A 70184-nucleotide genomic window follows, 5' to 3' on the forward strand; every position below is an offset into this window, starting at 1 on the left:
GAAACAATAGTTCTTCTCAGTGCACAGGGCATTTGGATTTTCGATGCAGGCAGCATTTTGATTGGGAAGCATTAAAATTTTGCAGCCTTCCAATTGATGTGCGTTTCCTTACATGCTGCGCATGCTGTCCAATTATTTACTCCATTTGACTGCGCTGGTCCTGCTGCTTTGGACGATAGGTTCGAGATGGTTGGTCCATATACAATTTTTGTGCGTGGTTTATGCAACGGTTGGATCTGTTGTGCTACTGGATTGTTTGTATCTTAGTTTCTCCGCTCTGACCTTCGCATCAATAGATTTATCCAAATCCACGAAAGAGGCAATCCGATACTGCAGGTTGTATGCGTAGTGTCCCCACTCACGTTGTAGATCAGCTGTTGTTGAAAACGTGAATACGTTAACTCATCTACACTCTCCTCCCCATGAATACTTGCTGCAGCGTCCCACACTCTCACTGCTAGTTCAAACAAAAATTTAAAGTCACTAGCTTGTAGTGCCAGTACTTTCATCAAGCTACGAACGTGTGCTTGTCTAGCAGTGCAGACGTGGGTTATTCTTTTTTTGAAGATCATCCGTCAAGATATATATCTTCAGTTTGTACGAGTCTGGCATGTAAGTCTCGTCAACGGTGGCATCTATAAAATGCGCCAGTTGCGGCCGTCAACGGAAGTGGCGATGTAATGGGAACCAGGTTGACTGAAAGGCTTTGTTTTAAAGAGGGTGATTCCACTTGAGCGAGTGCATGATAATTGCCACTTACTTACGTTCCATGAATTACTGGCTGCATGAGTCTTTTTGGCGTTAAAAGTTAAGTTTCTTAGTTTGTTGCTACTTAAACCTCTACATATTTACGCTCTTTAATCGTTTCAATCCATGCTGCTGTGGAAATAACGTCATTTTATGTGTCTTCCTAAAGAACATTAAGGAATTTTTCGTGTTCTTGTTTGATTGCTTCCAGTTCCATTTACAGGAATGGAAGTTTCTAATTAGTTTAGCAACTTAAGTGAGTAGTCTGGGTTGCTTTCCGGTGGTGGTGGTTTATGGTGGTGGTTTTCATCTTCATCTAAATGCGCCTTCAACGAAATCCTTTTAATAAGGGAGACGGAATAAAAATATTTAAAAACGAAAACATGACTCACTTCAAAAACGGATTCAAAACGAATTACTAAGGAGAGAAATTCCAATATTGTTTTTCCCTTAGTAAACTGTTAGGTGATTTGGAATATGTTATCATTCCCTTGCTTCATTAACAATAGTTTGTGATATGAGTAATTTTTTTGTTTTTAAATCTCATCGAAAATGCTGTTTTGAATTATAATCTTCCATGAACGGATTCGCGTCCGCTATAGCCCATTATCGGATTTCTGACCAATCCTAAAAACTGAAAGCAGGATAAAAAGAAATGAAAATAAGGCGTTCGAATGCCAAATCGGATTTAGATCGACTATCCCCACCAGAGAATCAGATTTTTTCCAATAGCTAGATTTGAGCATAGTAAAATTTCAGCTGTAGTTTTTGTTTAGGAAAAGAATATACCTTCAAAGGAATCTTGTACTGGCAGACAACGTATTGAAGAAATGAAAAAGAAAAATAACAGCAAAGTTAGTGGTTTAACTGGTAGTAGTAGAAAACCTGAAAGAAAAAATAAATGGGTAAATAATATGGGTAACTTTTATTGCCATAATATGGAGTCAACCACAACTTCTCTCATTTATCAACTTCTTACAGGGGTGTTGGTAATGTGCATGACAACTCTGCATGACTGCATGATAATAATCTGCATGAATTCGCCGCATGAACCGAGCTGTCATGCACGTTGCGATGGCATAGTAAACTGCATGACTATTTCTGCATGACACCAAAAGAAAGCTTTTGTTTTAATGGGGGGGGGAATGGCCATGCATACTTAAGTAAGATGAAATGCTTCTGGCAAGCGCCCATTTGAAAAACAACCAATTGTTACATGATTGGTATGTTCATCACGCAACGTCCACTGGAACTTACCTTGTGCCGAAAGAAAAACGTTGGATACAAATAATTCATACCGGAAAATGCCATTGGGTCCTAGCTGTTTCCGGTTTCCCAGTGTGCAGAAACCATAATGTAGCCATGTATGACAGCTTGGGATTTGAAAGGAGTTCCGAAGAGGAAACGGTGAAAGCAATTTCCAGCTTGTTGGGTTATACAGATTACAGCTTGTATGCCCCAAGTTGTCAAAAACAAGCTGACAAAAGCAGTTGTGGTGTGTTTGCACTTGCATTCGCCGTTGAAGTTGCTCTAGGAGCAGACCCTTCAACCATTGTCTTCGTAAAAGAATCTCAAATGAAGGATCACTTAAAGGGATGTTTACGAGACTTAGAATTAAAACCTTTTCCAAAAACATCGACATCCAAAGTACAACCAACCAGACAAAAAGTATGGAAAATAACCAGTTAAAATTAAGTTCATTGTTGCTATGTTGTTGGTTTTTTGTAACCGGTTAAGCCCTTTAACTTTACTTTATTATGTAAATCCATTATTTTCCTTTCCTGTTTTTTTTTCTTTCATGAAAAATTTTTCATTTTGTTTTGACTTCATTTTAACGACACGATACAATACAAGATACAACAAAATACAATACAGTGATTGAATTTCAATATAAAATATGGGGGTAATCTGCATGAATCCTTTTCGATTCATGCGGCGAATTCATGCAGATTATTATCATGCAGTCATGCAGAGTTGTCATGCACATTACTAATACCCTTCTTACCGATGTTCCTGTGTTTGGTATATACTACGGATAAATTTGTTTTTTACATACAAAAATGGCTTTCACATTTTAAAATGCATTCATGTTTAACTTCATCAGTAGAGTTATGTAAAACAGCTAGAATGAGAATTTATTGAAAACTTAAATGCAGACTTTAAAGCTTCCTCAATAAATCATTTTTTAAGAAAACTTGGCAAAAGAGGCAAACTTTCCAGAGAAAAAAATGGGAAAACATTAGAACCGGCATTTTTGAAAGGTAGGTATCAAAGATTGGGGGTCAGTTGCCATTCGAAGCATCACATGCTAATGATACCAACCCTCTGCTGGGATTATTTTTTTACTCATTTTCGCGAGAAGTAATGTTGCATCGACCTGGAATTGATTTGATGATCAACATCTCCAAATAACAGTTTTCTTATGTACTTCTGTGGACCACTTCTGCAATATCACAAGCACACTATGTCACGAATCCCTCTGTTTTCAACCACATGCAAAACACGTCCATTTCTTCTTCTCACATATTGTAGGAAAACTGAATAATAAGTAAAATCTATTAAATTAAATTAAGATGATTAAGGTTTGGAAACGAGCTAAAATAAAACTGGTGGGAAATGAATCTCATTATAGCGAACCGATTGGCTATTATAAACTTGGGATTTTATTAGCTAACCAATTTTCTATTACTGCTATTATATTTGCTATTTAGACCGAATTAACGGTTTTTAGTAGCGAAGCTCCTCGCTAATGTAATGAAACAAGGGACGAACCTTTTTTTCGCCAATGTATTATGTTGTGATTTATTGATGTTAAACATTTATAGTTATTCTCTCATTTCTACATGTTACAATAGGTTTTTTTTTCTCGTTCTAACCAAATGCAAGCTCTTGCACCAACCGTTACTCCAAGCTAACTAACTTATTTTAGCCACTCACTATTCTTCGGTGGGTGGGCTCTACATACTCCTTTTTGAACTGTGCCCGTGCCGACATTAATAAATCAGCATTAGTGAAGATTCCTACCATTATAAAGACTTGCACTCGAATCAAGACGAGGAAGAACATGTGTGGGAAGGAGAAGCTAGTATCGTCTTAGCTAAAGGACAAGGTATGTCATGTTTGAAAGGAATACACAAGTGAACCAAATAACGACTTAAGTTACTACAACCATTCTCCTCTGAAAACTTTTTAGTAGACTTTTTTGAACAGAGAAAAATTTTACAATCTCTATCCTTCGTGGATCTTTTTGAACTGAGATCAGTATTGGCAGTGGCTGTTGTCACTGGCATTTTCCAATCCTTCAATCCGAAACTTTTTTAATGACACAATGTGCTTTTTTGGCCATTTTTCAATCCAAAATGTCCTTTCAACTAAATGGCATTATTAGTACTACTTGATATGTGACCGTAACATGTTACCTCTAGTAGCACAACATATCTTACAGCTATCTTATTGATGCATAACTTTATTAGCTGCTATTTTAGTTCTCTGAGATATCAGCTTCAGTTAGCAATAACATACATGAAATCAATATATCTTTCTATCTAATACTGGATAACTGCTAGAAAATTTATAAGATACATGTTATTTTTACAAAAAAAAAATTCAAAACACCAGGCGTTATACCCGGTGCTCAAAGAAGACAGCTGGAAACGAGAATTCACTGATTCCATTAGAAAATGTATACTTTGTTTTCAGTGGATTTGAAAAAATATATATGTTGCGAGAATGGCTGATCGGGGAAGCATTGAACATTTATCAATATTCAGTGCCAAGCAATTCATACCCTGAAAATTTAAAAAAATACCCGAAATGATCAAGAATGAAGACGGTTGGGCGCAATTCTATCCTAAGCGTTGTTGGAAAAATCACGTGGTTGACCTAAATGCTTTTATTTCATTGTGCTTTTTCCTGAATTTAGGAAAATCTTTATTTGTATAACTAAAAAAGTCGATTATTCCATTTTAAACAGCCACAGTTCTTTTATTCTGGTATCGAATCTGGCTAAATTTCTTTGGAACGTTGCATTGGGCGGACTGGATTTGGCTCTCCATTGTAAATGAATCGATCGTATTACCTCAGAACCAGTCATTATGGCTTCCTCTCCAACAGACAGGCATATTTTACCACCAATGAGAACCTGGGGTGTCCTTCAAGGATGGGCACTATCGTCTTTTCTATGAAATATGCTCGTCGATCATCTACTTCCCATTTCCGGTTAACAGAGAGGCGTGGTGCCAAAATTGACGAAATCACGTGATGACGAAATAAGTTCCGAAAATGGTGGCAACCATACAAAGTACTGTAATTGAAGAATTTCACGATAGCCTAGCAGAGTTAAAAATAAATCTGTCTACTATACAGCTAAGTATTTTGAAAATGGATTGCAAAATTTATTCTGCGATCCTGAAACAATCTTTAATTAAGTTTGATATACCAGAAATGAAATGAAACTTTATCCCAATATCTTCCAAACGGAGATAGCAATGGTAAGAGCACAATTTGAATCAATCTAATTGCTCTAAGAAAAGTTTACAGCTCTAGAAGGGACAGTAAACACCATAACCGTGCCTGAAACCCAGTCATCCACACAAGTAAGCTGGATTAACCATCAAACAATCCGAAACCATACCATCCCATATCGCTGACCTCGTGCCTCAGAAAAATGATGGAAAAAATAATTAATAAGAGACTGGTTTGGCTATTTGAAAATAATTGTCTACTGCTCATCAAACCAACCAGGTTTCAGAAAAGGCAGAGGCACAATGGAAATGTTAAAGCCCTCGAACAATTCATCAGAAAAGCTTTCAACAAAAATCCAGCCTAAGAACACCTACTATGCAGCATTCCTGGATGTAGCAAAAGCATTCGACAAACAACCTGTATAAAAGGATTGCTCTACAAATTAAGTAGCAAAGGAGTTACAGGACAAATATTAGGATGGCTCAATAATTTCCCCAGGAACAGATCATAGTGTAAGAATGGGCAAAAAACTCTTCGAAGATAGAGACCTTAAAGAACCAAACAAGGACATTTGTCTTCTCAGGGTGGATGACTTCCCGATCCTTGAAGAGAGGGGGCAAACACTGTTGTTCACAAAATAAATAAAGTTCCATACACATGTGGAAGAAGGAAGAGAAGCCGAGATGATACTGCCTCCTACCTTGAGAAAATCACCAATTGGATCAAGAGTAGTAAAATCACCTAATGTAATAAAACATTCGTATGATCAGACCCCAAAAAAATACATAAAGAGTTCATAAAATATTAATGACAACTTTTCCCCTGAAGTTATTTTATATTTTGTCATTTAATAAAGTGTGATGAAATCCTAAAATAATAACTCTGAAATGATTTTTTATTTCAGGATTTTTTTCTTAATTAATGATTTCTTGCTCATTACTTTCCCAACCTCTGAACGCTCTCCTATGTGGATATCTGTTGGTCCTGTGGATCTCCGCCGGATGTTGTGAACAACCGAGTTCGACAAATGTCGAACATCCGTGGGACTTCCCTGTGGGTAAACACGAGATTTTCAGCCAATAGACGACCGGGAACTATACCTTTCTTTGAATTCCCAATGATTTCGTGGAGTTAACATTTGATTTAGCTTATAATCTGTGATCGAAAATGAGATTGGACGAAATCCAGATACCCAACATGGACCATTTGACTTGGGAATAAGTCGAATTGCGAAAAGCCCTTGCGATTGGGAAATAAGAGTTCCCTACTTCCAGTACATGGGGGGAGGAGGGGTTGATCACGATCACATCACAGAAGAAAATGTAAAATTCAATTGAGCTACCATCCATGCCAGGCTTTTTGTTTCTTTTGGAAATCAGCAACGCTATTTTAATTTCTACTGAAGTAATTGGTTCTGACAAGTCGGACTCAAGTCATGGTGCAACGTCGTGGTGCAAAGAAAGCGCTATACAGATAAGCCACGACTTATTGTATAAATTCTGTGAGGTTTAGGTAGTAAAATTATACTTCAAGATTTAATTTTGCCAGGAAAAGACAAAGAGGATTCCATCGAAATTTTATGAGCATCGCAAATGAGCCAAAATTCAAAAATGGCTCGTACTAGAAATATCCACGAGTCTTATAGATAACCCTGTACGCTTTGTTTCATTGGTACGCCATTGGCACTGTGTCGAGACAAAAATTACTGTCTAGATATGTGCTGTCAAAAATTTTTTAATGAAATTTGTAAAGTTTTGAACGGTCTTAGTTACTTTATTCTTAATAATTTTATTTTGTAAATTTTCTAATTATTTTTTTTTTCAGTGTTATTGTAAATAATTTAATAGCTAACTAAACCGTTTGACTTTAGTGACATTCTTGACGGGACAACGGTGGTCAAAACTCAGTTCGGCCAAAAAAAATTGATTTTCCGAATGTTTTTTATGAGTTTTTTTAGGACCATTCATAGACATTTTGATCAAGCATCTAATCGAATCCACCCATTGGTAAAGTGCCGGTCGATAAAGGGTTAAGAGATCTAAATATCGATCCATCAATTTTTCTACCTGCTAAACATACTTCCTTTTACTATTAAAGTCATTTCCTTATTAATCACAGAAAACCACGAAATTCTACTGCATTCAGGTGTCAAGCAACGCTCTCGGATTAAGGAAGAAATTCTGTGTAGTTGAAGGACGTCAACAAGTAAAAACGTTCCAATTAATAAACACAAATTTTTGGTTGAAAAGAGGTAAAATTCAATGAAAAGCTATGTTTGCTGAACTAAAATATGTTTATATACAAGTAGGAAAGTGAACTCGATCCTTGAATTAAAATTCCGCTCCTGGTGATGATAGAATTCATAGAATTATTCAGTGCCGACTGCCGACTGATTGTGATGTTGATGAGGGGATAGGTGAGACGGTCATTTCACCTGGGTAGCTGAATTTTGGCTGACATCTAGTCTTCAGTTTTTTAATCGAAGACTCTCTTGCACCCAGAGATAAGGAGATGGGACCCCTAGCAGGGAAGGCGACCATGACACTTTTTGTCGCGCCATCTAGCTGCTAATGCCCTCCCTTCATCATTAGCAGACTAATTCCCAGTAATTTTGGCCCCAGTTGATTTAAAGTTTCAAGGGAAGACTCGAATAGGACGAGTTGCCTGTATATCACGTTGCCAATCCCCCTCAAGCATTAAAAAAATATGGCCGATCATCATAACAAATATTTGATAGTGTTTTCGGGTTTAGTCGTTAGACGTCATAGTCATTTTAAAATAACAGTAAATTTTGAAGTCAAACATTTAAAAAATCATTTCGAAAGGTGATCTCTAATTTCCAGTGGTAAAGCTAACAAAACAGGATCTTAAATATTTGAAGAAATAGCAGCGTTAGAATACTTTAATAACAACTTTTTAATTGTTTCTTCTGAAAGAGAAAGAGTAAATGCTGTTGGTGGGAGAGAGGGAGATGGAATGTCAACATCTAGCTAATATCATAGAAATAGCATCTTGCTCATTTAATGTTGAAAAATCAAAAGTCTCGTTAATTGAATTAAAGGTATCTTCCTCTTGAGCCGCAATTACTTCTGGATCTGATTCTAGATATAACCATCTTTTGACCGTTTTTTCCCCATTTAAAACTCCCTCTTTCTGAACTTCTGTTAAGTCAATTAAGCCAAGTGAATCCAGTTTTTCTAAATTGTAAGTGTCTAGCGTGAACTGGGAAAACATATTGCATATATCCTTAACTACAAGACGCTCGGCTTGCTTTTGAAATTCCTGAACATCCTTATTTATTTAGGAGATGGGGCTGGCAACGAGCGTGAATAAAGCATGCGGATCTTATGTTTTCCTTTAAAGCATTTTTTAATGATGCGACCAGAATCTAAAACATTGGCCGACTGGCCAAACTGGAAACCTTTTCCTCCTTGCTTTGTCTGCATAAAAGGTTTCAAAATCAATTTTAAGACGAGGATAAAGGTCAATCTTTATAACTTTTTTGGGAGTTATTGGAGCTCTTCGAATTTCATATATGCAATCGCAAACGAGCTCAGCATTTCTCTTTTTTAAAGAGTTTTCAGAGTCGTGATTATTCATTGATCAAAAGGTTAATAGACGGAGGTACAATTGGGGGAGAAAATGTAATTTTAACATGTCCAGTTGGATCAATACAAGATGGATCATGCCCGGAACAGTTGTCCATTAACAGAGCAGCCGGTTATTTTGTGATTTTCCGGATTGCAGACAAAAAAATATTATTTCGCCAACCTCTGTAAATATCACGGTCAACCCATGCATCCCTTTGATTAACGTAAGGAATAGGAGACTAACAGTCACGAAAGCAGTGCGAATTCTTGACACTCCAAACCAGTAGTTGGTCTATTTTGCAGGTTCATGTGGCATTTACACAAAAAACCAGCGTTAGTCTGTCTTTGGCACGCAGTGCCTTGGATCCTCTAGTCACTTTTCTTTGCCCTTCCTCTCTACAAACGTAGGTTCTTTTCAGCAAGGCACGGAAAAAAAGCCGGTTTCATCCATGTTAAGTATATTAGACAGATTAAACCATTATAATTTATCACGAATGGCCTATCATTATAGTAATAACTACGTAAATTGTAGGTTAAAACATAAACGAGTTTGAAAGAGACCTGAATGAGTGGTGCATCGAGTATTCAATGCGCCATGGATGGCGCTGAAACATGGCAGAGCCATTTTGGTTCTATAACCGGAATGGTTGTATGATCGGGCGGTTCTATAAGTGGACCAACACTGTACCAACACTGAAGATAAAAACAAAAACAGAAAACATTCTGATTCGATTATTTTTAATATGAATTAAAATAAGGGGGGGGGGATAATGTCAATTCATTTAGTTGTCTTAGAATTACACTCGATGTTTCTTATTATGGTAAAATTGGTTTACCTTTGTAACAAGTTAATCCTGTTGGTTATACGGGAAATACGTTTACATTGCTAGGCAACTAAAAGCCTACAACTAAAAGAATGTACTACAGGTTTCTGTCGTGGATGACACATCCGAGTTCCAATGAAAATTAATAATTGCATTCAACGTTTTTTGTTGCGAATCGTAAAGGTGAGAAAAAGAGGATTCAAATGCATATAGGAAAAACCATGATGCTTTTCTCTTAGTCATTTGAAGTCATTTTTTACAATCAATGTAAAAATTTATCCACGTGGTAATATTTGCTATTCACTATGCTGTGCACTCTTGAATTTTGTGCGTTTTATCATTGAACCTGAACAAAAACCTGAATGAAGATATGAATGTCCAAGTTATCCGAAAGATAAAACATAGCATAACCCTCTGTGTGCATTATTTCTTTTTTTTTGTTGCTTAATAAAAAAAGGAAAAATTTTATTGCTAAAAATGATGCTGTATGCTTTATCTGAAATCGATTTTGCCTTGTTAAGATTTCATTTCGCCACTGCCAAGCTGGATGCTGTACGATGTGGTGCCGTTGTCGTGAAAACCATCTGGTTATGATCCGTGTATAGCCTTATGGCTTTCCCTTCCACCTTTACTTTCCCCAGTTTACGATGTCGGAAGAGCTTGTATTTTAGAATTGTTGATCGTTACTTGTTAATGGTTTATCTCGAACATACCATACGGCCCGATATTTTTCTTGTTTTCTTTTCTTTTTGTTTCTTCTCTGATATCCTAACGCGTCTGGAATTTGGCCAGTAAATACTCTTGCGTATTTTTTCTTAATTTATTGCAAGCGCATTTTGTTCAGACCAGCAATCTCCACCAACTATCGGAGATTGTTAATCATACGCTGCAATTTTTTGCAACCAATTCGACTTAATCATCCATCAAAATTTGTTGTCAAGAGAAAAGTGAATCCTAATCGGTTTTAAACTCTCGTATTTTTCTTCTCTTTTTATCTCTGATTCCTTCTTTTTCCTTCACTACTTTATTGCGTTCTCTATCTCCTAAGTTTTCTTATCTCTATCTATCTCTATCTTATGGTGCTTCTTGACTTTCTTTCAGAACTACAACAGAGCTACAGACTTAGCCTAATATGGTGGAAGAAGGAGTTGAACGATATTATTCAAAATAGATGAGCAAAAGTAACTTACAGCACTCGTGTCATTCGAATGGCTTCACAAGATTATCATTAAATTATCTCGTTCAAAGTTTTGCTGCTACCATCGGAATATGTTTATTTCCGTTTACGGCATTCTGTAGTAGCCAGAAAGCTTATTTTGAGGAGGAAATGGCTCCAAAGATATAGGTCTACTTGTTGCTTCGTAGCTTGTGCCAGACCAATCTTAACACTGTCTGGTCCTTGGGGGTTTACACTAATCCTATGGTAAATTCCTTCAATCGCAGACATCGATGTCTACGGATATAATATAATAATAATAATAATAATAATATACTGCACTTAATAACGCGCACTTTTCCAGAACGTGATCAAAGGCGCAGCTCCACATTCCAAGTTTACACAACACTTTACAACAGTTTATACAAATGACTTTGAGAATAAGTAAGTCTTCAGCAGCGTTTTGAAAATGGTGATGAAGGAGGATGAACGAATGTTCACAGGGTAATTCCAGATGCGTGGGGCAGTAACCGAGAATGCTCTGTCTCTATAGGTTTTAGTATGAATACGAGGAACCCTCAGCACTGATCTTGAGGATGATCACAGACAGACATTAGCGTCCGGCCGGTAGAGCACAAGTAGATCTTGAAGATACTTTGGCGCATGGCAATTGAGACAGTGATAGGTAAGAACGGCCATCTTGAATTCAATCCGCTTTTCAATGGGGAGCCAATGAAGAGCTTATTTCAAATAAGGTTTTACCTAATCGAGCTTCCTAATACCAAAAATCACTTGCGCAGCTGCATTTAGGACTCTCTGGAGGGAGACAAGGGACTTTTTCGGGAGACCGATAAGTAGAGCATTGCCATAATCTAGTTGAGACGTGACTAAGGCATGAAAGAGTTGGTTCAGTGCAGATCGAGAGAGAAATTTCTTGATTTTTGCTATCCTACCTAAGTGGTAAAATGCCTTTCGACGGATGTTAGAAATCTGAGGCTCCAAGTGAGATGAGAATCAAGGATTACTCCCAGGTTGCGAATTTTTGTTGAACGGAAAATAGTTGCCTCTCCAACGATCAACGGCATAGTGATTGGATCAATCTTCCTTGTGCTGTCCTTTCTAATGATCTTTGCAGATATGACCATCGCGTCTGTCTTATCGTCATTTAACTTAATACGATTGACCGAAGCCCACTATTTCGTGTCACGGACACAGTTAGAAAGAGCAGAGAAAGCCAGTCGTTGTTCGCCACCCTCAGTGGTAGGGCGGAATGAGCAGTAGAGTTGCTCGTCGTCAGCATAGTAGTGATCCGAGATTCCGTGTGCAGAAGCTATCTCGTGAAGAGGGCTGTTATACACGGTGTAGAGGATAGGCTCCAGAACAGATCCTTGCGGAACACAAAAAGGCATAAAAACAGAACGGGACGACTTCCCCTTAACACTGACTGACTGCCTTCTATTGAAGAGATACTACTCAAACCAAGCAAGAAAACAGCCAGTGATCCCAAATCGTGCCGTCAAACGACCAAGTAAAATAGCATGATCAATCGTATCGAATGCAGCGCTCTGGTCCAACAGAGCAAGGACGATAGCTTTACCTCCTTCAACACCAATCAAGAGATCATTCAGCACCTTAAGCAAGGCAGTCTTTGTCGAATGATTCGCTCTGTACGCTGATTGCACAGGGACAAGTAAACTTCGTCGCTCAAGGTAAGCAATCAGCTGACGAGCAACCACTCTTTCAAGAAGCTTTGATAAGAATGACACATTATAGATAGGCCGAAAATTACCCAATACTTCAGGGTCCAGGCTGGGTTTCTTCAACAGTGGAGTCACTAGCGCCAGCTTCATCTCATCAGGGAACACAACAGTAGAGAGAGAGATTCACCAATCTCAACAGTGAGGGAGCTAGGACCGGCAGCACCTCTTTCAACAGAGAGGTGGGAATTTTAATCGCGAGGAGATTACTTAGTTTAAGGTAAGTGGAGGAAGTCATCGTTAACGGAGTTTTGGCGACGTAGAGTACGGAATTTAGACATCTCCGGTTGAATACGCCATGGTGGTTGTCACTGCCAGTACTTTTTGTAGCTTGATTGGCGGATTTGGTGTAACAAAGATCTTGGGGTTGATTTGAAAGTGGTTGCTTTGAGTTCCATGAGAGGATTCGGTAGGTTTCATGCACAATCCATCTTTGTATGGCTTGTAAGTCACGCTCACTTTTCCTTTCTTGATCCATAACACACTCTACTCTAACTTGAAATTTGGGTCACCTGCCTGATGTCGTTGCCATTTTCTTGTTTGTTTGTAATGGGAACCAGGTTTACTGAAAGGCTTTGTTTTGAAGAGGGTGATTCCGATTGCGAGTGTATGATTGGAAAATTGCCACTTACTTACGTTCCATGATTTACTGGCTGCACAGTCTTTTTTGGCGTTAAAAGTTAAGTTTCTTAGTTTGTTGCTACTTAAACCGCGACATTTTTACGCTCTTTAATCGTTTCAATCCATACTGCTGCGGAATTAACGTCATTGGATGTGTCTTCCGAAAGAACATTTAGGAATTTTTCGTGTTCTTGTTTGATTGCTTCCAATTCCATTTACAGGAATTCCATTCCTGTAAATGGAACTAGAAGTTGTTCTGTGATGGGTACGGAATTTTTTTAAATTGTTTTGGCAAAAGTGGATTCGGCAATTGCCGAAACCACTTTCAAATTGCCGAATCCACCATAAAGTTGCCGAATCTACTAGATTTTTTTCAAAGTGCCATTCGTACTTTCGATTCATGTTTTCATACGTTCACATACCACACAAGAAATTTTGCAAGATTCTGTCTGTTTCATATTCATGTTCCGACGTATCACCAACGATTACAAATCGTTTTTCAAATTTGTAAAAAAGGTTATTGGGAAATGTTCTGTAAAAGAAATCGTTTCAGATTTTGAGAAGGGAATATGGAATGGAATGCGATTAGTATTTAAAAAGATCTCGTTCCATGGCTGCGCGTTCCATTGGACGCAGACACTTTTTCGTCGGTTGAAGTATGAGGGCCTTTGTAAGTTGTATCTTTCCAGAACAAAGACACAACAATTATGACGTAAAATGATGAGCTTACATTTACTTTCACATTAAAAAATCCGAAAGCTTTTATAATGTTATCGCGTGAAATGAAAAAACTAGTAAACCCGCAGTTGAACAAGTGGTGCAATTACATAAAAACCGATAAATTCTTCTTTTAAACCCCTTAGTTATGGTCTGTGTATATGCAATCCGTACGTTCAAATAATCATGCGGAAGGTTGGCATCAATGATTCAATGGAGATGGTCACGCTTCAATTAACTTCTGTGACCTCGTACCATTACTTTACGGCGAAGCACAACTTGTTCCCCTGAAACGTGAATTGTTAAGTTTAAAAAAATGTTAACCAAATCCCGTCACCACGAACTTAATTACGACCTTTTTAAACTATGGCGCTGTTACAACAATAAATTGAATTCTTCTAGTCCCAAATCTTTCTAAAAAACTTTTAGATGAATGTGCTGCCCTTTATTCTGATTTTGACAACGATAATTTTAAAAAAGCGTAGATAACTCGAAAAACAATTTTATTGACGAAGGAACTGACTGTGATACTTCTGAGTGTGAGACATCTGCATGTGAAACTGATTGACTTACTGTATGTATGTATGTATCGTATGTATTGCATTTGTACCCCGCACTTTCACAAAAAAGATCAAATGACGGCAGAGTGTGCTACGATTTACATTATTTACCAAATGAAGGGAACGCTAAGGAGAATAGATGAGTCTTGATAAGTTTCTTGAAAACTGGGCGGTTGGTTGTGGAGAGGATCAGAGCTGGAAGACGATTCCAAGTGTGCGGGGCGTAGTTGGAGAAACACCTTATCAGCAGCTTTCCCTTTGTGGCGAATGGTCTCCCCTCTCTGGGAATCGCCCCCTCGACAATCTTCTGCTAGAAGCCTTACGAACATCAACAGTGAGTGTCCGAGCAGAGGATCGAAGTCCTGTGTGGCCCGGGACGTGCAAGTTGATTGTCTCTTGGAGGTAGAGTTGTGCCGAGGCCGTAAGACAGTCAAAGACCATCAAGAGGATCTTAAAGTCTATCCTGTGCTGAACTGGGAGCCAGTGCAAGCGGTACCTTGCGCCCTCGGACGAGATTGACCGGCCGCGGTAGATAAGGCGAGCTGCTGAATCCTGGACTGCTTGAAGAGACTTGAGTTTGTAGGCCGGCAGACCCGCGAGAAGAGAATTTGCATAATCCAGATGAGAGATGACCAGGGAGTGAACCATCATTTTTGTAGCAGATGATGTAAGCTGATTTCGAATCTTCCCAAGATGATACAGTTGGTAGTAGAATGATTTTACCACGGCAGAAATCTGACTGTCCATAGATAGATCGCTGACTAGAGTCACTCCAAGAAGCTTTGCTGAGTTGGATTGGCTCAAGACTTGATTTTTCATCCGTAGCGGAAACAGAGGCAACACACAAGAAAGATCGAAAGGTGCAAAGTACAAGAAATCACTTTTGTCAGGATTAAGTCTAACCCAGTTGAATGCGAACCAGTCGGCGAGATCCCCAGCACAGCAAGACAGGATCCTAAGAGCGTCCATCTGGTCAGGGATCCCGGGCGGGAACCTAAACTTGAGGTACACTGTTGTGTCATTCGAGTACTGGTGTATCTTGACGCCTTGGACAGCAGCCACCTTCCGAAGACAGTTCACATATATTGTGTAAAGTTTTGGACCGATAACCGAGCCCTGAGGAACTCCATAAATGACATCGACTGGATGAGAGAGTGCCCTATCAATGACGACAGATTGGGTCCTGCCAGAGAGATAAACGATTTTACAGAGATTTTACTGATTGACGAAAAAAATTGTAAATAACTTGACTGTCAAATAAATTTGAAATATATTTTCGGATAAAAAAAAATGTTGCTGAATTATCTGAACTCTTCGCGAAAACGCAAAAAAAAATAAGCAAATTTGGCAATGTAGCCGAATTCACTTTTGGCTAAAACACTTCTTGTTTCATTTCCAAATTCACAAGTAAAATTTATCACAAGTAGTTTATTGTAAAATTACAAGTATAATGCATAAGTTTGTGTGAAACAAAAATATTGTTCAAAAAGACTCTTTTTGAGTCCGCCCTTTTTAGCTGGCCTGAACGTGTCCCAAATAGCCCCAATTGAATTAACCCATTTTACCCCGCATGCCTGATTACCTCATTTTTTTATTGATTTTGATTTACCAAAAAAAAATTAAATTAATCTCACGTCAAATGACCTATCTCGTTTCTTAATTATGTTCCTGCAAACTGCACTTAATTTAGTTTAAACATTTTTTGTGATGTCTTGAAAAAAACAAAAACAAATTTTTCACTTTTGACTCACAAAGTAACTGTCAGATTTAATTGAAATTTTTTTACCTAAAAAAATATTACGGGAATATGCTTAAAACTGCGATTTCCCATCTAGCCCCCATCCCAAATAGCTCCGGTCTCCCCTACCGCTTTACTTTAGCTCGTCTCCTGTTAGCCGAAGCAATTCAAAAACCAGATGAAGGATAAAACCAGTGAGTAATTCAGAGGAGGAAATATTACCAAGGCATAATATTCTCCTACCCTCCGAATGACGAGATAGCCCACCTCTTCAAGCCATTTTAACCGTTTTTCAATTCAATTTTAGAGTTATAATTATGTATAGTATAGAAAGACTATAAGTTAGCATCAATGTCACACATCTTTTCCTGTGTTAAAATGTAAACTATGTGGCGTTTCGTTTTTTCAGCGAGAAAAATAAAAAAAGGGGAAATATCCTTGGTGTGAAACTTTAAGAGATGGCGCTACATGTTGTACCCAAAAGGTTAAATCTATTGCCACGACATATGTCGTGGCAATCGGTCGAAACTGTCTATTGCCACGACATCTTTCGTGGCAATAAAGAGAAAATTGTCTATTGCCACGAAACGCCACGATATGCCTATACTTCCTCTCTAGTCCCTCATTTCGTGGCAATAACACGAAATTTGTCTATTGCCACGAAATAATTTTTTTTTTATTCGACATTCGCGCATGTTAGGTTAGGTTAGGTTAGGTTAGGTTAGGTTAGGTTAGGTTATTGGATGTGCGAGATTCAGGCCCAGTCATTCAGGCCCGCGTCTTACAGGCCCACCTTTTTTTTACGTGCCTTTCACAATTTAGGCGACATTCAGGCCCAAGTTTTTTTTTTATAAAATGATGGTTAAATGTTAATTTGTTTGTATAGTAATTCATTTGTTTAAAAAATACGCTTAGATAATACTAGCCTAGAAATGTAAATGTTTGCAAAGTGGTTATAGCATTCGTAATCTACACTGTAATCTAGAGTTCAATTCCTAGTTGAACCAAGTTTCTCAATTCTTCCCCATTTATCTCAAGTTTTTTACAAGCACATTTCAGCAGTGGTAGCCGAATGGTCAGCGATGAATGCCACCATACGTTAGCGTTGCGTTCGATTCTCCGTCGAGAGGGTAATTTTTTATTTGGGGATTACAACAAAGGTTGTGTTTCACGGAATAATTGACAAGTGTTGCGGGAATTATGCACGTGTAGTTTTACCCTATTTAGTAGTTTTCCTAAACATCTCCTATGGAACTTAGTACGAAAACGCATATCGTGGCAATAGACAAAAATCGTGTTATTGCCACGAAATGAGAGATCAGAGAGGAATATAGGCGTTTCGTGGCAATAGTCCAATAGACAATTTTCTCTTTATTGCCACGAAAGATGTCGTGACAATAGACAGTTTCGACCGTCGCGCCACGACATCATGTCGTGGCAATAGATCTAACCTACACAAAAAGGCATAAAAAATAAAAATTGTCAAAAGAACGAAAGTTTCTTTTGAAAAATTAACTAACGAAAGTTATAACTAGTTTCTTCTTAAAAACTAAGCAACTAATTTAAACTTAGTTAAATTACCGAAGGCACTTTGATTTTCTTCCAGAAGAAAAGACTTTTGGCGTAAACGCCAAGTTACGTCATCAGCGATTAGCCTTCAATGGCCGTTTAAAACTGGTCACTTTGAAAACCAAGTAATATCAAAGAAACTCATAATGCCTATTTAGTAATACAAAATCATTAACCAACTAAAGTCTCATTGATTTGACATTGTTTACGTCAGTAGTAAACCATTAAACCGCGATGAAAAAATCTAAAAAAGAAATAACCAATAACCTAGATTGAATTTGGGCTTGATATAAAAATAAAATAATTAACAAAACTAATAAATAATGTATCCAGTTCCACTATTAGGGGGTGCGGAACTCTTATTTCTAGAATTATGGGTACGAAAACATAAAAAAATAATGCGAAGAAATTGGTTCCTCCCAGAGATAAGGAGATGGGTGTAAAGTCTCTGTGTCTGTTTTTCGACTCTGTGTTAAGTTCTTTTTCCCCCTTCCGACGAATTCGACTGCCCTGCTCTTTTCGGCGAGCTCCGGAAGCATTTCCCAGTAGTTCTCCCCCTTCAGACCGCCCTTACCACCAAGTAAGGTAAAGCTTCCGGATATCGCCGAAAGGAGCAGGGCAGTCGAATTTGTCGGCTAGGAAGGAGGAGGGGGGGGGGAAAGTCTACTGCTGAACTTTACACAGAGTGACCCATCTTCTTATCTCTGGTTCCTCCATATTTTATCATTTGCGGAAGATTGCAACGCTGGATTTTTAACTGTTCTTAATAGTATTTCTTATCAGTAAAAAAATTAGTCCCTAAATCTCTGTATCTCAATCGTAATTATAAGTAATCGTAAGTAATATCATAATTAGTAAAAAATAACTTTTTAAATTGGGAGCAGGTTGGAAGGTGAGGTCGGATACCGGATTTGCACTTGATCCAAATAAGTATTATATCGATGTGTACATTTTGTATCGATATATTATAGAATATCGTCGTGAGTTGTGACACATCAGGTACATTTTGTTCAGTTTACATTTGATGATGCCGAATATGCTATTTCTCGTTTTACAAGTGAACCAAAAGCTTATGTAATCACACGAGTATTAACATTGACTTCGATTTGTGATAGTCCATTGATTGTTGTTTTAAAGTATTTAACATTTGAGTGTCATCACTCGTATCGGCATTCCACATGAAGTCAGTCAAGTAAGGATATGAAATATCCAAATTTTTTTCTGGAGATGTATAGCCTAGTATTTACTAAATTTTTACTATACATAAATTTAATGCCCTTGTGTATTTTGGTTTCTTAAGGCAGAATGACTGTACGTCCAAAAAATATTCTGGAGAATGAAAATTCCTCTATTTCTGTGTGCTACCAAACTTTACAAGTAGATGAGCCATCCGGAAACTTAAGCCCCCCAAACAAAAGATTAAGATTGTCACTTAAAAGACAGAAAATTGTTGGTTCGACAAATCATTCCAAAAAAGGTATAAATTCTAGATTAAAAAAAAAAAAAACTTTTTTCTATTTAAAATGATAAAATATTCTATATTTGTAGCATAATTTTTTTTTGCTCTCATTGAGAATAAAAACAAAAAAACATTGCACTAAAACTTATATTATAGATAGTAGTTGTCAGCAGTATGTAATTGTATTATAGTATAGTTATTGATAGAATAGGCAGTGAGTTTTTAACAATTGTTTTCAAATTATGTTTGATAAACAAAACTTTTTCACTTTTGCAGCATTCCCTTCAACAAGCAAAGAAAATATATCTAAAGAAATGCAGAATATTCGACCAAACTTGCTAGACCCAATGAGTTTGCATGTTTCTTACACTGGAAGTGGAATGGGCCTTATTACTCCACCCTATAGCCGTATGGATATGAATGGTGAAGTCGATATCTACGATCGGGAAAGGCCATTGAGATTAGAGCCATCATCAAATGAAAAAACCCCTCCTCTTCCACCTGTGGCAACATTATTAAATCTCGGCAACACTTGTTTTTTAAACAGTGTTTTGTACACATTGAGGTTCACTCCAGGTTTTGCTCATCTGCTGCATCATTTGGCTACTGACCTGACTGAAAAAAAGTTGCTCCTTTCAAATGGAGGCAATGAAAAAAAAATGGGATTTCTTTCATCTGGTAGTCCTGGACTAAGGACCAAGTCCTTGTCTTCCCTGACCCCATGCATCATGGACGATAACAATCTTCAAATTAATCCCGTCAAAAGGAAGACTCTCGTTCTGACCGAGCGTTTACATGAACTTCTTCAAACTTTGCATAATGCTGAACAAAAAGGTGACCTTAGTGAACCTTTTCAAGCGGATGCATTTTTACAAGCTCTGCGCGATGTGAACCCACTTTTCCAAGGAAATCAACAGCAAGATGCCCATGAACTTCTTGTTTGCTCTTTGGATTACTTACGTGAAGCGTGCCAACTAGTCGACAAAGCTCAAAACAAGTCCCTTGATGAAAACACCGAAACTGGAGTAAATGCTGAGCACAGCGCAGAATTAAGCATGAAAAGGGGCAAACAAAACTCCGAGAAGAAGAAAAAAAGTAAAAAAATGTTTCCTGATAAAGAAAAAGATGTTAAAAAAGGAAAACGGGGAGTTGGTAACAGTTCATTTCCCAACAACCCTATAAACTCTGCCTCGGACAATGACCAACTTCCAACGGTTGACAATCATTTCTTATCTCATCAAAGACGAATAATTGATTATATTTGTTCTAATTTGTGTTGCAGGTAGTTGTAGAAGAAACAAATAATTCCAGCTCAGAAACACGTGATTTTATTTCAGATAGTTTTGAAGGGGTAACCGTTCTTAGAACTACTTGCTTGGAGTGTGAATACGTCACTGAAAGAAAGGAATCATTTATGGACATTTGTGTTCCCATTACTAATGATTGCCCTTCTGGAGATGAACCGCAACAAAGTCCTTCTGCATTCTTTGCATCCACCTTGATGGAAGTGGATTTTTTACGTGACACCAATAAGTATTGGTGTGAACAGTGTGTCCGCTATAATGAGGCTCGCCGGTCAGTCCATTATGAAAAATTACCAAGACTTCTGGTTCTTCAGCTGAAACGTTTTTCCTTGTCATTTGGGTAAGTTTTGATGCTATTTCTTATTTCTACGTTATTTTTAAGTTAAATGTCGTACAAAATTTCCTTTGTTACTTCTGTATTCTTTTTCGTCGTTTTTTCTCCTTCGCCTTTTTTTTTTTTTTTTGCTTTTCATTGTTAAGTTGAAGGTCGCTTCGTATTTGAAAAAAAAATTGCTATACCAGCAGTATTTGATTAAATCATGTTGTATTCAGATCAACTGTTCACACGTCAAAAGTTAACGATTATATGCCTACCCCCATGCAATTGGACTGCTTCTGCGAACATTGCCAGGCCATTCCGGACTCGCCAATTCATTCTTACAAACTATATGCCATCATCATGCATTTGGGAGCCACCATGGCGTCCGGGCACTACGTAGCTTACACTAGAGTGTGCCCATCTGTAGCTGATTATGCTTCATGTCCTCGGGCTAAAGTTGTTCCTAGTTCGTTGTCACCCAATGCTAGCAGGACGAGCGCGGAACGGAACAGCGGCAATAGTAATAGCGGAGGAGGTATACTGCGATTTTTTAAACCCAAATCAAGCACTGCCCTAACTGCAGAATCCAACAACACTCCGGGAAACTCAACTCCTCCAACGTTGTGCAAGTACGCTGAGTTTATTTTATTTTTGCTTTTTTAACGTTTGAAATTGTTGCGATATTATTTAATCTTTAATCTTTTTTTTCTTTTTTTTTATTTATTTATTTATTTATTTTGTTTGTTAATATTATCTAGATCTATAACCTGTTGCAGTGCTAGGCCACGTAAACTCTTTCCGGAGCATACCGAAAAAGAGAAGGACAAAGAGAGCTCTGGGAGGGAGAGTCCAACTAGTGGCAGTAGTGTGAATAATACAAACATGTCCGAGGATGTGTGGCTGGAGTGTGATGACGAAGTCATTCGTGTACTGCGTATGCGGGAACTCGAGGATCTACTAAGTCGTAAACCACGAACTTCTGCCCTTACACCATACCTTTTATTTTATGTTCAGGTAAAACTAAATATTTTAATAGTAAAAACACAAGTGATCCGATTGATAGACCATCTTTGTACAATATTTCAGATAAACCAATCTGGAGCTAATGTGAAGTAGTCCCTGAACAAAGTGTTATGAGCCAGTTGAAAATTCATTTATTGCTTGCACATTTCTTTATATTAGTTGTTTTGCTATGATTTTTCCACCTTGCTTTAAATTATCTGATCAAGTGGTGTAATAAATTGTATTAAAACATTCATTTCATCACATGAGGATACGTTTTTTTTATGGATAACTTAGCAAAAATACTTCTTCAATTCAGTACAACAGTTGTTAACATGGCTATTGATTGCAAAGGTTACACTTGGGTAAAATTATTTGTCACTTTTGTTTTAGATGCATCAATCTCTTTTTTTTTCTGCCGAAAAAGTATTCCGAAAAAGTTTTCATATTTTGTTATCGTACTAGCGTTACATAAATTCAGTTTACAGGCCTTTAACTCAGTTATTTTAGTGATTTTATCCCCAAATAAATTTTAAATGAAGATTTTAAAAAAGAAAAAAAAAAGTTTAATAATTTCTGTTTCCACAAACGCTCTTAGAGACCCTTTAGTCTTATTTTAAAGAAAACGGTAACCTGAACGCCTTTTTTTTACCGTCAGGAAGCAAGCCGAAACGTATCGCGGTGGTTCTCCAGTGTGCATTTTATCTGACCTCTAATTCTATATTCTATCACTTGCGAAAGTTGCCATCGTTTCTTTTTTTTTTTTTTTTATTTTTTCGCAGCAAACACCTGTGAAAGTTCACACAGGAGAAAAGCCGCGACGCGTTTTCCATTACTCTTTTTAACGGGTGTGGGTCCGTCCGGGCCGCAGCGCCAATAGATTCGTTTTCAAAAGGAATAATAGGAAACGTTACACTACGCCGCTTGGCGTAATGTTGTGACAGCCGCTGCAATTTGTGCTCTGTGACGCCATGATGTAATGTAACTGCAACCGAAGTATGCGTATCTATTGAAACTCGTGCTACGCGTAAGTCAGTAAGTCTTGTCTTATTTCTGGTCCGAAACTGTATTTGATTGTGTGTACTTTTGTCGTGGTACTGTCCCGTCAGGTCCCTGTTGGTTATCTCAGTCGGGATAGGTTCAGCTCTTAAATTCAATTTGCTTAAAATCAACTTTGAACTACATTTGAGGAAAGATCTGCATCTGATAAGTGATTACTTTGGAATTTTTTTACTCTGTTAAATTTAGGAAAAGATTCTTATACGATAAGATCTTATTGCTATCTCAGAAACAGCTGGGGTGGTTTAATTACTTTTAACTTAATTAACTTCATGTGCACTATTCCTGTGATCATTGAGAGACTCCACTAAAATCAATTGAGCGCTTTGGGAATGCCCTTAGTCGAACTGTACAACCAAAATTCCTGGAGAGAATCGTTGATGCATCCTACTCATATTTTCTCGCGGTAGAAGATAGTAATCTCTCGGCTGGGTGGAGGGATGGAATTGGGTGTTCGTACGCGGCTAACTAGTGTGAGAGCAAGGCAGAATTTCGGGCAGAGACCGTCGAGTGCTATTTTAGTATTGCATTGGGCACAGTAGCGATATTCTTCCCACTTAGAATCGCCATTGATGGACGAATCGGATTGAGGAAAAGTTAATTTTAGAACTGAATCATTTTATTGAAACTGTGAGAGCGACTAAATACATTCAACATATACTAGTCGGTCCCCTTTTTTAAAAAAATTAAGCACATAAAACCTTCAAAGAATTTCCTAGTTACCCATTTCTAGATTATGAATGAACGGATGTTCAACACCAATTTGACGACCACTAACTTAGTATTGATAGGCACTTCACGAAGTTTGTAAGTTGGTGAAACATTTTACACTTCAATTAAACACTTTCAGTGGTGCATTTTCAGCCGGTTTAGTCTTCGTCCGAGGATATTTGGGGGTCATCGTCGTCAGAGCAGGCGCCACTTGTTTGATCTTCATTTGAACTAGTCGGTTCAGATTCTTCGTCAGAACTTTCTTTAACTTCATCCTCCTGATCCCGAGCACGATTCTTCATAATTGTGCGATAAGATCTAAGTTCGGCTGGATTCAATGTCTAAATACAAAATTCGATTAGTTAGAAATCAGCATATAAAAAAGTGGACACTTGAATTTACCCTGATGAATTTTTCAAATTCAAAAACATAGTCTTTATGCTTCTTTTTGTGTTCTTCAATGCACTTCTTCTTCTGTTTCTCAGACACCTTTCCCCAAAGAACATCAATTTCAGCAGGAGTAAGATTGCCCAATTTGGAATGATGCGTCATAACGTAATAAGCAGCAGCACTCCTAGTAATGAAAAATTATTCAATGGTACCGTCACTCTACAATACAACAGAAGTTTTAATTACGCTGGTGGTTTAAGTGGTTCAGTCATCTTCTCTGCTTTGAACAACAATTGATTAGCCGCCAAAGTAGGGGATTTCAGTGTTTTTGAAGCTCCTTTCTCTGTTGATGACTTCACATTGGCATTCAAAGATGGTTTGATTTTCGAAGGTGATTTCGCAGATTTAGAATCAGCATTTGCCGCGGATCTTTTGGACGGCGAATCACTTGAACGCTCTGGGGATTTTAAAGTTGCGGAAGTGGGCTTGACAGTTTTCTTTGAGGTCTCGGATGCCTTTGAATTTTTTGATTTCAACGTACTGGACGCTGACTTTTTACTTGTTGCAGACATTTCATTTTTTGACTTTTGAGCCATATTTCCATAGACCTTCTTTTTTTCTTCGCTAAGTTTGGCGAATTCTTTAGCCATTAATCTTGTGAGTTCTTGTTTGGTCAGCTTGGGATGTTTAGAGGAGTACTTATCCATATTGGAATTGCAAAACATTTGAAGTGAAGAATTTGGCTTTTGAATAGTGGTCTTGGGGGGGATTTCTAAATCCTCCTCATCACTATCTACATCTTCCTCACTCTCCACTTCTGATGAGGAACCAACATCAGCAGCTGTACCAATTTTCGGTTTCTTACCCGCCGGCTGAAAAAAAAAAATCATATTTAATATGGTTGAAGGGTAAAAAATTCAATTTCAGCATTACCTGTCCATCTTCAGTCTTTTTGGCAGCCATTCGTTTCAGATTTTTCCCTACAGAACTTAACAGTTCTGCATTTCGCTGTTCAGGAGTCAGAGTTTCAAGATAAGAGGCATACTTCATTTTGTAAGCGTAATTCATCTGTAAGAATGATATCAAGACAGGAAACAATTATAACTTTTCTCTGATTAACATTGTTTTAATAAATATTACTTGTGTAGCTTTGTCATTGTATGAAGTCTTGTCTTCATCACTTAATTCCTTCCAGAGTCTTGATATTTCAGTCATCCTTTCTTTAGTCTCAAACTGCTTCAAAGAATTGCTCGAGAGAAGTTTTTTGGAAAATAAACTATATCCAGAGTTTGGTGGTTTATCTGGTTTGCCCTCATTCCTTGAACATGAAATCTATTAAAGTCAGTGAACAAAATTTGTTTAATTATAAATAATCACTTGTGTTTGATCTGTAATTCATCTTTGGTCAACAGACTCAATTTCTTTGCTGGGACATCAACATCTGGGTGCTGCATTTTAAATTTTTCCATCTCCTCCTACAGAAACAAATGCACAATCCTGACGCTGTAATTGTGATCTGGAAAATCCAGAGAATGTTGCAGGAAATAAGAACTTACATTAAACTCAGGTTCTTGTTCCAGAGCTTGATATATCCACTTTAGTTTTTGTTTATCCTTCAATTCCTTGTAGGCATCTCTACATTTCTCTCTGGAATGAAAGAATAATACACAAACAAATGTAATTCGAATGAAGATTTGTTGAGAATCATGCCAAATTAAAGTTAATTTTCATAGTGCATAAAATGTCAAACCTGGCTTCAGTTAATGACATTCCTTCACCCACAAATTTTGGCATCTTTTCATCACTAAATAGTTTGAACGGTGTAGGGGGTTTAGGAGGAACTGCCTTAGAAGTTTGTTTAGATTTTGGTAATATATAGTCTGGGTGAGCATCCCTGTAAAATAATAAGGCAGAATATATTTTGTTTTTAATTTATGGATTAGAAATAATTTTGGTTAATATTAGAAAAATATTACATAAACTTCTTCATCTTCTCTTGATACGCTTCTTTCTCTTTTTCCGCCAGTTCTGAATACTTTGTTTTCTTCCGATCGCTTAGTTCATGATACATTTTGGCAATAATTTTGCTCAACTCCGTCTAGTGATAAAACAAATTATGTCAATAAAATATCCAGAGGTTTTACTACCTATTTTTTATACCATTCCAAGCCCTGGTTGTTTCTCCAAAACAGCATCTTTCTGTTCCATGTAGAACAACATGTAGGAAGTTAGTGGTTTTTTAGGCTGATCAGGATGCTTCTGGTTATTCTATAAATTAAAAACCGCCGAAAAAATTGTGAGGCAATGCTTAGATTAATAAACTTAGTTAAAAACTACCTTTCCGCCTTTGTTAAAGTTATACCAAGGTCTATCTACCCAAGATGCAGCATCTTCTAAAACTTCGGCAAGGATCCGATAATGTCTCAAATGAGTCTATCGAAAAAAATTTGTTACTTTATGATTAAAAAAAGTGACGTCTTTCGAACATAAATTTCCCAACATCGTTTACTTACTTGAACATGTAACCATCGATTTTTACATTGTTCTGCAGAATAATCTTGAAATTTAATCTGAAATTAGAGGACATTTGTCAGGTAAGCTCATTGGAATATTCTTCACAAACTTGGAATTACTAAAATAACTTACGGAATCCCAATTTAAGTGGTTCACACGCGATTCGTACTTCATAGCATCTTCTTTCGGACATGCTTTTCGGATACGCTTGAAAAGCTCGAAGTCGTCACTCTTAGGCCATGCTATAATTAGAGAATAATGACACGTTGCTCAACACAACAGCATTTTCAGTTTTATTACGTAAAGGGGTCCCATTTTTTTCTTCGCCCTCATCCTCGTCGTCTTCTTCCACTTCGTCATCTATTTCTTCGTCACCATCTTCTTTCTCTTCCTCCTCATCTTCTCTTTCTTCGTCATCTTCGTCTTCGGGCTCTACTGTAAAAAATAAAAAAAAAAGATTACATAACATGTTTATAGTAAATACACAAACAATTTCTATACTTAGTGGGATAAAAATAATTTAGAAATTGTTACATAGTCAAAACATCTAACTGATTATTACTAATATAATTGTAAAACGGGTGATGGTGGTTCACTTGTTACTACAACCGTATTGGGCGTACGTTAAATAAAAAAATTATTGAAATAGTACCAAGAGGTGAATTTGAATGTTCATCTGGTATTGGACTGGAAGGTACTTTGGGCTTTTTAGAACCTAAGAAAATGACAAGATAGCAAGTATTAACAACAAAAACAAATCTAGTTGTAAAACTGATAATAATTAAAAATGTCACCGACCTTTATTCTTTCGCGCCATTGCAGAAGAGGTTGATGAAGTCGATGCAACAACCTTATCTTCAAGATTTTTGGTTTTCGACGTTTTTGGTTTTCTTTCGTTTGCCATTATAACAGATCTGAAATGTAAAAAAAAAATCGTTGAGACAACACTTAGACTTGGATAACAGGGTGACCGTTTTTAAAGAGCGAAGTCGACGGAAGTCGATCGATAAAGCAGTATTTTATTAATCAAAAGCATTTGCATAATTCAATGAAAAACTTAAGGACTAAACTTAACTTTAAAGTCACTATTGGTACTACAAAAACATAAGCAAATTACTGCGAATGTTAAAACATGCGCGGTCATTGGCGAGGGACTCTCATACGAGGCCGACAAGATGAGCCCGGAGACCCGCCATGTTTTCATGGAAACCTCGCTTGACGCTTCAGCCACTTATTCCAGAAATTCGAATGGCCATGCCACATACAATAAAACATCATAACACAGTTAATGATTTCATCAGATGGGAGAGAGGAAACAAAATAAATGTTTTCTGTAACTAAAAATGCACGAAACAGATTTTGTAGAGTTTCACATGAGCGACTTCGTCGATTCCAAGAGCCGGCCATGTGCCTTCGAATCTGGGCCAGAGTGACCGTTTTTTGCCGGAGCTATCGGCAAGTCCCATGGCTACGTTTTTCGACCAGATAGCAAAGATTTTTTTATCTTCAAGACTTGCAATTTTAGTCTACACGTTAATGGATAAATTTCAACAACAGAAACTATCCACAGAAAATAATAATAACGTTAAACTTACCAGAAATTGAAGAGACAAACTAACGCGTCAGACGTAAACTCTGACGAGAATGCACAGTGAATGTAGAAACTGAAAGCCTGAAAGGAACGCTATCTCCCCTCGAACTCGCTCCTCTTTTTTGTACGCTTGAAACAGGTATGACTTTACTGCCACCTAGCGACCATACTGTAAATCATATGAATTTCAGAATTTGATGTGTTCATTTGAATTTGAATCGTAACGTTATAATAATACAATAAATTATAATTATATTAATAATACAATACACCACATGATCATCCATCATTCAATTATTTAATATTAAATGCTTTTATTACATGTATTTATAATTCATAACTTCAAATTGTTAGGTAGTCTTTAAATTTTATCTCTTTATCGCCACCATGTGAAAATTCCGCTCTGAAGGCTTCTGACCGCCGTTAAAAGCGATAAGACTGATTGTATTTGAGCCAAACTAATTCCGTTGAAACTCGTCACACTTATAACGTGATGTATGGATGTCTCTTATATATGGTTATAGTTTCTTTTTCTGTATTGTGTTCTTGTGTGTCTGTTGTTTGGTTTGTCCCGACAGTCCTGGACTCCTGTCAGTCTAAAACTCTGTTGGTGCTGGGTAGTATAGGGCTTGGGACGGTTCAAGATTCAATTCTGGTCTAAACTTTACTGATTCAACTCTGATTTAACTCTGTGTAAAATCGTGAACTCTGATTCAATCATTCGAAAAATATTTCTATTAAAACTGGCACAATTATTTTGATTCTCTAATCAAATCTTCTATTGTTAAAACTCTGAAATCACAAATCTTCTGGAAGGAGACTTGGGCCTGGTAGACGCAATTAATTGTCTATGATCGATGTGGAATAAGGTTCTTTAAGTGGGCGACCGTAACGGCACAAGAGCCGATCTCTACTCTAACAGGCTACAGCTGGTCCACCATTGATTGCTTGTCTTGGTAGATACTCGGGTGCTAAAGAATCCTCGTGTTTGGAAAAACTACCGAATCCATTCCCGGAATACTTTCCTGCCTTTGAAATTACTTGGCTCTTCTAAGCTAAGGCTAAATAATGGCTCCGCTTTGAAATTGCAGATTCACTTTCGAATTCTAATTCGGTATTCAAGCCACCGGGTACGTCCGCTTAAAATTCTACGAAATCTTAACCTCACAGCTACGGCCGGCTACGGCCGAGAGACAATTTATTTTCCCGCTTAACAGCGGCAGAAGGATGCGCCTAGGCGTAATTCTTCAACTAACTGTACTTGCTATTTGCCAACCTGGCCTAAGTCTCCTTCCTACCACCCGGCCAATAGACTAATTCCAGAGTTTATAGAATACTAGAGGATTTGAGAAGATTTCGAATTCCGTAAACCGCAATACTTTAAGATATGTCCTAATCTAATATACGTAAAATTATTCAACCCAGCTCAAAGATTATAACCAGTCCTATCACAATTACTAACGGTACGAGGCTGCGAGCGAATAACCACCCGACACCAGAGATTATAACCGACATAAATTATAGGGACAAACCGTAGAACCTTTCACACAGTACAAAAAGTGAAACCAAATAAAGAGACAACTTACAAGTGTGACGATTTTCAAAGGAATAACTTGTGTAAAATATAATTCGACATTTGGAATTGATTAGATCGCAACCATAACTCATTCTCACGATTGTAGCAATGCATTTAACTGATGATGAAAATAATTTTTCTTGTATATTATAACCGCTTAGACATAAAGATAAGAAAATAACAAAACTAAAAAGTGAGCAATTTTATCCCAAAAACCAATCCAAACAATCAAAAGTTGGATATTACATCACTCAGTAAAGCTCTGTTCAGGCAAGCTTTCTAACCATATAGTTTAGAATGCCTAGGTTCAAGAAAAGATGAATTAGACTAAAGGTCATTTATTAGCAATGTTATACTTATCTTACCTCTGTTTATGAAATAGGCAAGTTCCACTTCAGTATCAATTCTCAGCTGTGTCTGAAAACTGCCACTTTCACCAACCTGTTATAAATGTAAAAATTATAAATAAAAATTATAAAGTCGTATTTTGGTTTACATGCAAATGTAAAGCAAAACAAAAAGCAATTTAAAAAAAAAGCAACAAAAAACAAACAAAAAACAAACAAAAGAACAAAAACAAAAAACAAACGAACACCCCCCCCCACCCCCCAAAAAAACAAACAAAAAAATAATGAAAATTTAAAACAGTACCTGAACTTCAACTAATTGGCCCGGTTTAATATCGGCGTGAATATTGATAGTAAATTTTTCCCTTCCAGTGAGACCAAGAGATTTGGCTTGCTGTCCCTCAAGAAATTGCAATGGGAGGATCCCCATTCCAACTAAATTCGATCGATGGATCCGCTCAAAAGATTCCGCAATAACGGCTACCATGCACAATTAAATGTCAGATGAACTATTAAACAATTATTTGAGAATCTATGGCATACCAGTTATTCCAAGTTTCCATGGACCTTTTGCTGCCCAATCGCGGGAAGAGCCCGTACCGTATTCTTTTCCCGCTAAAACAATTAAATTGCATTTATCTTTACGATAGCGCTCGGCAGCATCGAATATGTCCATTTCTTCTCCTGATGGAATGTGAATAGTGCGCGGACCAGGTTTGGACACTAAATTATTAATTAGACGAATGTTTGCAAAAGTTCCACGAGCCATGATTTCATCGTTTCCGCGACGAGCTCCATACGAATTGAATTCTCGCGGAGACAACCTAAATATGGCATGGGTACCCATGAAAATGTTATTACAATTTACAATCACCTTGATATAGTGAAATAAACATTGAATTTTTACCCGCGAGCAGCTAAATATCGAGCAGCAGGGCTATTGCGTGCAATGCTGCCAGCCTATAAACAATTGTTCTTTAATGGTACCTATTACAACAAAATTTAGAAACTCTATGAAATACCGGAGAAATGTGATCGGTTGTAACAGAGTCGCCCAGAAAAAGCAGAGCATGAGCTTCTTTAATACTCTGGATCGAAGGAATGTCCTTGGTCATGTCGTCAAAAAATGGTGGTTTTTTAATGTACGTCGAAGATTCATTCCATGGATAAAGATCGTATTGGGGAGCTTCAAGCTTGTTCCATGAGTCACTTCCTTTAGTGATACGAGAATAGACTTGCTGAAACATGGCAGGAATAACGAACTGCTGTTCGACAGCTTGGATTTCTTTCCGGGTTGGATAAATGTCTCGTAAAAAGACGGGCTTATTATCCGGAGAATAACCGAGCGGCTGAATTTCAAAGTCAATATCAACCGTCCCTAAATAATTGCACATTTAATATCATTTGAATTAAACTTTTACTTATTTAAGATTTTACCTGCGATGGCATATGCCACGACTAACAATGGAGACGCTAGATAGTTAGCTCGAGTATTTGGATGTATCCTGCCTTCGAAATTCCGGTTGCCGGACAAAATACCGCAGCATACCAGGTCGTTCTTCTCAATAGCTTCCACTACGGATTCAGGAAGCGGACCACTATTTCCGATGCAAGTCATACATCCATACTAATAAAATTAATTGTTACTCGTTCGCTATTTTATAAGAAGCCGATCAAATATCTTACTCCAACAATATTGAATCCTAGTTTTTCTAAAGCCGGAATAACTCCCGACTCCTTCAAGTAGTACGTGACAACACCACTCCCAGGAGATAACGACGTCTTTATATAAGGTGCAACCTCTAATCCCGCTTCAACAGCTTTTTTGGCCAAAAGCCCTGGAGGTGGAGGAGGGAAACATCGAGTTTAATGTTTGAATATATGAATGAAAACACGTTTGACTTACCGGCCCCCAGCATAACAGATGGATTACTGGTATTAGTGCAGCTCGTTATTGCGGCAATAACCACGGAACCATGCCGAAGAGTATACGTTGATCCTTCATATTCAAAAGATGCGCTCGCGTTCAACTTTTCTTCCGCAATACCGAATCCTTTGAAACCAACCTAATGTAAATAATAACGAAACCTTTTACACATTTCTGCAAAGAAAAGAGAAATTGCACAACACCTACCTTACTACTTAAGCATTGACTGAAGTCTAATTTGAAGTCTGATTGAGCAATACGATCTTGTGGACGCTTAGGACCAGAGAGTGATGGAACGACTGTGCTCAGATCAAGTTCGTAAATTTGAGTAAAAACGGGATCCTGAGCACTGTTATTAAAATCTCTGAACATGCTGGCAGCCTTCATATATGATTCAACGTAAGCAACTTGTTCCGCCGATCGATCTTAGGAGGAAAACAAAATTAGATTTTTCAGTAAAAATATTGACAGAGAAAAGTGCCATGATAAATTACTCGTCTGCCGTAGGTATGCGATTGTTTTCTCGTCAACGGGAAAATAACCAACTGTTGCTCCATATTCAGGGCACATGTTACTGATCGTTGCACCTACAGAAAACATAAATTAATAAAGAAGAACTGCACACGACAGCAAAAACAAGAAAAATTACGCACGGTCGGCAATTGACAGTTCATTAACACCAGGCCCGAAAAATTCCACAAACTTGCCGACCACGCCAACCTACGTCAATACATTATTGTTTAATATATCAAATTGATGCAAGGACCCATAAAAATTTGTATAACAACCTGGCGGAGATGTTTCGTGACCTACAACAGAAAATTGCACGTCAATTACATTGAAAAGAATACACATTTACTTTATCGTTGTACATACAGTCAGGACAACATCAGTGGATGTAGCCAATTGGCTCAAATGCCCAGTAATCCGGTATCCAATGACCTGAGGCAAAACCATTGAAATAGCTTGTCCTGCACGCAATTCAATGAAAATAGATTTGTAGAAACAAGTAAACAAGTAGATCTTTAACAGTTAGTGTAAAAACCTAGCATAACCGCTTCAGCTTCAATGCCTCCAACTCCCCATCCGACGACTCCTAACCCGTTAATCATGGTCGTATGCGAATCTGTTCCAACAACCGAGTCGGGATAAAGAAGGCCATCTTTGTCGAAGACAACGCGAGCGAGATATTCCAAGTTCACTTGATGAACGATGCCCGATCCCGGCGGAACTACGATCATATTCTTGAAGCTTTGAGCACCCCACTAGCAAAAAGAAGAGTATGACCAATGTTAGTATGGCAGCGAATAATGGCAAAAATGGCAAGAAAATACTTTCAAGAAGGCGAAACGCTCCTTGTTGCGTTCAAACTCCAAATCTTGATTTTTCTCCAACGCGTCTGACCTAAAAACATTAGAAATGTGACGTGTATTAATTGGTTTAACACGACTATGAAAATACGGAGAATACGGAGGTATTTGACTATTTGAATGAATTAAAAAAGAAAAAAAAAAAAAGGAAAAACAAAACACTGATAATAATGAAGTACACAATTTTTCCCGTGAGCGCCAGAAGTACTTGAAATCATAACAACATGCCAGTTAATTGAACAGGGAACGCGGAAATATATCGCACATGTAATCTGCCTGGACATATATTCCATTCCTTCAAGCTCGGCGATCATCAAATTTCAAACACGATTTCAATGAACGCTCATTCACATCGACTGCTTTGACGAAAATACACTTTGACGGAGGTGATATCATAAAAGAACAACGTGGAACTAACCACAAAGAGGGAATGTGATGGAACGGGCAAAGTCGGTCCGTCAAAGTCTGGCAAAGTCGGTCCGGAATCGGGATTCCCGACAAACTGAGACATTTGTCAAGGTTTTTTTTGGTTTCTTCGACTTTAAGACACGGGGCTTCGATGACGCTCGCCGCGGAGAGCAAGCAGGTCACGCCATCGCAATGATGTCCACACATAGTCCGAATAGGCGAGACACGTCTTCGTAGAACACTAGATCCCGATCCTTTGTTCACACTTCTGGTAAAAGCCGGTGGTTGTTCGATAGAATGACAAGATTTCGTGGTACGATTCGCCATCTCACCAGTCCAATGAGGAGTGCCCCGCCCACCAATCGTATCATTGGTATTCGAAGAGTCGACTTTCAGATTTACGAAAACTGGTAAGCGATGGCGTGCCGCATGAGACATCAAGCTACCGTAAGCCGGAGTGTCTTCTAAATCTAGAACTCGCTGAGTGGGCGGGCATCCGAAGTCTGTAGCTGCTGCTGTGTCTTTTGCACTGAATGTGACCATGTATGATTGGTATTGTATGATTGACAATTAAACCTCAACATTTCCAACACATATTCAATTGTGATTTCTGAGAGAATTTCAGAAGCAAGTTGTTAAAGTTAAGTAATCAATAAAATTATGCATCAATAACAGTAAACTAGACCAAAACCACAGCAGTCACGCAAAATGCCCCAAAAGTAATTTTAAAACAATATTGAACTGCATCATTATTATGAGGAAGTATTTGACCAATGAAATTCTAAAAGTGATCCACAATGAAATTTTTAAGTGTCTCATTAAATTAGAGTCAATTTAAGAAACAACCCATTTTTTTTTTTTTTTTTTTTACAACTGTGGTCTTTGTAGAAAATGCTGCTTACCTGCGGGAAAAGTCAACTTGAACTGAGTGATCAATCACCAGGTCTGCAGGGCATATTGGATTGATGGTCAAAGGGTTTCCCCCAAATTGATTTACAGCATCTCTCATGGCAGCAAAATCCACGAGAGCAGGAACCCCAGTGAAATCTTGTAAGATAACTCTAGAAGGTTTGAATGAAACCTCAATTGTCTCTTCACTCTTTTGATGAAGTTCCCAGTTATATATCTTTTCAACATCTTCTTTGGTAATGTGAAAACCATCACAATTCCGAACTCCAGACTCAAGTAAAATTCGGATAGAAAAGGGCAATTTATCTAAATTAAAAATATACACAACCATGACAATATTAACTGGACTTGTTAAATGAAATTAACATGTTTAACAGCGACTAAAAAGTTGAGTATGCAAGCCATGAAAAAGACATGATTGAAATTTACCGTATTTTTCTGGGTCAACGCTTCGGAGATTGAAGTAAGAATATGCTTTGTCATTGACAGACAGTGTACACTTGGCAGTATTATATGGATTTGCCATATCTGAAAGATATTACTTTTCTTTAAAATTTCGTGATATTGCAAAGAGTTAAATTAAACTTCACCTCTATTCTCCATTTTGCTCCAGAACTCCAAAAGGCGTAATATCTGTTAGAGAAATGACGTCAAATTCCTTTTTTCTACGTTTGACACGTCCACTCGATACAGACTCAAGGGATGAGCTGAGCTCTGTTACGCCTTCTAGCTTCTTCAAAATATTTTGTCGACTTGTTTAGTTATCTCGCTCTTGTGCAAGGCGATTCCACAGCTGACCAGCTTCTCAAGGTTCTCAAAAGAACGACGAAGAAGGCCAACGGCCTCACATGCCAGTGGTTACTTTGGTACAGCCATCTACGGGAATCGTATTTAACTGCAATGTCTAAAAAATAAATACAAAAAACCAACGCCTTAATTTTAATAATAATAAATGCACAATAGTAGATTATGATGGCGTAATATTCTTTTAAAATTTTGTAAGCAAGAAGAAGTATAGTTACAAGTGATACGAAAGACTTAAGGAATGAGAGATTATTAATTATTTGCACCCATAACAGCCGTATGCACTTGGCTAACTGGGCGGTTTGCGTTTTAGTCCACTACTACTGTAGTGTCATGGCGGTTTTTCGCCTGTCAACAATTCAATATTCTTTGAAAAAAAAAATTAAATTAAAGTTATAGATTCTACTAGATCTGTCAAGCCATTTTGAACGTGCTCAATAAGTGTTGTCCTTGGACATCCTTCATCACAACAAGAACTTTTGGTTAACACCCAATTTTTTAGGTAAGTTTGAAATTTATTGCTAAAATGTTTTTGTTTTTTAACAAGTTAATTTTAGTTTCATTTTCAGCTCTTGTAGTTCTAAATAAGTGGTTTTCTGAACACCTTACTAACATTTCTGACACTTTCCTTTTTGTCTTTTCACAGAAATAGGCCTATTTTCATCAGTTGTTTGAATATATTATAGGTTTTTAGAGAAATTTGCTTTGTTTGATTGTTGATTCTAGAATATAACACATTTTGGACTCTTAAAAACAAATCTCTCATGCTACTTGAAAAGTGTACATGGAAAGCATTCAACGTACAAGACATAACATTCTGACAGTTCGCATCTTTTATTCTGAATTCTTTTTTGAAACATAGCCTCTGGATATATTTCAGCAATGAATTTACTCAGATGGTTGTCTAGAAACATGTACATTAGACATGGTAATATTGGAATTGAAATATTTTCATCATTGATTTTGTGTTGTTTTGGTTGGCATGCAAAGCAGGGAACACAAGTGCTTCCTGGTGATGATTCAGCATTGTAGCCTAATGAAGATGTCTTTTTAGAATTTAGTCAGAAGAAATATGCTTAGATTTTCCATCAATAGAACACATGCTGCAAACCCTATATATTCAAATAAGGAATATCACAACCATCACAAAAAAAAAGAAAAAAAAAAAAAAAAACTAAATCACCACCAGGAATTTGACTTACCCTGACTTGCAGGTCACGATCAAACGGTCTTTAATGACCGAGCTAACATTTGCCTAATTGATTTTTTGTTATTGTTGCATCCCCGAAAGGGCAATGAAACAGTTAGATGAGAAAGAAAAAGGGTAATGAAGGGGTAAGGTAAATGCTTTGTTTATGAAGCCAAGTCTTTCCCACATGGCGTTCATCGGAGGCAATGCACTCGAAAAGGTTTCTAGCCCTTTTTGTACACGATGCTTCCCAACGCCACGGACACCGCGGGGAGAACGCCTTGTCCGCAACAGTCATGCGTGCATTTACTATGTCCATTCCGTTTGTGTTTTGTTGAGAGTTGTTTTAAGTCCCGTTGCTCTTCTTCAGTTTGGCTTCAGACGTTGGAAAGTGGAGAGTTGTATTCCTGCATCTGGAGAAAGATTTTTATTCAGTTTTCAGTGAAATCTCCAAGTTACGTTTAGATAACTTGGATTTCGAGCGAATCAGGAAAGACGGCAGTAGTCATGGATGAAGTGTGTTGTCGAAATATTTCGCCCGACTGTGTTAGCCAGTCAGCAAACATGTGTTTGGAACTGTGTGATTCAGAAACGTCTAATCTTCCTGTCTGGAAACGCGAGCTGATTCGTAAAAAAAGACTGAGCAATGGACTAGGATCTTGTAACGTTAATTCAGGTATCTCGCATATATTAATTTCAGCGAAACAGCACTCATTTTGGCTTACATCACTGTTCAGCTAGTCTGGAGCTTATGGCAAAATAACGCCTTGAGAGCTATACGGCTTTTTTTTTATGTTATTCATTTTCTTCCTTTTTTTATTCGTTTCATTACCCCCACCTACCCTTTTGAACGAAAATACGTAGTGCACCATAACTAGACAGGTAGAAGAGCTCTTTTATTTCTACAAAGTTGCCCAAAAAAGAAGCGCAAATTGCTGATTCCTTTCGGAGAAAAAGAAGCGAACGATGTAACTCATGGGTTCGCTGCAATACTCGAAAAGAAACGGGAGGGGGGAAATGCGATCAATACGACAAGGGACAGTTCACGCCGTAGTATTTAGTACTTGTATTATGCCAGCAGGGGAATCCTTTTACTGGCGGACTGGTTCACAGGATTTCCACTGGCAATATCGTATTGAGGTCGATAGCAAACTGCGTTGTATCAAATGTGATATTGGTTCCGGTTGCCATCGTGCATCTTTTTAATGCAACCGAGATCACGTCACAGAAAGACAAAAAAGTTGATTTCAAGATTTCCGCCATCTGTTTGATGACTAAGCCAAGGGCTCTCGCCGTATAGTTTACGCATAGGAGCGAACGAAGCCGCTAGACAAGCCATCTTTCAGATAATGATTTTAGGGTGATAACGGGACCAGTCACGCCAGGCAATGCGCCTACAACGTCTTTATCCTCCCTACCTTTCCTTTTTGGTTGTTAACTTGTTATCATTTGCCTTAGACTGTTATGCAACCCGTAGAATGTCGAAAGTCGAAACCGATGCCAACTGTATAGCTCGATGAGAAATCAATAATTTGTCGAAATAATGTTGATAATTGATGACTTGTTTATGATGACAACCTGTACAAATATCTACGCCAAATGCTTGTTTGCTGTTTGTTTGCATTCCCCAACTCTTTTCTAAAAGTGTTTATTTTTCGTATTGCAGGCTGGAGTGGAGGAAACCGAGTAACACCTGCCAGTCCTAGTATTGCCGAGTTGGAGAACTCTACACGAGAGCGACTTCGGATCCCGAATAAAGGCCTAGTGGCCTCATTGCAAACGATTTACGAACCGCTGGTAGAAGGCGAACCGCCCGGGGCCAAAATGCTGGGCACCCGACCATTGCCAGGGAATGGCGCTCTCCAGCACGGTTCCGAATCCGCCTCCAGCCCGCCTCCGTTATCTAACGCAGCCCAGTTGGGGGCGACAACAAGAGAACAACTGCCTTCCATTGAGAATTTCAGTTCCACTCAGTCGCGATCGGTGAGCGGTCGCTCACCCAGTCGCTTCGCTGATGTGCCAGTCTCTCGTTCGGTGAATGGTGCCAACAACAGCGGAAATCTCATCGAGCACGTCATCCCACATTATCAGCCGCCAACGACGACGATACCAACGAGACGATTATCGGAACCCAACAGGACCAGAACGGCCATGGTGGAAGACACGCGGATGAGGAGCTCGGCCGCTTCTCAAGTTGACATGTCATCATCGGGCAGCCGGACGAAAATCACAGCCAGAGGACTGCAGGCACTCAAGGGAATGTCGGGCAACCGAGACAATGAAGACGAAGAGCTCCAGTACGGGCCGGGAATTGTGAACAAGTTGAAGTCACGTTACCTGAGCCGCACGCTGCGCGAAAGACCTTTGGGCGAGTCGCGTCGGCCGTCACTCCGTCGAGCGGCCAGCCTGGAAGACTGGCTCGACAAAGATTCCGGCCCTCAGCATCCGTCAGCCACTGAGAACGATTTCTCCGTTTTGGTGCGTTCCAGCAACGGTCGGGCCAAGAACGAGCGGCCCATTTCTTTGAATCTGGTGGCTGCACAAGCCGCCGAACCGAAGCCACCTCCAGCGCCTTCTCCTTCTTCCAGCCCGTCCAAGATTCGTGACCTAAAGAAGACACGATCTGTCGATTGTGTTTCACAACCGCCGACCTGGAGAAGCGTTTCCGTCAATGATTTGGTGGTGTCACCGCTGCAGCAGCCGAAACCGCCCAAAACACCGGCTGCAGTTCCGCCCAGTCCGACCGTAACGAGTCCTAAACCACCGGTTCCTGTGCTCCTGCCTAAAGATGCGATTGTCATTGTCGAGAAAGACGACACTCAAACTGTCGAGAAGAGCGCAGAAACAAAGAGCAATAACGTGCCTGTTGTCACCCCTCCAACTGCCCCCGCGGCCTCTTCTTCTTCTTCCGCATCGTCGAAAACGCGCCGCACTTTGCCCACCAACAGTCGCTACAATGTCGAAGAAGCCGAGTTGCCCGCTCCGGACACGGTCCGCCAAGTCAAACGCATTTTCGAGAGCGGATCCGGTCGGAAAGTGTTGAGCACTCGGCGGTCGCAGAGCGCCGGTCCGGGAATCAACCGAACGCCGCTGTCGGCCGCCAATCAGAGCTCTGAGAAATTCAACATCAATCGGATGAATCAAGTCAACTTGGTGAATAACAAGAGCGCCGCTTCGGTGGGACGGAAAAAGTCAGACAGCAACACGCCTCGTATCACCGAATTGGTTTCGCCCGACATCAAGCCGGTCGTCATCACCAAACCGTCGACGATTGGGCCCAAGCCACCGGTCCTGAGTCCCAAACCAGCCGTAGTCATCGAGAAAACACGTGTAGTGCAATCTTTGCCTAACGGAGCCACGTCCATGCAACGAACAGCGGCTCTGACGAAACTCGTTTCCACGCCACCACCTGTCTCGGTGGCCAGCCCTTCCGCCAATCAAAAAGAGCCTGTCGATCCATTTGAAGACGAGAAAAAAGAGAAAAAAGAGACTGAAAATCACGGCCTCGGTCATGGTCTTAAAATCATCTCGAAAACCGCTTTGGATAACATTCACAAGGAAAGCATTTCCATCAACTTCAACTTTGACGGCGAGAAGAAAGATGAGAAATCGCCGTTTGTGATCGGGCCAGTACAATCTCGACAGGTTGGAGTCATCCGACCGCAGCCTAAATCTCCAATCATTCAAAACGAAAAGGTGGTGATTTTCGAAGAGGCGACCTCCAAGGATGACGTCGATTCCGTTTCCAAAAAAGAGGAGCTCTTATTAGTGACGTCGCCCAACGCCGTTCCACTCGTTCCACTTGGTTTCGCCAAAACGCCAACCAAGAGTGAGCCTGCACCGTCGCAGACGACGGCCAAACCTGCCAGTCCACCCGTTTTTGCGTCCAAATCCCAAACAGCGGGTCGCACGAAACAGACTACTACCACTACTCCTCTGGCTGGATCGACCGCTCCTAAATCGGAGCCTGTTATTTCAACTGATGCCCGGCCCTCCAGTCCGGCAGCATTTGTCCCCGTTTCTCTACCCCCACCTGTTGACAAAAAGGTTGCAGAGAATGCGACCGTAGTGTCGGCTGCCAAGGCCATCTCATCTAGTAGTCAGATCGCCAAATCATCGAATAGTACGCCAGTCAACACAACGGCAATCCTTGGAGCTTATTCGCCCAGTAGCGGAGCAACACAGCCGAGCAAGAAATGGAATCCACATCAGTCTGAAACGACTACAGTCTTCAACTTTGTCAACGACACTTCAAGAAAAACCGATCACATTCGCAACGAAGGTGGATCGACAGGAATTCTTGTGTACAAGGTAATATTTGTCTTACAATGTTTTCCTGTGTTTTTCTAGACTAATTTCAACAAAATTTCTTTCGACTACGCTACGTGTACGTCATTTAGACTATAATAGCATTGTAAAGCTTAGCATTCATTTTCCTCCTATAATTTAGTGTTGATTCGATGTCTCATGAAGAAAGCATGTTATCTTTTGTACACAAGTTTACAAAGATATTGAGATTACATGAATATCGTTTTGGATAGACAACATAAAAAAGATATACAAAGGAAAACGTATACATCCAGTCGTAGATTTTCAAATCTATGGTTGAACTGGTAGTCTTGTCTTTTACTCCATCTTTCTCCAGAATAGAAACTTCTATTGGGATTTTGTTTGATATTCGAATTCAGTTCAATTTGAATCGATTTATTTTTTATTTTTCTAATTTGGTTCAATTCAAATAAAGGTATTTTAAAGCTATTATTCATTTTGTTTTTTGACGATTGTGAATATTCATTTTAAATGTTCGCGTTGATTTCTGTGAATGTTTCCTATAATTTTTTTCGTAATTCTCTTATTAAAATCTGGTGTGATCTAACATAATTTAAGCTAGCAGCCAACAAGTTGCAGGTTTAGTAGTGGGACCCGTAATAGTAAATCACGTGAAGAAAAAAAAAAGACGGAGGTATTTTAGGGTTGAACTGATGACTGGATTTTTTCTTATTAAAAATTCTTCGTCTGACTGCTTTAATTTGGTTTATTTTATTTGGTTGATGTTGATGCAATTCCCGTCTTAATTTTTATGTCTAAGAAAAAATTCTATTCGATTAGTATTCATGACGAGTAAGGATATTTTGAGTTTCCATTTCTCAATTGGCTTACGGGAAAGTTAGTGGAGCCCCTTTCTTTATTTTGTTTCCCCCCCCCTCTGCTGCTATACAGCAGTTCTATCTAGTTTTGAGTGATTGGAAAGATCTGCTTGGCATCCATAGCCCACAGCTTGGAACGCTTTTATCCCGCAAGTGGAACCCGCTATTTCTCGTGGTTGAATATTTTGAAAGTAAACAACACTGATCCGCATTTCTCCGATGGACTTTCTCCTGAATTGTGCCCCAATTATTGAAGCTTGGAAGAACTTATTTCTCTTCAGTTTAAACTGATTACCAATATTTCTTTTCTATTTGGCTATTCCAGTCCAACGATTCCGGAATTACCAAACTACCAGACTACGACCCCGGTGAATCGTCCGACTTTATCGACGATTTGGATATACTGAAACGGCCTCCTTCTCCATGCAATGTCGACTTTGAGGGAGCCAATGTAATAGTGGGAAAATCGCTTATTCAACGCCGACCAAAGAAAAAGGTAAATTTTATTTTGGTATGTCTTTAACATTCATTTTCTTCTCCCCCCCCCCCTCCTTTTTTTTTGTTATCTACAATCAACAATCACTGCGCGCCACAAGTGCACCACTGCACCCACAATCCCGGAATTCTTTTTTCCCCGGTCTGTGCTTTGACGATTTTTTTTTTTTTTTTTTTTTTTTTGACTTTCGAATTCCACGGGCGTGCATTGTGTCGTTCTTTTCCTCGTCCTAAAAACAGCCAATCCAGCAGAGAAAATTATGAAAACAGAGCCGCAAGTTACCTTGAAATCAGAGTGTCTTACGCATGGATAATATGCTATTCTCTCGTTGCTGGCGCTTCACTCTAGTTGATTCCATTTCTCGTCGTTACTTTAACGTTCCTTTAGTCTATACATCCAACAGCTGTCAGCTAGATAAGAACCTTGGTTGAGATAACGGTAAACATAATTTCATTATGTTTCTCAATGCCTGCACGAGATAGTCAGCTTTAATACGCATAAAGGAAGTTGTGGGCTACTGTCGATAGCGCCGTTTAAGAGGATGCCAGCGGTTTTGGGCACAGTATATCAATCTTGAAATCCAATATGTAGGATAATTTTTTGAATTGGAATTCAGGATTGATCCGTTAGCTAAGGAAAATATTCTAAATTGGCTAAGTGAGATTCTTGTATTACCAGTGCAGGAAAATGTAAGAAACCGTGAGTGTAAGTAAAAGTCCCCAAAATTTAGTTCTTAGTTAGATGTAATCGATTGTTTAAAAGAAAGATTACTTACACCGCATCAACTCTTCTCAAGAAAACGGAAGTTCAAAACCGGTCATAATGTTTTAGGTTGTATTGCGACGATGCATTTCAGATAGCAATAATCGTGGTTTTAGATTGTCAAATAAAGAAATTAATTAATTTACAATTTTCGGCTAATTTGCCCAATTTTCTGCTGGAAGTGAACTGTGCTATGCATTCCTGGGTGTAAATATGATAATAGAAATGGCCTTATTTTATTGTGAAACATTTTTTAATAGTAATTTTCTGCTTTTTCCTACATTTTGACTTGAACTATGTGATGTGTTGAAGATATTTAATGTGTTTGCTCATTTTTTATTACAGTTGAATATTACCTTCAACGACGACATGACGAAGTTGTTCGAATATCCGTCAGAAACATCGTTTCTCGAAGAGGGAGACGAAGCCGTGCTCACAATTAAGGCCACCCATGATGTTCGAGATAGTTCCTCGCAGAATTCAGCCGCAAACTCGAAGGGTATGTCCGGCATTTTTATCGTAAATTAAGCAGCGAAACAAAAGTACCTGTGATGCCAAACAGTTAGTTTGTTATTAACATTGCGCGACGAAATAGTGTCGTGTTCAAAGCCCAAGTATGCTGACTAACGTGCAATTTAGGTAATAATTATGTTCCATCATCTTAGTGGAATTTGCAATTTTTATGGCACACTCGTTCAATTTTGACGGGTGTACGTATCAGTTGTAAAATATTTGGGTTTTGTTTGAGGCGGACGTTGAAAGATTATGGAAGTAGGTTAAGCTATCTTATTGAAGTAGATATCCGAGTTGTGTAGACCATTTCGAGCATTACTGGTACTGACATGTTTGCTTGCATTGGACGCTCATTGCTAATGGATGTAATTTTTCTTTTTTTTTAGGAGGTCTCTCCAACTATACTCCTAGTAAAGTGCACATTGAAACCACTTTCGAGCTTGGAGTATCTCGTCCTATCTTACCTGATCTAACGCCGCAGCCGAATCAACCCAATTCTGGCAATCAAATGGGCTCAGTTTTGCACTATATCAAACCGGCCGAAGAGAGTACAACTTGGAGTGCCGAAACAACATCGGATTTGCTCTTTTGAGTTTTCCGAGCTCCTAGTTAAACCGCAGACTATGAAGTAAAAACTGCAATGATCGTTACATAAGCCTGAAATATGAGAGGAATTGAACGAGCTGTGCTTGAGCTCTCCACTAGGGGTCCAGTCGTACGTTTTGGAAAATAATTTCAACTTATTCGCCATTTACTGCTAATGACGTACATTCACAAGGAATTTGCGGTGAAATAATTGTCTGGTTGAACCATTTTTTATGATTTAATTTTCTACAGCCCTTCCGATGCACCGTGAATTATTTCATATCATCCGCGGAATTCCATAGTTCAATTACCCTTGGCGATTTTACCTAACGAGTATTATGACTGCACGCGCGAAGTAAAACAAGCAACACGCAGCGTTACAAGAATATCCACGAACAGCCGAGAAATCGGAGGGAAGGGAATGAAATAACACATCTCATTATCAAATTTCGTGAATGATGTGAAATAATTCATGCGGTACCGGGAAGAGTTGTAAAATATTAAGTCACCAAAAAATGAATAATCAATATTGACGAAGTACTGTTCCCGCAGAAGCCGTGCGTGTGGAGCACGTAATGAGTATGGAAATGGAAAAAGAGCTGGAAATCTTTTCCTAAACGTTCGACCTGCCCCTAGCGTCAAGCTCAAGCACCACTTATGCAAGGAGGGTATAAGGAATCGCAATTTTTATACTTCGTAGTCTGTAGTAAAACCTCTCTTCCATTCCACTGAAAAAAAAAATTAAAATGAAAAAACAGACAAATAACAGTCATAGACTGTTTAGATTACGTTGAGAGTTGCCAGATTTTTTGATCAAGCAGTTGACTGCTGAGGCAAAGAGCTCTACTTAACTGATACGGTTGTGTTAGCATTCATGTTTTTGGAACCGAAAGTGTTTGACTACCGTCGAAGAGCGCATGTGAACTTCGAAAACTAAAAGTTCCCCCAAGTCTTCAAAATTCCATCGATTTTTCGTGTTTAATCTTGTTCTTGAATAAGATTTCCTTTTTGCCGAATGATTAGTGCCCCTCAATCGAGTAAATGCATATGTATTCAAGTAAAACGTAAGTGTCCCTTAAACTTAAACAGCTGTAGCGATAGATTTAGTACTCGGATCCCCAATTAGTAGCTGGATCCTCTTTGTTGATGAATATTAGCTAGGTTTTACATACTGGGTTAAAATTGCTAAAAAACGTACGATCGAGGACCATCGAACTCTCTTTTTCCTTCCTTAACATTTTATTAAAGAATGAAACAGCATTCGTTCCACAGCCTCTACCGCCTTTCATTGCAGTCACCTTGTGTGGGCTGCGACTGCATTTTTTCGAAACATGTTCATCATGATTACGCATTGCGGACCAAATAAACATTCGCAAATAAGAAAATTGATTTTTTTTCGTGCATAACGTTTACATTCACCTAGTACAGAAAACGGCAAAGCTCCCTGGCTATGCCCTCGATTACACATATTCCATGTTTGTTTGTTTTTTTTATTTAGACGTATCTTTTGTGATAATGTTTTTCTGCGTTTTTGATTTGAAGGCCAATCTTTTTTGCTGAGTTTTCTTGATCTTTCGTTGTTGTTGTCTGCTCTTTAAATACAAATGGCTTCAGAAATATTCGGTGCATTTTATTTTCTACTATAAGTTTTATTTCTTTTAAAAAACTAGTATTTCTAAATTTGATTTAGTTATCTTGGAAAAATCGTGCGTGATTTGTGGAAGAAAAAAGGATAAATTTTCTTTGTATATAACTAAAGTACCGTAGTCCTACTTGACTCCTCGGATAAAATCATACAGTGCGTCGAATTGTCCCTGACAACGATCTTTTCAAATGCTTCAGGATTCTTAGATAATAAAATTTGCAATTCATTAGATGAAGAGGATAAGTTTTATGGTCAAATGAATGAACGCTACAATCTTTCTTTTTTTTTTCTTTTTTTTTGAGAAATAACAAATTCTCTTTGCGTAGTGGATTAGCACTAATATTTTTCAACTAAAAAAAAACTAAGATTAATATGGTTGACATTATTCTTTGACAGGATTGCGCATAGAAAGATGGTTTACTACCGAGATTGAATAATTACAGACTAATAATAAGAGCATTCACATACAATTGTTCGAAAGAAACAGGAATTTCAGTCGTTTAAAAATGAGGCGATGTGAAAAAGCCAGTCTTCTTCAAGTTTCTAAAAGGGAAATATCACATTAAAGACACCAAACCACCATAAATATATGGATTTCAGATCACCTTTTCCCCTTTACAGGAGTGTTATTGGGAGAATCCGTGCAAGATGCGTGACAATTCCAATAATCGCTACCAAGAGCAAACAATTTTAAATCATGATTAATTCTTCAAAAATTCAAAAATAAACTATGTTGATCTTTTTACCTTGCAATGTTGAGGAGTTTTTCCATGACCTAAAAATAAAACAAATGTAAATAGGAGAAATTGAAGAACATAATATTATTATATCAAATTATGTGCCATATTATGTTACATGCAGGTAAATAGTAGACGCAATGGTGATGAAAGCTCAAAACTCACCATTTGCTGTTCTTTCATGTCCTGAAGTTTCTTAAGCCCATCGTCGATTTGAGAGCGCGAATGGCCAATTATCATAGGAGCAAAACATTTTGCAATATTTATAGTCGATAAACGACTACGTTGGTTCTCCACCACTCTGGTAAAAAAAAAAAAAAAGAACGAATGTAAAGCAGATTTCTCCGGAAAAATGTAGAATGTTATCACCGTTGAAAGTGGAGTATTAGATAAGCCAGGGTGTCACGGTTAGGCCGAGGCAGTTCAGGAATGAGAGAACAAACAGCTGTCTAGTCAAAAATATAAATGTAATGATACGTACAGTAATTTAATAATCTCCGGAATGAATTGTTAATCATACTTGAACGTCGATTTCTTCTTGAACGTATGCCAATTTAATGAACGATTCCCTAGCAGTGTACGTAACCAGAGGCTCTTTGAGAGACTGGAGGAAGGATCGAACAACGTTTGTAATAACGGGAGTATTTATGCTGGACATCTCTCCCGATCGTATTTTACCCCGAAGAAGTTGTTCCTTGACGTAAACTAGTGTTAACCAAATGGCAGTTGGAAATAAAATTTGAAGTTCAATTACTTTTAATGCAATGATTTCTTTTTCAGGGGCGATTGCGCGGTAGTCTAGGCACTCCAATCCTCGCACTTCGATCTCTTCCACGCAATGGATAATAAGGGAAGGGATCATGGGCGTGGTCTTGGGTGAATAGTCGGCGATCGAGCCGACAAAACGAGTGGGCGTCCGACAAGTAGGAACACATGGGATCGGCATAGAAGATTTGCATTCAACCTAGATTTTGTTTTTAATTTAAAAAGTATCCTTTTACTTTGGCACCCATAAGAATAAATTTAGTTCAAAAATATTTATTTACGTGGCAAGTTCCTAGACAGTCGGAACACTTCAAGGCAGTCTTTCCGAATCGGATCCTATTTAACCAATAACAGAATCATTAATAGACAAGGCAAAAATTAATTGAAAGTAACATTATCAAATGATTTGTTCTGTTGCAATATTGGGGAGTACCTATTTCTACAAGGAATACAGGTTTCTTGCTTAAGTATAACCTATAAAACAAATTATTGAAATTATTTTTATTTCATTGATACTAAAAATCTATTTAACCTTGCTGGAAAACATGTGCGGCCGTAAAACTTTTTTCGTGGCCGAAACGCTTCTTTTGTCATTTCCTTAAAATAATTAGTAAACCGATAAAAATTTCAAAAATCTTAAAATTTTAGTCATACAGTTTGAAAAACGATAACACTACCGTACCTTGATTGCACATATTAAACTGATTGGACGTCGGTGACGCAAATTCCCCCGGGAAATCCATGCTGATTTTGCGCGTAGTTTGAGGAGGAATTGAAAACAACTCGGGAGGTGCAATCGTATTGGAAATCGCTATCGACCGGCTCTTTAGAATAAAATAAAACTGACTCTTCCAATGACATTGAAAATCAAAAAAGTTTTACTTACTGCTGGATGAGGACGTTTGTTATTCCCATCTCGGGCGTTCACAGTCTCGTTCAGGGCTCTACCCCTGAACTTACGGACAGAACGGATGACAGAAAGTTCCAAGTCTTCGTCCGTCTTCTCGCTCGTAATATCCAGCGACGAAAGTATCGACTGAGTACTGCTCTCTATTTCATCACTTGTTGAATCGATCAAGTGATTGCCAGGCGATTCCAAATCGCATCGTGAATAAGACTCGATCGAACTGATGGAAACTAGTCTGTCACGTGTCTCCTCAGTGATGTTTTGATCTGTTGTAACGATTTGTTTGACCATAATAAGTTTTCGTTCCTTTTGCAAACGAAAGGCAACAGTCAGTAGGTAGTCTTTTAAACGTCATTGTTTTTTTTTGTTTGTTTTTTTACCAAGTCTTTTTCCTCTTTTTGTAGTCGTTGACGAATAAGAATTTCGTTCTTCAGCAACTCGGTAACGTGGCGGACCTGCAGTTCTAACTTCTCTCTGTTGGCTCGAGCTTCGTTTAACTCCTTTAAGGCCGTCGAACACATTTCCTCGGTAGATAACCATTTCTTGCGGCAATCTTCTTGGTTGTTGGCAAATACTTCGAATTCTAGAAACCAAAATCCAAACAATTGATTGATTTCAACTGCAAGATTCCAACAACAGGATTTCGTATGCAAGGAATTGGATCATTTCGTGAAAACTTACCTCGAAGTGGGTCGTTGATCCAGAAGCTGAAACCACGACAAATGTCGTCAAACTGAGCCAACAAAGAAATTTTTTTGCTTGCCATTTTCCTCTTGGTCTTAGAGAAACCTGAATGATGTTTAGTCCGATAAATGACTGTATCCAGACGAATATTAATTAATTACACCTGAAAGTTTTCTTGTATGAGTTCCTGAGTCACGATAACCTGTTCAACCTTCAAAATATATACGCCAAAATCCCAGAGATGTTCGGTATGACACACGAAACCCAGGTGGGCGTTTTTATAGAGGTGCCAACAATATTTGTCCCTTTCCCCTTTTACATTATTCACTGCTGTGGGCGAATCGTTCAAGGTGTAACTAAACAATAATCCATCGACGGCATTGCGCTGACGTCATTGGAAGCCTTGGGCTACCACCGGATTTGAGTTTGATTTGAATGAAACCTGAATGGACTTTCTCGAGATTTAAAAATTTTTCGTTTAACCCGAAATAACAAAACAAAATTCTATTCAATTTGAATTGAGAATTTGAGATATTTATAAATGGAACTCCTCGAGAAGAACTCGTCCGGGTTCTCTGACGACGTGTACCCGATTTTTAACTTTGACGTGATCAAGAGAGAGACGGACGTGTTCCAGCCTCTGCTCATTCTTCGACGAGTCTTGCTGCCCATCCACATAATTTCCGTCGAATAAGAGGAATGCCAGTGCGTGTTCAGCCCAAAGCGGATGAGTTTGGCGACAGTCCATACCAGTGATAGAAGCTTCATGAGACATCCGCCCAATCTCGATTTAATCTCGATTTAAACGCAAAAAGTTTTGACATACAATAAGCTACAGGCCGCTTTGCCGGCCTTGTTAAGCAATTTTCTGAAACCAATAAGTTACGATACAAGATTTGTTTTACATTCTTATCTATGGAAAAATTGAATTTCCAACCATGTTGATTGATAGGCCTAATGCGATTTTCCATTTTCATATAGATTCTATCGATAAGAAGATTGTAGATTAATCAACATGTAGGCTATATTTTTAAAATAGTACCTTTATTATTTAACCTTCAAATACACAACAAAAAGCTAATCTATCGTGTCGACCTTATTTATTGGTATAACAAATTTTAAGATATGGCGAAGTTCTTATTCCCATAAAAATTCCGCATTTTTCTGACCCACGTGATTAATTTTTCCTATTAAATAAAACAAATGAAAAGGCAAAACCAACATATTTTCTTTATCTGAAATTTATTAAAATCAACTGTCACAAGAGAGACAAGTATCAAAACACGGAAAAATGAACATGATTAGGCTATATGTAGCCGAATGAAAAAAGAGTGTAGAGTGGGTGGAACCTCCTCTTCGTCGAATGGAATTCCAACTTGGAAATTTACTTAAAAACTTTTTAAAACTTGGAATTCATATTTTTGCGTAAGACTCGAGAAGCCAAGCAACTTATTAGAGGCAGCGACAGAGCGTCGCTGATGAGGATTTGAAGGTTAAGATCGGAAATCCCCTGACGGGCGAGTTGATTTTGCCATTCCTGAAAGAGCATCAAGTGTCGAACTGCTGTCGTCCGGCTGGTCTATGTGGGCCCCGTATTCCAGCAGCAGCCGATATTGAGCAACGCTGCTGCGATTCATCATGGCCAGCAAGTGGAGAGGAGTTGCCCCGTGCAAGTCGGCCGCATTAGGATCGGCTCCGAGTTGAAGGATCAACTAGATCACGAACAGCTGCAAATCCTCGGCTGGATCGTCGGCCATGTCGTCATTTTCCATTTCGTCGCGATGATCTATAATCAGCTCAAAGTCCTCGTCGTCACTTTCGTCCGAAGACATCTCTCCGTCATTACCACACGACGGACATCCACTCACGTCACTGTCGTCATTGAAATCACTGCCGCTATCTTCATCCTCCTCCGAAGAAATGCCAACTTGACTCCAGTCAGCGGAGCTCCGGCTCAAGTCGCTATTCAAGTCGTCATTAAAGTTGTTGTCCTGGTCACTCCCAGTGTCACTGGTCACTGCCGTCAAGTTGCTTATTTCCAAGTCACTGCTCACGTCGCTATTCATGTCGAGGCCCAACTCGCTCCCGGAGTCGCTCTAAAAGTCTTGATTGAAGTCGAAGCCGAGAATTTCTTTATGGGGTAGCATCAAGCTATTTTTTTTTTTAATTTTTCCGATCATGGGAAGGGTAGGTTTAAAATGGATCATTTTTTCCCCATAAAATGGAGAAACAAATCTGAAAATGAATTCCGTTGTTGAGCTTGTGAAGCTCTTCATTTCAGAGTTTTCCGCGTCTTCCTACCTTAACCCGTTCTGTAGTTATCCCCCCTCAAAGTACCCTAATTTGCATGGAGCTCTATAGAGTGTTCAACCCAAATTTAGGAATCCATTTTAAACCTACCCTTCCCTTGATCGGAAAAATAAATTTTTTTTTTAGCTTAATGCTACCCAAAATGGCTACGGCCAAAAAAAAATTTGTCGCAATCCGATGAAAATTGGATTTTTGGGAACGCCGAGAAAAAAAGCCTTTCCCCATTAGGTTCTCTCGCGCATTCCCAAACTTTAGGTAGGTACTGTATGTCCGGTTATTCACCATCGACCGTCGAAGATGCATGGCTGCCCTCCAGTACATGAGGCCGTTTTGCGGGGCTGGATGCGTTTCGTAAAAGTAAAAATTGACTGCACCCATCAGTTCCAGAATGTTGATCTTCTCCTGTCGGCCGTTGGGACTTGAGACGATGGAATCGATCTTTTGGGTGGGGATGGTTTGCTGATTCGAGCCCACTTTCATGGAAAGGAGAAAGGCGGCAATGTCCAACTCTCCGCAAACGATAGCCACGTATACAGTGCTGGAACGTCCAGGTATTCGACACCATTCCACATCATTCGTCCAATTTGCCCGATGGGAACGTCCAGTTTGCCAACCAATAATTTGACCATGTCCAAATTTCCCCGCTGAATGGCCACCAGTAGAGGGGTCTGTCCATGTTCGTTGTACTCTCTCAAAACGGTTGTCGTTAAAAAGGCGACAATGACTTGTCGATTGCACTTATACGATACACAGTCGTGAAAAAGACGCCAAATTTCTGGTTGAAAACCCAATATTTTTTTATCGAGTAGAGATAATAAGGAAGGAGTCGAAAAAAAAACCCTCCGAAAGCTGCTCACGCCATTTTGTCCAACAAAAAGACGACAGTCTTTCTATCTGCATTTTGTGTGACCCCACTTCCACCTTCTCTTGCTTTACGAGGGGCGTTTTTCGTTTCCTTTCCTTAAGTTCTGTTGGCAAAAAAGGAGAACGAAGGCCAACATCATCCCCCGTACTCTTACTTCCCATTAGAAGGCGGTATGCTTCCGATCCCCTGTTCAATGTTCATCCCCCCTTTCGTCCTCTCCTACCCCATTCTTTTTTTTTAATAGCAGGTGTTCACCCGCCACCCACTTGACTATCAGTGGGAGAAACATGGCCACTATCCGTTGCATTCATTGCCCTCCTTTGCAATGAACGGAAATCCAAAGGTATGGGTCAAGCCGACCCCTAAGTGGCGCGTTGCAGTGTGAAGGGGTGCCGTGAACAGGAGATTTTTATTTGGCTCGGCCCATGGTGTTGCTTGCAGGACTTTTCGAGTTAATCGTGCCCGAGGGAAGAATAGGGAGAAAAGGAAAGTCTGGTCCCCTCTTTTTTTCATTCTTTCCTTTCCTCCTTTTCAAAAAATGCCCCGCAGTCCACTTAAGTTATCAGCCGAAAATCCGTAGACGGAAGTGGATAAGCGATGGGTGGCGAGTAATGCTTTTGAACTCTTCTCAACACTCTACATTTCTTGCTCATTCTTCCCGATGCCGTAAAATCGTCGGACAAGAATCTTCGCCAACAATCCTCCTCCTCCTCCTACAAATACGACTGTATCTCACAATATTGTCAACCAAATCAGCAGTGAAATCACTTGTTTTTTTTTGCAGTGATTGTGTTTTTTCATTATTCGAATATTAATCAGGAGTTGTTATTATAGCAGAGAATAAAATTTTATTTGATAATCGTTTCAATTCCACATTCGTTCAGTCAATTCACGCCGATCGGTATAGTGTGCAATGAGCAATATGACGGATGGATGTTCTACGGGATACAAATCAGCAAAAGAAAATGATGCCAAGGTATTTAAACCACCCAAAAAAGAAAGGCAATTCATTTTATGGGGAAAACAAATGAAAAGAAGTGACAGAAAATTTTCTAGAAAAGATTATGTGTGTTCTAGACATTTTAAAGAAGAATTATGTAGGTTACACAGATGAGCTAGCCCCAAGCAAAAAATGTCGGAAACAAACAACCTCTCCATTATCAAACAATCCAGAAGGGAAACTTGATGGACGAACAACAACTGATGGTAACAGTGTTGAAGTTACTCTTGGTGGAGAGAACGGAATTGAACACACCCCTACAAGCACACGTACATAGTTTTTCTTTTTTCCAAGAAAATTTATGGTTTATTTTTATTTTTCCCGTAAAAGATGGTGAAATTTTGTTGATATCGTACGCAAAAGTAAGCCATAATTCACATCTCGGATGATATGAATAACACTTGAAAATGCTATTTCACCAGTATGCTGCATAAAAATCCGAACACAGCTCTTTTTCAAAAGCCCAGTTCAATGTATATTTTTTAATTTGAACTTTGAAGACTTCATATTATCTGAAGAATTAATTGTTTTAAAAATTCCATTTCTTAGAATTAAGAAAAGAAATGCAAAAACATTTTTTTAAATAAAGAAAGAGACCAAGGTGTTCGGATTTTAATGCAGGATACTGTACGTCCATAGGACGTTTCAAAGTCGCCCGCTTCGTTTGGGCTGGACATCCAAGCCGGACGTCATTTTTTGTTGTTTTGGACGTCGAAATGTCCTCTCCAATGGACGTCCAAACTGGTACTCCGTTTGGCGTCCGAAAATGAACGTCAAATGGATGATGAAACAAAGAAAATAAAAATGAGCGAAAAAAGATTCGACTTGTTCTAGCATCGAACCTTTCTCTCGCATCCCACTCTCCCACTCTACCCACTAGATCTTTGACTTTTACACTCATTTGATTATCTTATGTATTGACTTGACGAAGCAATACCATCAATATAAAATACTGATGCAACTCCATAATGCGTATGGAATAATTATGCAATACCCGGAAAGAACAATATAAAACAATAATTTCATATTTTTTTAAACTTATTTTATTGTTTATTCTATTAAATAATAAAAAACCGGTAAAAACTATAGAAACTAACCTATTAGCACATTTTGATAGGCTAACAATTGCTCGATTTCTATCGACTGATAGAATTCATGATTTTGGCTAGGTATTTCTCGTGGATGTCCACTGGACGTCCAGTTTTGTCGTTAAATGAACGTACAAAACTGGACGTAAATGGGCGTTTAATTGGCGTTCCAACGAACGATTAATGAAACGTCCAAAATATGGTACAACCTGACCATCTGATGGATATTCCTACTAGGACATCAAAAACAGAGGATCAAAATCGTCTGTTAGAAGGATGTCCGCAGCTGCCAGAAAACGGACGGACCTAGTTTGGATGGCCGGACGTTCTATGGACGTCCTATGGAAGACTTGTGCTAGTAGGGACAACTTCAGAAACAGGATGTGAAAATCTCGTCGAAACTAACATGAAGAAAACATCACTTCTGTTCTACAAATTGAAGAGAACATTGTTGTTCAAACAAATCCATTCAAGACAACTGTTGATCGACTAACTTCTAACACATCTCTCAATATTCTGGCAGAAGATGTATCTCATCTTATGAAGACAGTTGAAAATAACATCTTCACAATCAAGGAAGTACAAGTAAGAAACGTGTTGTTTGTGTCGTATTATCTTTTCATTATTATTTTTTAATGTTAATTTTTTGTTCATCGTTTTTAGTCCAAAGGTCAAATTGTTAGATTTACGGAATGCTGTATCTCACAAGCAGGATAAAAAAAACCCTCTTTCTGGGTTAAGCAGATGAACAAAAACGCATCTATATCCAAATACATTTGAAAAGATGAAAGTCAAGTATGCAGTGCTGTGCAGATGCTGTCTAATTCAGTTGCCAATGGATTTCGGTATTTCAGAAGTATGCCGGAAATAACACAGGATTCCTTACAAGGTAGCATGTTATTTACTAATACTTGTCTTATTAGTTATTACTATGGTATTCATAACATCGTTTTCTATTTAAGGTACTGAAGGTACAGAGAAAATGGTTCTTAAATTGAGCAATGTATTTGATGTTATGAACGGCCATTCTAAGGTTAACGGTATGAGTTTGTCCAATGGGACTTGGAGGAATGGAAGAAAGGTAGTTTTCACATAATATTTGACAATTATTTACATGTACAATTGCACAACATTCATACCAATTAATTCTTTTACATTGCAGGTTTTAGAAACATTCCTGAAAGACCTATGGGAAACGGAGCTTGCATGTGATTTAACAGGCCTTTCTGCTTTTTGTTCGCAAACTACTCTGGAAGCATTAAGAATAACAACCCTAAGAACAATCGAACTCACTAATCATTTGTTGTCAAAAGAAATTAACTACGAATTTCTGAAAAAAATCAATAAATTGTAATTGAATTTACGTTATTACAAACTAGCATGGTGTATTTATTATTACTGGTACTACACTACTAGCATTTTATTATTACTAAACTAAAACACCCTTGTAAAACCACGATGCTTTATCCACAACGGTTAAACTTGGCGCCAGATTTCATGGCCACTAACACTAGAGAACCTAGCGACAGAAGTGAGAATGATTACCGAAAATTAGCACAGTTTTTTCCTCTCGCGTTTGCCCACCTCTCCTGATACATCGTGGTTAAACACACTTTTCGTGCCATGTCGAGAGTAGGCATGGTCGATAGTACTACTCAAGGCATAGTCTTATTGGGTAAAATGTGGCGTCACGTGACTTTTGGCAACTTCTATTGGGAGTTTGACTGTGTGCACTCTTATGGCGTTTTTACGTGGGCTTTTTTGACCGCTCCAAAAAACAGATGGAGCTACTTTTCGCCAAAATCCGTTCCAGTGGGCGCTAAAGTGGCGCCCAAAATTCTCGAGCGTCCAGTCGCGCCATTCCACTGGGACGGAATTCGCTCAAACTTGGAGCGAAAATCACAATCTGGATTATTTTTTCGACTACGAAGTCTAGGGCCGGAGTCAAGAAGCAAATCCAGATTCGACATTTTTTGCAGAAAGTAGAAGCAGACGATGTTGTTTTTCTTAACAGACGCTTGGACGCTTGGAACATCTGACATACTGTTCCACTGGTCGAGCAAAATAATTGTTCATTGTCAGATTTCGTGGCGCTCCAAGTGGGATTTTGAAGAATCCAGCTCCGAGCTTGGTAATTTTTCAGAGCACTCAGAAACGCCCCCGTGAAAACGACATTAACGAACCCCAGCTACGGCTACGAAGCACTGATTCACTCTGTGTGTCAAAAAGGGTAGACGGTGATATAGGATTGAAACGAAATAGGAGTGGTAGAAATAGGTCTACGTTTTAGGACTGGACAAATTAGGACTGGTCGAAATAGGGCTATTTTTGGCAACTGATTATTGCTAGTCCTATTTCTCCTTACGAGCAGTCCTATTTCTACCATTCAGTAGTCCTATTTCTACTTGTACTATTTCACCAGGTATTGGATCTGACATCCTTGTAGGATTTTCTTGAAATAGTTCAGCTTATAGATCCAGCACCCTTCATGTACCATTCAGCCGATGAAACCATGTTAATAATAGTCCTGCTCATTTTTCTTTTGTAACTTTTATATTTCAAAACTTTTTAAACTTTTTAAAAATTAGAAGCTTGAATGCAATCATAAAAATAAAGCCCATTTGTTAGAAATATCAATTTGGAATACAATTTAACGTTAATTTAGAAATAATATATTTCTGAGGGATTTTTCTCGCGCTTACTCTGGGACCCCCGGCTCTTCCCTAGCAAGACAAGTTTTCTGCTATTGGAAAACGATTAACACAGGGTTATAGATGGTTTTACATGCTAGAATTTCTACCTACAATACTTGGTAAATTGTTCGAGCGAGCAATGAACAATTCGTATTGTTAGGGGAATGGAGTGAAGACATTGACTGTGTGCGACCTCTTTATTTCAGATGCTTCTCAGCAAACAATAAACATTAAAAGAAGGGGAAAGGTGAGAGATGGCGCTCAGATGGCCGTATCTACCACTTAAACACGTCAGAATTGGAGCATAACACGGTTGTGGATCTTACGCCGGAAAAAATTATAAGGCGGGATTGGATGATCCTGATGAGCCGCGGTCGAAATCGGATCTTTGGCTTCCACAATTGGATCTAGTGAAAAAACAAAAAACAAAAAAAAAACAAAAGATGAATTAGTAGACCGTCGATAGTCGGAGGCGGAACCTAATTCAAGTTAACACGGGAATGAAATGGGTGGAATGGGTGGTAAGAAGACAGTCAATGTCTTCACTCCATTCCCCCAACCATACCAACTGTTCATCGCGAGCTAAAGCTCGCTCGAACAATTTACTAATTGTTGGTAAATTCGTTCGATATTAACTGTGTCTTAAAATCAAGATACCCTTTGGTCAACAGCTACTACTAGCCAGACTTTTGGTTTGAATTTGGAGTTCGTGGGAGTCCTGTGGACTGCGTAAGATGGATGCGCCCACCAAATCGGTATTTTTCGGTACGGATCTTTTGTAGAACCTAGCAAAGGTAGACTCCAGGATCCATTGGCAAAGATTTAGGATCGATTGGATTTGGACGCCTCTATTCGTCGCCTAAGATGCGGCTGCTCCTCTTGATGATTTGGCCGAAAAAACTGACGTATCGATACCTGCTTCTTTGAGCTGTTCTTTGATCCAGAGTCCGATCGTCGAGCTTTCTACAGTTTTGTGGTGCTTGTTTTAACCGACGAAGAGTGACTTGCTATTTAAGTCGTTTCTCAGAGGGACCGTGTGGTCTCTATAGTTTCGCATGCAGGTAAAAGGGCATATGACGGGCTTGGAGACAAGCTCCGACTGCTAGCACGTGAAGCGGGCCTGAATGTTGGGCTTTTCTTAGCCGGTTCAAGAGAAACATTACTCCACCTTCCGAGAAGCTGATAGAACGGAGCTGGATAGCGACCAGACTGGCGCATCTCGATAGCGAGATGAGAGAAAGAAGGGTGGTCGCCTTGCGGGCTAGTTGCAAGGTCGCGAGGCTGTCCAGGGCGTTGGCAGATACGTCTAAATGCGTCAAGACTAAAAACCAGAGGGTTCCTTCCCACCTCTAGATTCTCTGACGATAACCTTAGGATGGATGAGAGCATTGAACGGGCTATATTTACCGAGCTGTCGCTAAAATAATCCGAAAGGAAATCTAATACCTTTTTGACGCCAGACGACAGGGGATTGTGATTCCGTTGATTACATCAACTGCTCCAAGCAGACTGGTATTCACCTGCGAAACTACTTCAGTCATCATGGATTCCTCCCTGAATATGACTTTCTGCAAATTTTCAATAGATTCCATCAGTTGAAGAAGCAAAATTTGATTGTGAGCTCTACACTGCAAGTTTTGGTAGGGTTTAAGTTCATGAGACGAAAACATAGAATTACAACAATGGATTTCTAATTCCACTCGCCCCCGGGTGGGATCGAACCACCAGCCTTCCGGTTAACAGTCGAACGCGATAGCCAATTGCGCGAGGCATGTTTATCGGACAATGAAAACCTGTCAATCTCAACAGGTGAACCAATCATTATATTTTTGCTATGGACAACACTAATACAACTTTCAGTTAAGTCAAGGTCTACCAGGAGAGGTATCCGAACATCAACCAGAATAATGGAGGGACCTTGAAGATTCCCTCAGATTCCGCTTGGAGCGCAAGCGTCAGGAAGGCATAGATTTCAGCTATCTCCTTAATGGCATACCTCACCCTTCCCCTTTAGTTTGATTCAGTCCCCTGCTCTACTTCTCCTGGTATATACCCGCCATGTAAAATGTTAATCGATGCCTCCCTGACACTCGCTCTCTAAGCAGAATTTGAGGGATCCTTAAAGGTTCCTTGCCTATTCAGCTTTCATGGTTCGTTCGATCGTTTGTCTATCTCTCCTGGTAGACCGTGGTTAAGTAAATACGAATTACAGCAAATAATCCACTAAATAATGAGGAAAACAAACAATAGTTAAATCACTTAAATGGATCTGTTAAAACTCGCACAGAAAAAAAATTGCGTTTAGAACAGAAAGTTTTTAATTAAATTTACAAAATCATGTATATAATATTTTCCATCTTCATAAAACTTCCTTAAAAATAAAAAACAAAAACAAAGGCTTACCCGGGTTTTGAACAGATGGCGTACGGCACCGTAGCACAAGGCACAAGGCACAAGGCTTCAGCCACTCGGCCAACTGTTCCTCTTAGATAAGCGAATTTTTTGTCATTATATATGCGTATTTTATCAGTTTAGTCTATAATGTACAAAATATGGTTATTCTCACTACGCACTCTTCTTCCTTGCCAAGGTAATCTCCCTATGCGTAGTCAATCAAGATGGACTTTCCCTGTCTTGATAGACTTTGTGTGCGAATTACAGCAAATAATCCGCTAAATGATAAGGAAAACAAACAATAGTTAAATCACTTAAATGGATCTGTTAAAACTCGCACAGAAAAAAAATTGCGTTTAGAACAGAAAGTTTTTAATTAAATATACAAAATCATGTATATAATATTTTCCATCTTCATAAAACTTCCTTAAAAATAAAAAAAAAACAAAGGCTTACCCGGGTATTGAACAGATGGCGTACGGCACCGTAGCACAAGGCACAAGGCACAAGGCTTCAGCCACTCGGCCAACTGTTCCTCTTAGATAAGCGAATTTTTTGTCATTATATATGCGTATTTTATCAGTTTAGTCTATAATGTACAAAATATGGTTATTCTCACTACGCACTCTTCTTCCTTGCCAAGGTAATCTCCCTATGCGTAGTCAATCAAGATGGACTTACCCTGTCTTGATTGACTGTGTGTGCGAATTACAGCAAGTAATCCGCTAAATAATGAGGAAAACAAACAATAGTTAAATCACTTAAATGGATCTGTTAAAACTCGCACAGAAAAAAAATTGCGTTTAGAACAGAAAGTTTTTAATTAAATTTACAAAATCATGTATATAATATTTTCCATCTTCATAAAACTTCCTGAAAAAAAACAAAAAAAAACAAAGGCTTACCCGTGTATTGAACAGATGGCGTACAGCACCGTAGCACAAGGCACAAGGCACAAGGCACAAGGCTTCAGCCACTCGGCCAACTGTTCCTCTTAGATAAGCGAATTTTGTGTCATTATATATGCGTATTTTATCAGTTTAGTCTATAATGTACAAAATATGGTTATTCTCACTACGCACTCTTCTTCCTTGCCAAAGTCCCTATGCTCCCTATGCGTAGTCAATCAAGATGGACTTACCCTGTCTTGATTGACTGTGTGTGCAAATTACAGCATGTAATCGATATATAATAAAAGAACAAGCTTTTGGGGGAGGAGCCTGTGTCTGTCACGGATAATGTGTCAACACAGGCTCCTCCCCCAAAATGGAACATGCCCAAACATGCCCAAACAAATCACCACCAGATGTCGTGATGACGGTACCGACCGTGATGACCGTTATGACGCAATATGACGCAACAACCAGCATCACCACCAGATGTCTATAGCATTGCCGTGATGACGAAATCTACTGACTGGGCAGATTTACCACGATAAAATCTTTAACGGGCAGATGATTAAGCTACAGAAAAGCAAATAGCAAAAGAGTCCGACTTTACGCTAGACCAAAGTTCCCCGGATGTCAACGGGGCTCAGGTTACTCGTCTTCTAAATAATGAGGAAAACAAACAATAGTTAAATCACTTAAATGGTTCTGTTAAAACTGGCACAGAAAAAAATTACGTTTGGAACAGAAATTTTATAATTAAATTTACAAAATTTTGTATATTATATTTCCTAACTTCAAAAATTTTCCTTAAAAATAAAAATAAAACAAAGGCTTTCCCGGGTATTGAACAGATGGCGTACGTTGTTGTCAACAAAATTTGGCTGATTACATTATATGAATTAACATGTAATAATAAGCCTTGTTCGCTCAGTCGGTAGAGCATGAGACTCTTATTCTCAGGGACGGGGGTTCGAGCCCCTTCGAGCCCTTCATATTGCAAGTATTGTTCAAATTAGAGCATTTCAAACCATAATTAGTATTTTTTATCATTTCAGAATAATTCTACGTTAATAAAGTTTTCATAGTGTAACGTCGGCCTACACCCTGAAGGTCCTCAGTTCGATGGTGGGTGGAAACAGGCTAACATTTTTCTCAAAGACGATTTTTTTAATTTTTGAAAAAGCCGAGCATGTATGTTCTTTCTGATGAAATCTACAATTGAACAATGTGGAAATATCCGCAATACTTTATCCGGATGATATCATATTCATTAATATTCATTAATATTCATTCAATTTTGTTCTAGAAATGTGGGAAATGACTTACGCTGCATGGGGAAGAAGTCCATAAACACCGAAGGGGAATACACCTTAGATTACATCTGAACCTGGAATAGTTAGTCCGAAAAAAAACAAGAACAAGTTGAATGTTAACCCAAAGCTGCAAGTTTTCAGTAGATTCAAAAGACATTAGAATAGCATTAATAGCATAAGCCATAGCACCCGCGAAACCACTTCCGTCATCATGGATTCCTCCCTGAATATGACTCCCTGCAAAATTCCAATAGATTCCATCAGTTGAAGAAGCAGAATTTTGATTGTGAGCTCTACACTGCAAGCTTTGGTAGGGTTTAAGTTCATGAGGCGAAGACATAGAATCACAACAATGGAATTCTAATCCCACGCGCCCCCGGGTGGGATCGAACCACCAGCCTTCCGGTTTTTTTTCTAAATTTTTAAACAATTTATTGTCACAATTCGTATGTTTGTAATTTTTGAAAAATTACTCTTAAAAAGCTTTCGGAGGTAAATGGAAGTGGAAGATCGGTGGTAACTCTTCACGACCGCAAGAAGTGATAACCGAGGAGAGGACAGGGGAAGAAGGGAGAGATGTCCCAGAGCTTCAAAATGAGTATAATCTGACATTTTTAAAATGTTCCTCAACTTCTTGGTTGATGACTAACTGTTAAAAAAGGAGGCATAGAAATTTTACTTGGAAAACCAAATTTATTAAAATCAAGATAAAAAACAGTAGACAAACAGAGGTAATATTAAAACAAAACAGTTAAAAAAAGTAATAGTGGGAAAATACAAAGTAAAAAGAAGAAAAAAGACGAAATCGAACAAGAACATAAAAACCAAATAAAATCAAATAAGACATACTCTCCACTCCCATTCCCATAGCAGAAAACTTGTCTTGCTTGGGAAGATCAAATTTTTTTTTCTTTTTGTTTACACTCCTGAGCACTCACTGCAATGGCAGTTGGAAGGTTACGCAAAAAAAGCAAATCACTGCCTTGGATTCGGCAACCAGCTAGGTAACAAATACGCAAATTCAATTTTTTAAACAGTAATGAAAAAAAAATGAAAACTCCGTTACGCAATGTATAAAATTTTGACAGAATTATGTACAAAATTTGGAGACGATTGGTCATTCAGGGAAGAAACGTATAAAGGATTACAAAATGGACATTAAACCCTCTGAATTTCACTACTAGCTACTACTACCCTACCCCCTATACCCTACACCCTATATTGTTAAGGACCTTCGTATATAAATATACCTCAGGGATGAATACATTGTTTTCTATGAAAAGCTATAGTCTTTTACATATACCACATCTTAACACATCCAAATCTTAAATGATTGTTTTAGTGCTTTTCATTCGAGAGTGGGTTTGAACCATCATCCTTAAAATCAACAATCCAATGCTACAACCACTACACCAACAACGGATATATTAATAAAATCCCGACGTGACCAGCTGGATAGTGCATACTTTAACATTGTCATGGTTATAGCCCAGCGTTAGCAAAATCGATTTAATTACATCAGTGTAGGAATTTATGATTGTGAAAGTGGGTTTGAACCAACCTCCATAGGATTACCTATATGGATATATAATAATAGCAGTTTGAACGTTTTATCTCCTTAACGTCCAATATAAATTATATCACGTTAGCGTGGAGGTAGAGTTTTAAATTCGAAGAAAGAAAGTTAGTTGTTCCAGACTTGTGCAAGATCTGGATTTTAAGACAATTGGTTTGTTCATTTAGGCAATTTTATGCAGAACTAACGAATTGAATACGATATAAAACATTTAGGATTTTGAACGCTTGTTAAATGTAAAAGACTATAGCTTTTTATAAAAAAAGGATTTATTACATTTTTAATGGTCCGTTATCGGGAAAATAACAAAACATAATATTGATTTATATATCTTTGATAATAGTTATTTATTGGGAAAACAACAAAACAATTTAACAGCCACCTTGACGCAGCAAAATACTAATCTTACCAATATACCTGATATGCCTATACCAATTTATGGATTATCGACCAAAGAACATTCTCGGAAAACAAAATTGTATCATTACGGGACTTGATTTATATTACCGCTGTTGGTGTAGTGGTTATAGGATTGGTTTGGTGACTCAATGTATGATGGTTAAAATCCACTCTCGGCAAAAAACAGAACAGCACTTAAATAGAATCATTTCTAATTACAAGTTGGAAATGAATAAATATTCCACGCTGGACTATATAACCATAAACACAACAACGAGATTTCATCTAAATATAACACAAATAACGTTCGCCAAAGTTTAAAAGTAGTAAAACTGTTATTTTACCAATAGAAGAAAATAACTTGAAAAAATATTGTGAGCCAACAGATTTGGGTGCAAAAATATATTTGAAAAATATAAAAAAAAAAAAGTATTTTACCAACATCTTAATTGTAGGTATATAATATATTAGCAATATTTGGGAAATATACTCGGCTAGCTGGGGGCATTGGCGAAGGCCAATTTGGAATTAAGAAGCTCCGATTCAAGGTTGGAGATTCGTTCGTTTTGTAGTTTTACAAACTTGAGTGCCTCCCCCAGTTTCGTGGTTATATCCTCTTTGCTGAGTGAGTCTAGTGTAGATAGTTCTTCTTCTTCTCTTTCAGTTCCGTGATACAGTTTAGATCTTCATATCTGAATTTCTTTGGTTCGAAGAGATTTTCGTCTATGCTATTGGCCGCAGACAACAGGCGCTTCGAATTGCTTCTGGCATTCGAGGTAGAGAGGATATCCTAATTACCACTGGCTGAGCTGTCTCCTTGGGCGAGGCAACTGGCGAGTGAAACTGACTGCTTGCTGGTAGCTTTCTGGTGATCCCAAAAACATGGTTTGCAACGAAATGACGATTTTTTCTTGCCTTTGTAAGTTGCCTGATAGTTGTTGTTAGCCGAGCTAAGACTATGCCCTGATGCATAGGCGTCGAGTACGGGGGGGGGGGGGTGGCTCCCTCCCTCCGGACGTAGTGTACAGTTACTTGATGAATGGCAAAACCTCTTGATAAAACACGATATGCTTCTCGATTCGCAAAGCACCAGACCACCTACATTAATTTTTCTGTGACAGGAAGGCCGTTACATACATAATCTCCTAGTATGAAGGGGCTCACTAACTCAACAAATACCTAAAAACAAAATATTTTTCTATGTTATGCACAACAATAGTTCGTTATCGAAAGAGCTTTGTTAAATCAGTAAAAGAATTCTGGCTTTGTAACCCCTAGTGGCACTTTTCCTCCCTTGGACGTCCATGGCACGTCTGTACATCCCAGCCATATCTACATCCAAATTGAAAATTTCTGATGGAGACAAGACAGCCATAGGATGTCTAGCAATGATAGCCTAAAGATGTCCTTTTTTTGTCCTTGTTACCTCCAGGAGACATCCGTTAGGTCATCGTTTTTATTATTATTTTTTAATTATTATTTTATTTTATTTTATTTTTTATTTTTTATTTTTTATTTTTTATTTTTTATTTTTTATTTTTTTTTTATTTTTTTCCCTCATCACGAAACATTATTATCAACGCCCAGCGTGTCACAGCGAGTCTCGTTAACACACAGAGATCGCGAACACTAAGCAACCTATAGGTTTTCAAGTCACTATTATATATCAGTCTATGGTCTAGTGGTTAGAGTACTCGACTGGTAATCTCTAGGACGATGGTTCAAACCCAGAGTCAGTCAAAAGTATTTCATCTAAAATAAAATAACATATGTTTGATGAAAGACTAAGGTGATCAAGTGAGTAAATTTCTACTGATGTACCATGTGTATAAGCATATGTGTACATGATAATCTTTAATCTTTACGTGATTATCGTAATATGATATCCACAGGACATCCTATGGATGACCATAGAATGTACTTTAGATCATCCACAGATAACCTCGAGACTTGGTATGGAACGGTAATTAAGATGTCCAAAACACATCCAAAGTACATCATTGGGGATCAATCTAAGATTAAGGGTGGGTATCCAACGGCCATCGTGTGCCACTAGGAACGATTTGTTTTCTTACCTGAAAGGTAGGTTTAGTAAAGCGAAAGTCTCGTTTGAATTGTTGTTCGGGATAAGTTTCAAACCAAGTTCCGACATCTGATGAGTAATACATCGACCTATTTCCTTCAAATCGCATCACAACAACACGATGGCGTTCTAAAAGCCGTCTGAGAATATCTCTTCGCCTTCTGCTTACTATTTGTTCTATAAAACTATTGTCGTCTTGGTCAGCCAGTTTAATAAACGCAAGAAACTGATTTAATAAAATTCCAATTTCTTCTATCATATTCATTTTCTTCACTCGATTCTGATACTTTCACAAAAAAAAACTTTGTTGTACACTGAGGGAAGAAGATTCTTTTTACTACTAAGCAGTACAAAATAACAGCGTAAAAATTACGTAAATTCTCTGTTGTTTTTATACTTTATTTTCCCACTACGATTAGATTTTCTTAAATCTTGCAATGCCAAAGAACGACCAAAAAATTTTTCACTTAACGAACCCAGGAGCGTGTCTAAAGTCGTCTTTGGACTTTTTCGATGCTATGGTTCGTACGGATTATTTTGATAGCTTGCGTGAAACACTTGCTATTGGTTGGCTAAGAGAATTATGCACCAGATTGCTTAAAAAAACTTGGTATCACTTATAAAAAACGGGGAAGTGGTTCGAAAAATGACGAACACATCGATAAAAAGGTAATCTTTTCTATCTTTTCTATCTTGCTTTGAAGGAGGTTTTTTAGGTTTTTTTTTTTTTCTTTTCATCCCAGTTGCCACATGCTTTCCAAAGCGATTGGAAGTGAGAATGAACGATCTTAAACGTTCTGTAGTTCAAATTCCCTTTTAAGAGAAGAAATACAATATTCATTTAACAGAGGAAGTGCAAAAAAATTCTTACTGGTAATTATAATTGTGAATTTTTATTGTGATTTGATTAACTAAACATTAATTTTCATGCGTGTAGACAAAGAATTTGTAAAATTGTTTTTCGAACAAGCTAATAGAGTGAAGATACAAAAGAAGTTTGCCCCATCGAGTGAAGATATTGGTCCAACGACATCTCAAGTTGCTCAGTCTTGTTAGTAGAAATCAATTAAACACAACAATTCAAGTTATTCCCATTTTTTATATTTGTAGGTGTAAGCGAAACCTGTCGGGGCCAGCAACCTTCACACGTGTTGAATAATTTAACTGGGATTGGAAAAAGAGGAGTAAAGGAATTGGTCCATCAACAATTCAAGTTACCCAGAAACCTTGTAAGTTTGAATTCGTTGATACAACTTTATACGTACAATAGTTTACAAATTTTTTACATTTGTAGGTTTAAGTGAAATTGGCAAAGGCCAAAAACTTGCATATGCATCAAGAAATTTACCATCTCATGGACGAGGATGGAGTGAAGAAATGGAACCATCGACATCTCAAGTTGCTCAACAATGTGGTAAATACTATATCTCAATCAGTACATTCAGTGATACATATTATTTGAAATTAAAATTGTCATAGGTGCGAGTGGAATGGACCAACCTAATGTACGAGCGTCAACTTTGACTTAAACTCTTGCTGGTAGAGGTGGGAGTAAAGCCAGTAATTTATCGGGCTGTTGTGTACAAGACGCTTGTGGCACGAACGAGCAAGTTTGCAGAGGACAAAATTCAAGAAACCATGGTAGCCGTGGCACATATAGTCAGTTAACTCGTGGATGGCAAGGTTGATGTGGAGCCATAAACCAACAACAGAGCGCGCCAATCACATTAGCCTTGAGCCTGGCACTACAGACAAACCGAAGAGTCACTGCTATTGCTGTGAGGGGGAGCACCAATTGATGGCCTGCCGAACATTCAAAGAAATGCCTACGATAGAAAAGGTACGGTTCTGCGTCAAACGACGCTTTTGCATGAAATGTTTCGGGACGAGACACTCTGCAGCCGATTGCAAATTTGGAAAGGGTTGTGGAGTCAACGGATGTCATTATATTATTCAGCACCCATTGCTTCATGATCCTGGAGAGAAACACGCCAAGGGTAACAGCTATCACACATTACTTTCAGCCAAGGTACAGTCCCCTCCATAAGTATGGGATCACCCCGCGCCGTTCCATAAGGCGGCGTGTATTTTTCATATGGGTTTTTCGGGTGGCAAAAATCGAAAAAATGACATAAATTCACCAAACTTGGGATTTATGTCATTTTACGTTTTTTCTATTGTCTGAATTTTTTTCAGATTTTTTCCCCTATTTTTTATGCCTAGAAAAGTGGCGCACAAAGTATCGGATCACTCCGACGCCGGCCGTGTTGTCTTATGGCGCAAATGGGCTTTTCATATTGCGTTTTATATAATTAATTTTCTAGAAGGAATTTTTATTTTCAAACCGTGTATACTATACCCTTTCATAAATTTACTGATAAATTATAAATTTACTATACCCTTTCAGTTTTTCATGATGATATGAATTATTTTCGAATTTTCCCAGATTTATTCGTTTCCCGAGTTTCTGAAATAAGAGACTGCAGAAGACTTCATTTACGGTTTACAACCTCTATCAGCTGGCGTAGGCCGGAAAATTAGTGTCGTTTCTATACACCACTGGCGCTCTGCTTCCTTTTTTACTTAAGGGGCGTATAGAAACGACACTAATTTTACGGCCTACGCCAGCTGATAGAGGTTGCAAACCCTAAATGAACTCTTCTGTAGTCTCTTATTTTAGCAACTGGGGAAATTAATAAATCTGGGAAAATTCGGAAATGGTTCCGATCATAATGGAAATCTTACAGTTAATTTATAAAAGGGAAATGTAAAAAGGGTTTGAATATAAAAATTCCTTCTTAAAAATTAAATATATAAAAAGCAATATGAAAAGCCCATTTGAGCCATAAGACAACACGGCCGCCGTCGGAGTGATCCGATACTTTGTGCGCCACTTTTCTAGGCATAAAAAATAGGGGAAAAAATCTGAAAAAAATTCAGACAATAGAAAAAACGTAAAATGACATAAATCCCAAGTTTGGTGAATTTATGTCATTTTTTCGATTTTTGCCACCCGAAAAACCCATATGAAAAATACACGCCGCCTTATGGAACGACGCGGGGTGATCCCATACTTATGGAGGGGACTGTAGATCGTGTCAATGTGGCGCTAGGTGTTATACAGATGGAAGCTTACAGAGAAGAAGGCCAACTCATTCTAATATCAGTGCTGATAGACGAGGGCAGCGATTGGACGCTGTTTCGAGAGGACTTTCTCCAACGGCTTAATATAACTGGGAAAGGTACGGTACTACCCTAGATCTCGGAGGAGTTACTGTCACAGAACGCTACAAGTCACAGAAGGCCCCGGTTCAGTTGAATCACAGTCATTGACAAATATTCCTTCACCTGCTTCGGCATGCTGATCAAATGAGACAAACGAAAAATTCATTGCAAGATTTAAAACATTTGGTTTCCTCACATCCCAAGCCTCGTACGTTGTCTTCCCTTCAAGCGCCTTTCCGAGATACATAATATATACCAGAAGAGGCCGGTGTGGTGGCAGGTACAGTATCCTGCAATAAAATCCGAACGGTGATTTTTTTACCAATACCCACCTATCCATATTGTGGGGAACTGGGTTTGGTTTATGGGCCGAATTTGGGTGGTAAGGAAAGAAGGGAAAGGTGTCAAATATAACACATGGCTGAATCTGGATAGAATTTGTTTCGGTAAATCCGACCTGATTGACAAACCGCTTTTTTATTCCCTGATTATTTCAATCTGGAGTCCAACGAAGCGGTCAGTTGGCAGTGTCCTCATTTAAAAATGTTCGCCAAGGAAGGCCAGGACTTCAGCGACTGCTGTCTTGCTATTGCTGCACACGAGGTCGTCCTCGATCTCATCGACCTCCTCGACCAGATCACGATGACTAAAATCTCCTCCTCTCGGTGACGGTGGTAAACACAGGGGTCGTGTTGGCTTCGCGTGAAGCCGTATTTGAGAAGGAAGTTGTTGAATTTACAGTTCCACACCCGTGCGGACTTCTACAGTCCGTAGATTCATTTTACTAGTCTGCCGACGAAATGCTCCTTGCCCGGTACTAAAAAACCTACCGGCTGATGGATGTAAATTTCTGCGTCGACTAGACCGTAAAGAAAGGTCGTTTAATATCCAAATGAGCCATGTCTAAATTCAGAACTGCGCACGTTGACAGAATACCACGTAGGGAGCCGTAACCAATTACAGGAGAGTAGGTTTCAGTGAAGTCAATACCTTCGACTAAGGCATAGCCTTTGGCGAACAGACGTGACTTATAGCGAGCATGGGTGCTCAGGGTGCCGGCTTCACTTTAAAGATCCAGCGAAATTCCTTACAGCTCCCAGCCTTCTGGTACGAGCGAGGCTCGAATGGCTCGGAGATATAGATAACGATTGACTGAATGCTCTTGATCACCTTGTGTTGATGACCGCGTAGGGGATACCGTCGATTGGCGCAGATATGGATTTCTTCGTGACTGGTTGCGTTGTTTGAATCCTTATCGGACGTCCTTATTGCGTCCTTATCGTTCGTCTCTCTGGTATTCTGCCTTTCCGTCGTGTTCAGATTGAGCTTCATTAGCTTTGTTCTGCGTTTCGGTCAATGGGACGACGGGGGCATCTTGGTTGTCTTTTGAAGGTGTGTCCTTCTCGTCAGAAGGTTGGTTTGTATCAGTCGATAGCTGTTAGGCTGAAAAAGAAAATTTTAGAGGAGTGGCGTGGCTTTGTTGCT

The 70184-nt window shown here is 38.7% G+C and overlaps 6 protein-coding genes across 13 annotated transcripts; 2 read left to right on the forward strand and 4 right to left on the reverse strand.

Moving 5' to 3' along the window:
• The first annotated feature begins 18687 nt into the window (after positions 1-18687).
• LOC124325537 (ubiquitin carboxyl-terminal hydrolase 1-like) lies at positions 18688-22083 on the forward strand. Of its 4 annotated transcripts, none has more exons than XM_046784433.1 (7): positions 18688-18742; positions 19044-19220; positions 19479-20416; positions 20485-20846; positions 21059-21454; positions 21584-21839; positions 21912-22083. In XM_046784433.1, the coding sequence occupies exons 2-7, from the start codon at positions 19049-19051 to the stop codon at positions 21939-21941; spliced, it is 2154 nt and encodes a 717-aa protein (XP_046640389.1). In that variant the 5' UTR covers positions 18688-18742; positions 19044-19048; the 3' UTR covers positions 21942-22083. The 4 variants fall into 4 exon arrangements, with proteins under 4 accessions (XP_046640389.1, XP_046640388.1, XP_046640387.1 ...); XM_046784432.1 differs by lacking the exon at positions 18688-18742 and adding an exon at positions 18749-18972; XM_046784431.1 differs by lacking the exon at positions 18688-18742 and adding an exon at positions 18749-18935.
• Positions 22084-23569: 1486 nt separating this feature from the next.
• LOC124351639 (nucleolar transcription factor 1-like) lies at positions 23570-28221 on the reverse strand. 2 transcript variants are annotated; one of them, XM_046801967.1, is made up of 17 exons: positions 28097-28221; positions 27300-27415; positions 27154-27216; positions 26802-26933; positions 26634-26743; positions 26501-26557; positions 26325-26420; positions 26148-26255; positions 25964-26085; positions 25738-25881; positions 25544-25634; positions 25365-25462; positions 25128-25305; positions 24921-25055; positions 24234-24859; positions 24000-24171; positions 23570-23938 (listed from the first exon to the last, which is right to left on the reverse strand). In XM_046801967.1, the coding sequence occupies exons 2-17, from the start codon at positions 27403-27405 to the stop codon at positions 23756-23758; spliced, it is 2421 nt and encodes an 806-aa protein (XP_046657923.1). In that variant the 5' UTR covers positions 27406-27415; positions 28097-28221; the 3' UTR covers positions 23570-23755. The 2 variants fall into 2 exon arrangements, with proteins under 2 accessions (XP_046657923.1, XP_046657912.1); XM_046801956.1 differs by having other exon boundaries at positions 26802-26936.
• A 1578-nt stretch (positions 28222-29799) lies between these two features.
• Positions 29800-35744, reverse strand: LOC124342587 (cytoplasmic aconitate hydratase-like). Of its 2 annotated transcripts, XM_046795603.1 has the most exons (21): positions 35652-35744; positions 35220-35533; positions 35059-35157; positions 34623-34935; positions 33731-34249; positions 33277-33346; positions 32988-33207; positions 32819-32913; positions 32731-32751; positions 32596-32662; positions 32437-32529; positions 32150-32367; positions 31922-32081; positions 31702-31853; positions 31453-31642; positions 31038-31393; positions 30923-30975; positions 30559-30839; positions 30320-30495; positions 30034-30109; positions 29800-29969 (listed from the first exon to the last, which is right to left on the reverse strand). In XM_046795603.1, the coding sequence occupies exons 2-21, from the start codon at positions 35230-35232 to the stop codon at positions 29935-29937; spliced, it is 3207 nt and encodes a 1068-aa protein (XP_046651559.1). In that variant the 5' UTR covers positions 35233-35533; positions 35652-35744; the 3' UTR covers positions 29800-29934. The 2 variants fall into 2 exon arrangements, with proteins under 2 accessions (XP_046651559.1, XP_046651570.1); XM_046795614.1 differs by lacking the exon at positions 33731-34249.
• A 62-nt stretch (positions 35745-35806) lies between these two features.
• LOC124342576 (proteoglycan 4-like) lies at positions 35807-45744 on the forward strand. Of its 2 annotated transcripts, none has more exons than XM_046795591.1 (5): positions 35807-35935; positions 38289-40933; positions 42095-42265; positions 43373-43526; positions 43927-45744. In XM_046795591.1, exons 2-5 carry the CDS (start codon positions 38447-38449, stop codon positions 44130-44132), a joined length of 3018 nt encoding a protein of 1005 aa, XP_046651547.1. In that variant the 5' UTR covers positions 35807-35935; positions 38289-38446; the 3' UTR covers positions 44133-45744. The 2 variants fall into 2 exon arrangements, with proteins under 2 accessions (XP_046651547.1, XP_046651536.1); XM_046795580.1 differs by lacking the exon at positions 35807-35935 and adding an exon at positions 37073-37298.
• A 424-nt stretch (positions 45745-46168) lies between these two features.
• LOC124320664 (rac GTPase-activating protein 1-like) lies at positions 46169-49139 on the reverse strand. 2 transcript variants are annotated; one of them, XM_046783522.1, is made up of 15 exons: positions 49027-49139; positions 48861-48968; positions 48560-48762; positions 48159-48485; positions 47955-48096; positions 47805-47869; positions 47706-47746; positions 47554-47608; positions 47262-47471; positions 47028-47201; positions 46877-46956; positions 46673-46808; positions 46517-46545; positions 46376-46441; positions 46169-46313 (listed from the first exon to the last, which is right to left on the reverse strand). In XM_046783522.1, the coding sequence occupies exons 2-15, from the start codon at positions 48943-48945 to the stop codon at positions 46271-46273; spliced, it is 1656 nt and encodes a 551-aa protein (XP_046639478.1). In that variant the 5' UTR covers positions 48946-48968; positions 49027-49139; the 3' UTR covers positions 46169-46270. The 2 variants fall into 2 exon arrangements, with proteins under 2 accessions (XP_046639478.1, XP_046639477.1); XM_046783521.1 differs by having other exon boundaries at positions 48861-49139.
• A 1436-nt stretch (positions 49140-50575) lies between these two features.
• LOC124344478 (secreted acidic protein 2-like) lies at positions 50576-50929 on the reverse strand. The gene has a single exon (XM_046798062.1). It carries the CDS (start codon positions 50927-50929, stop codon positions 50576-50578), a length of 354 nt encoding a protein of 117 aa, XP_046654018.1.
• Positions 50930-70184: the final 19255 nt, after the last annotated feature.

The sequence above is a fragment of the Daphnia pulicaria genome, chromosome 1 (assembly GCF_021234035.1).
Source record: "Daphnia pulicaria isolate SC F1-1A chromosome 1, SC_F0-13Bv2, whole genome shotgun sequence".
NCBI lineage: Eukaryota > Metazoa > Arthropoda > Branchiopoda > Diplostraca > Daphniidae > Daphnia > Daphnia pulicaria.

Excerpts from the sequence above, each read along its gene's own strand:
- LOC124351639 (XM_046801956.1), bottom strand. The coding sequence starts at position 27,405 with ATGGCAAACGAAAGAAAACCAAAAACGTCGAAAACCAAAAATCTTGAA. Across the intron at positions 26,421-26,500 it reads ATCGATGGTTACATGTTCAA|ACTCATTTGAGACATTATCG; the intron begins GTAAGTAAACGA and ends TTTTTTCGATAG. Across the intron at positions 26,256-26,324 it reads ACTTTAACAAAGGCGGAAAG|AATAACCAGAAGCATCCTGA; the intron begins GTAGTTTTTAAC and ends TTTAATTTATAG.
- LOC124344478 (XM_046798062.1), bottom strand. The coding sequence starts at position 50,929 with ATGAATAGCGACGTGAGCAGTGACTTGGAAATAAGCAACTTGACGGCA.
- LOC124320664 (XM_046783522.1), bottom strand. The coding sequence starts at position 48,945 with ATGGCAAGCAAAAAAATTTCTTTGTTGGCTCAGTTTGACGACATTTGT. Across the intron at positions 46,442-46,516 it reads AAACTCCTCAACATTGCAAG|CGATTATTGGAATTGTCACG; the intron begins GTAAAAAGATCA and ends TGCTCTTGGTAG. Across the intron at positions 46,314-46,375 it reads ACTCCTGTAAAGGGGAAAAG|AAACTTGAAGAAGACTGGCT; the intron begins GTGATCTGAAAT and ends TTTCCCTTTTAG.
- LOC124325537 (XM_046784433.1), top strand. The coding sequence starts at position 19,049 with ATGACTGTACGTCCAAAAAATATTCTGGAGAATGAAAATTCCTCTATT. Across the intron at positions 20,847-21,058 it reads CGTTTTTCCTTGTCATTTGG|ATCAACTGTTCACACGTCAA; the intron begins GTAAGTTTTGAT and ends TGTTGTATTCAG. Across the intron at positions 21,455-21,583 it reads ACTCCTCCAACGTTGTGCAA|ATCTATAACCTGTTGCAGTG; the intron begins GTACGCTGAGTT and ends AATATTATCTAG.
- LOC124342576 (XM_046795580.1), top strand. The coding sequence starts at position 37,130 with ATGGATGAAGTGTGTTGTCGAAATATTTCGCCCGACTGTGTTAGCCAG. Across the intron at positions 42,266-43,372 it reads AACGCCGACCAAAGAAAAAG|TTGAATATTACCTTCAACGA; the intron begins GTAAATTTTATT and ends TTTTTATTACAG. Across the intron at positions 43,527-43,926 it reads TTCAGCCGCAAACTCGAAGG|GAGGTCTCTCCAACTATACT; the intron begins GTATGTCCGGCA and ends CTTTTTTTTTAG.
- LOC124342587 (XM_046795603.1), bottom strand. Across the intron at positions 33,347-33,730 it reads CATCACATTCCCTCTTTGTG|GTCAGACGCGTTGGAGAAAA; the intron begins GTTAGTTCCACG and ends TAATGTTTTTAG. Across the intron at positions 31,643-31,701 it reads TAGGATTCAATATTGTTGGA|TATGGATGTATGACTTGCAT; the intron begins GTAAGATATTTG and ends TAATTTTATTAG.